This window comes from Psammomys obesus, unplaced genomic scaffold (assembly GCF_907164565.1).
Source record: "Psammomys obesus unplaced genomic scaffold, mPsaObe1.curated_primary_1811, whole genome shotgun sequence".
Classification (NCBI taxonomy): Eukaryota; Metazoa; Chordata; class Mammalia; order Rodentia; family Muridae; genus Psammomys; species Psammomys obesus.
Window position 1 is genome coordinate 9,065,240 of NW_026596256.1, and position 67,500 is coordinate 9,132,739.

Sequence of the window (67,500 nt, forward strand, 5' to 3'; positions counted from 1 at the left end):
CCTTCCTTCCTTCCTTCCTTCCTTCCTTCCTTCCTTCCTTCCTTCCTCCCTCCCTCCCTCCCTCCCTTCCTTTTGCCTAGCATATTTCAGCACTCTGAAAGCTACCCATTAGACACAGAGCTTCTAGATCAGTACCAGCTTGATTTTTCCATGTTCTATGGTTCACATGTATGGTTCCTTCAGCAGAAAAGTTTTACATTCAAGTTGTGGAAGGTTAAAAAAAAAGTTCAATGACAATAGCATGTAATGTTTGAGGAGGTCTATGAGACCTCACTTAAGAGCAGATTTGAAAAGAGGTAACTCATACCTTGGCAGTTTATTTGGTAACTTATAGTATCAAGGGTGGCGTCATCTGATTATAAGCTGACTCCATTTTAACTCATTTATATATGAATATGTATGTGCATTTTAGGAAGCTATTACAGTAATACGTTTCTACATGACATTTTCAATGGTCTTCAGCATTAATTATTCCTCCTAATTTATCCTTCTCTACCCTGCTTTTGTACCCCATTTAACCCTTCCTTTTCTATTATTACCATCTCCCTTCATACACCTGATTTTTATTCCCCTTCCCTTGAAGAGGATTATAAATAGTATGGCTCCATATTAGTTTTTCAGTCTCTGTGGGTATTTCAGTTTAAACACGCATGTCTGAAAATTCAAAGCTGGTATCCACATGTTAAAGAGAAAATGTAACATTTGTCTTTTTGGATCTGTGTTACCTCACTCACAATTATTGTTTTTAGACTCATCTACTTATCTGCAAGTCTCATAATCTCATTTCTTTTTACCATTAAATAATATTCCATTGTGTATATGTATCACATTTTCACTGTCCATTCATCAGTTGATGGACAGGCTATTTCCATATATTTGGTATTGTGAATAGAGTAGAAATAAATAGGAATGAACAAGTATCTCTTTGGTTGGATATAAAGTCCTTTGGATATCTGCCTGGTGTTGTAGCCAAATCTTGTGGTAAATGTATTCCTATTTATTTTTGAAATTCCACACTTGACACAACCGTCAGGAATAAGGGTCCCTAATAGTGAGGTTTGGAGTGGAAAAGCCAGGGATGAAAACTGAAAGACAAACAAAAAATAAAATATACTATTTGCAAAGGTAAAAAACCAACCAAACAAACAAACAAGGTAAGCAGAGAGCAAAGTCAGACAATGTTGATAAAGTGAACATAGCATATCCCAGACACAGCTGCCTACTACAGCCCAGGGGGAAGAGTCGGGTCCTTAGAAGGAACAAGCTAGACTCTTCTGAGGCACTGGCTCCAGCCCTAGACTGGTGTGCTTTTTGCACATCTGCTGCTAGACAAGGACGGAAAACCCAAGTTCCCTTCTTCCTTTCATCAAGGCTTCCGAGAAAGTCTTTGGTCAATCTGGCTCCCCCCATACACCGGTTTCCCTGATGGTTGTACCATTCTACTTTATGATCAAAAGTTAGTTAGTATTCTTTTCTCTCCTCATCTACAACAACATTTGTTTCTATATGTTTTTATGTGCCTAAATCTTAGCACATGTGTACATACAAATAAATACACAAATTCATCAGCTAGAATTGTCTTTTGAATAGTTCTTTGATATTTAGGAATGTTTTAAATTCTGATCATCACCTTTATTAAGTATATTTCCTTTAATATTATACCAACCTTCTGAGAAAAGAAATACCAACAAAATACATGTAAATGAGAACACAACCAAAAAGTACAATGGAAGATGTATGATTAACAATAAGGAGTTTTTGCTTTAATCCATCCGTAACCAGGATAAATATAGTTTAGGATTCTCCTTTTCCTAGTGGCTAGTTTCTACATTTATGCAAGGTAAGATGGTCAAATTTCTCATTTGTCATAAGTCTCCATGTATATATCTGCCTATATTCTGTCTGTAGCATTCACATTACATATTAATTACAAATTACATAAGATAAGTTATTTTAGGCAGAAGTACAATGTCAGACAGAAAACTTGCATTGACACGATGAAATAAAAATGTTAGAAATTATAAAAAGAATTAAATATGAAATGTACTTTTTATTTTGAAAGATAAATGACTAGACATATTTATGGCAATGCGCTTCGTGTATGTAAGACAAATGTTTATTGGACTGATTCTCTATTTGGATATCTGGAAAGTTTATTAAGGTTTGTTGTGACTAAAGGTCATTGTTTAGCATTTAGCTCACGAAGCCATCTACCTACATAACAATCCAACCAACAAAATCCTTCCAGAGATTTAAACATTAAAGAACCCTACATTTATAAAAATTTCTTATACCACTACTTAGGAATGGTCTTTATTGTGGCTTTATTCTAAAGTATGACTTATTGCTTTAGTTGACATCTCTTGTGTCTAAGGAAAAAAAGATCCATAGCAGAATTCTATTCTGCTTATAAGCATATACCATTTTTCCACTTCTGCCTTTGATACAGCACCCATTGTCTACTCTTCTCCATGTCAACTAGATGCCAGTAATTTTGTTTTGTTTAGTTTTATCAAATCGATTTTGTTTTAAAGGAGTGGAAAGAAAAGACCAGAAAGAGAGAGGACAGAGGCAAGCCAGAGGAGAGTGTCTGAGAGGAATCTTTATTATAACAGTAAAAGTTATACAGTTTTGTGGTTTTGAGGAAGAAATAGTTTGATAAATAGAAACTCAAGCTGTTCATATTTTCTCTAACAACATGTGCCTATTTTGTTTCTGTGTGAATAAATTTATGGTAAAGTTCTAGGTTAAACCAAACATTTTAGTCAGATGTTGCATGTTTTTGTGTTAGTCTGTGGGTTAAAGTAATCTACCACAAGATGCTTGTGGTGCTTCGTAAGGATAAACTTGATCCAACCTACGGTGATGTAATGTGTTGCTGCTGGAACAACAGTCACCTTTGACCCAGTTGTTTTAACAGAAACCAGCCATTCCCACATTTTCTCCCATCCCAGGGGCCTCTATTGATTTCATATGCATGAAAAAAGGATATTTGATCTCTTAATATTAGTTAAGTTTTGACAATAACTAGCCGCCTAATACTAAATAATTAACCCAGAAAATATATATACAAATAACACTATATAGACTGAGCAGGTTATATTTAAGAACAGTAGATATACATATGTCTATATGTATACATATACATATATGAAAGTAACAACAATTAATGAAAAAATAGACCATGAAATTGAAGTGGAGAAAGGAGGCTTGTGTGGGAGGATTTGGAGGGAGAAATGGGAAGGGGAGAATGATGTAATTATAATCTCAAAAATAAAAAGACTGGAAAAAGCAAAAATCTTGGTAATTTTTGTGTATTGCTGGTTTACTTTTGCAACTTTCAACACACCACTGGCAAAGTGAAAATTTTATAGCTTTTGACACACTTTCAGAATATTATTATTTTGGTTCATGTGTTCATTAGATTACCAATAGCTACACAAAAATTGAACTGTATTACTTTGTGGATTTACACATTCTTTTAAAATTTTCTCAAGTTTTTCATTACAAATTGTAAAATTGTATAATTAAGCCCATACTATCTTGGACATTTTATATCTTTCTTGTGTTTGAACCATTTCATTATCTCAAGAGTTTCCTTTTCTGAGTTAGGAATGCTAATTTTCTCACACTAGATCTTACCTGGCCATAGTGTTTCAAAACCAGCCTTTTTCCATTAAGTGTGTACAAGTAATGCTCTTGTGGTCTAATAGACTATGTTTGTCTCACTTGTTTATGTTGTCCTTTTTCTTCTTGCTTCCTTGAGCCAACTATTATATAAATGTTAAATATAAACCATTTAATAAGATGTGCTTCCTGTAGTAAGCTTTGAAATGAATTATAAGAGTAAGCCTCAATGTAAACTAGCCCATGTCAAATCCAGATGCCACTCATGGTCCTAGCTACTGAATTGGACAATCCAGTATTAAACACAAATAAGTCAAAGAAATTTCTAGAAAGCTTTGCCTTAATCACTGTACCTACACACACACATACATACACACACACACACACACAATGAAGCGTGATAGTGGGAAAATTAACTTTTAAAACATTACTACATTTGATAAGACAAGTAGGTTCCCCTGGCTATAAGCCCTTCAGCTGGCATACACACTTGCATTCCAGCCACCAAGGGTGCTAATAGATTTTTTTCAAGACTGCTCTTTTTTTTTATTTTATTTTTTATTTTTATTTTTTGACTTACTTATTTTTATTGAAAAAAAACAAAGGAAAAAATCCAATAAATTTAAAACCATTCCACATCCCCTTCCACAAACACCTTGAGTTTATTTAGCACATCACTGTCCCCATGCATGAAGGCCTTACAGTTACAGGCCTACCGTGAGCGCGAGCTCCCATAGAACTCCCTTTACTTAGCAGTGACACATCATACTTCTACAGTCTTCCAAACAGTTATTCTCATGGCAGTAGACTTTATTTCATTAGCACACTTTCTTTAACGTAGAGATTTTCTCTGTATTGTTGCTACTATTTATAATGCAGACATAAACATTCTCATGCATTTTTTCAGCATTCTTTAGCTTAAAAATAACGAGAACTCACCGGGCAGAGAATATAATCATTTAAAAATCTTTACATTTACTTCCATTGTGTGTGTACGCATACTTACACGTGGCACAACACACACGTGGAAGGCAGGGGACAGCTCTCAGGACTCCGTGTTCTCCTTCCACAGTGGGTGCTAAGGGTTTCGTGTAGGCCTCAGGCCTGCGAAGTGAGCCTTCTCGCCTACCGAGTCAGCTCACTAGCCCGCTATGGTCCCTCTTATGCCTCTTTATAAAAAGTACCATGTAGCAACTCCAAAGGGTTGAGTCTGTTTAAAATGCTACCTGAAGTGAATATTAAATAGTTTTCTTGAATTTTTTTAAAATCAGAAGTAGTTTTATTTAAAGTAAAAATAAGTACATCTCTTAAAAAAACAAAACAAAAACGATAAAACCAACCAACCGTGGGCAGATGGTCTCATAGACCACTCACATTTAGATGAGTTAGGCAGTGCCCCCACAAGCCAACTCTACCCCTTCTCAAGTTATGGCACATTTGGGAAGTGACCCTGTAGGCACACAGAAGATGAAAAAGGGTATATCTGGTTCATAGGCCACCCAGACCTCATCCGGCTTCAAAGGTTTGAGGGGCTCTTGATCTAGAAAAATCTATGTCTCAAAATGCCAGTGTACATGCGACAGGAAGCTCTAGTCACAGATGGGCTCAGAGATTGAAGTCCCAAGATCTTGTTAGCAGCAGAACTGGCAAATTAAAGCAAATTCTTCTTGTCAACATATTTTCCACTGCATCATAGCTGTTCTACATGCTTTCCGGCTCTTTATATGCAGACACCTAACTATAAAAGAGGATTTGCCAACATGCGGAAGCCAGATACCTAAACTAGCAACCTACACCCAAGCCAAAAATTAAACACAGCCCTTAGCATCAGAAAATATTTGACTATCTTCTCTGTCATTTTTAGACTTGCTAGTCTTTTAAATTGAGTTGTAAAGTCTTTGAACAGTAGCAATCGTTTGTATAGTGTTTAGTACGTGTAGCTTTGATAGGAAATAAAGAATGCTACCAATAAATTATGTACATCACAAAGGGAAAAGACTGTAAGTAAATCCACATCCTGACTAGTTCTAAAGGGAAACAATTTTAAGTGTTGTTTTGTAGAGGTAGAGAAGGTTCTCTCTTTACATTTCAAATTCCTACCGGCTAGAGACCCACAAAAAAACCACGGGCACATCGAAGGCTTTTAAAGACAGGGTCTCACTGTACCCCTGGCTGGCCTGGAACTTGCCATGTGGACCAGACTGGCCTTGATGTCCTTCAACTCAGATCTGCCTACCTCTGGGATTAAAAGTGTGCGCCACCGTGCCCAGGTATGTCAGAGGCTCTTACCAGACACTTCATAATTCAGAATGAATGGTTTTGACCTACACCCAGTGCTGGAGGAAGAAAAGTTCCCTACACAGGCCTTTCGCCTTTACCAAGTGTCAAATACTCCAATCCACCTTTAAAAGCAGAAATTCTAGGAGGGGTTAACTCTCCTATTTGAACTGTGTACAAACACAACGTTTTTCTTACATTATTCCCATAATCGCTGGGTCTGGAGACAGTGCAGAGTTGGAATTAAATTCTCCAATGCCCCATCACGGGCTACGTCACGATAACAAGGCGCCCCAAACTCTGCATTTTTTTTTTTTTTCACTATGCCCCGAGTCCCGTGGACTCCATCAGACATTATACACACAAACGCACCCGTGCGACCGCATGGCACTCGGGAGGTTGCCCACTATTTCCCACTTATTGAGTTCGGGGTCGTACTTCTCGATGCTCTGGAGGTACGTGGCCTTTTGAGTAAGAGTACCCTCCCGTTACATAGATGCATCCGTTCATGATGACAGCCCCGCACTCCATCCTCCTCTCCAGCATGGGCGCCGTCTCTCTCCACTCCCTCCGCTCCGGGTCATAGCACTCCGTGATCGTGGTTTGTCCGCCGACCAAGTAAAGCTTGTTTTCGAATGGAACTGAGCACAAGCCATATTCTGGGTGTGGGCTAGCAGTGATAAGGCTCCATTCGTTGATATCTGAATTGTAGCTCTGAATCTTGTCATACGTGCAGCTTCCTCTATAGCCACAGTGGCCGCCGATGACATAGATAACTTCATGTAGGACACAGGCAGTAGCATTCCCCACACCTTTAATCATGTTTGCGATGGGAAGCCACTTCTCTTTCAGTGGGTCATAGAACTCGGCCTCTTCTGCAGGGGCGCCTTTTCTGTAACCGCCCAGCGCGTACACACAGCCCCCCAGGGTGACCGCACAGTGGTAATACCTGGCGTTGAGCATCGGCAAGCCTTCTGTCCACTCATCACCTTCGCTGTTATAGATCCACACTGTGTCAAGAGCGTCTATGTTATCTGTCCTGTATCCTCCGGTCACATAGATGTTGGGCCCTAAGCACGTGACACCGTAACTCTCCCTGGTATAATCTGGTATTTCTGCTCCCTGGATCCACACATTTGTCAGAGGATCCCATATGTGGACCTCTGATAAGGGATGCCAGTAATAGCCTCCAATAATGTACATGGTGGCTGTGGACCTCTGGGAAATCTCTTTATGCATGGGATTCAAGGCATTGTATATCAGGGAACGGATCTTATTTTCTGTTAAGAGAGAGCTTCTTTGGAGGCCTAACGCTGTCTTTAAGTACACCGGGTCTATATCTAGGTTGATATAGCTCAATAGGTTGTATAGGCATTTGATCCTGTTCTCTACGTCATGAGCAGTCCACTTAATGACTGGTTCCAGGATAGCTTCTTCCTTCCAGACACTGAGGTTCTTTCTGGACAAGATAAAGAGAAACTTTTCAAGGCTGATTTCCAGAAATTCTTCTTGTTGCCACACTTCCTTAAACCTCGAGCACAGAATTCTTCGAGACTCCTTCTCTAGTTCTGAGCACACATGGAATTCCGCAAAGGAGTGCATCCCGATACAGTTATCAATATCCAGGTGCCTGACCAAAAACTGCTCGCCAGCCTTCTTTACTGAGAGGACCTGCAGCAGATCGGCTGCTTCCAGAAGGCTCTGCACATTTCTCTTAGTTATTTCAATTTGGGAAGTATACGCATAATTTACGCGGCCTTCCAAAATATCATGGTGGATGCCCGGCAGTTTGATTTTACTTTTAAATTTTTCTTTCATGTCAGCTGTGAACATGGCCTTAAAATAATTGCTGCAGGCAGCTAAGACGGCCCGGTGGCAATGGAAGATTATGCCTGAAGGACACTGAAGGGTAATATCGGTAAACAATCCGTCCACGTAAAACGTTCTGAACGCATCCAGAAAATCCACTGGATGCGACGAATCCTTGAAAAGATAAATGTAATCTTCTTGTCCTTTTAAGCCATGGCTCGCTGGCGGCGAGGGACGCGGCCCCGGACTAGCGACCGGCGCGGGTGGGGGCGCCTCCCGACCCTCTGATCATGTCTGGGGGCACGGGGCAGAGGCCAGCCGCTAGTGCAGCTCCAGCCGGCGAGCTGCCCCTGCCTCCGCCCGCAGCCCCTGCGCCGCGGCCCAGGCGCCCCTATTTTTTTCTTATCAGTTACATTTTATTAACTCTGTATCCCAGCCCAGCCGTGTCCAGATCCCTCATTCCCTCCCAGTCCCTCCCTCCCTCCCTCCCTCATCTCCACCGTGCCCCTTGCCAAGTCCACTGATGGGGGGGACCTCCTCCCCATTCATCTGATCCTGTTTTATCAGGTATCTTCAGGACTGGCTGCAAAGCTCTCCTCTGTGGCCTAACAGGACTGCTCCTCCCTTGGGGGGTGGGGAGCCCAAAGAGCCAGTCATTGAGTTCCTGTTAGAAATAGTCCTTGTTCCCCTCACTATGGGAAACCAATTGGTTACTGAGCTACCACAGGCTACATCTGAGCAGAGGTTCTAGGTTACATTCATACATGGTCCTTGGTTGCATGTCAGTCTTAGAAAAGACCCTGTGCCCAGATATATTTGGTCCTTGTGGAGCTCCTATCCTTTCCTCATCAGACTAACTCCCCTTCTTTCTTATGATTCCCTGTACTCTGCCGAAGGTTTGGTCATGAGTCTTTGCTTTGAAAACACTGCTAGTTAGAGTCTTTCAAATGCGCTCAGTAGACTCCTGTCATACGTTCAATGCACATCCCATCTGTCTTTCAAAACGAGGATTGATAATCTTACCCCATGTCCGCTCTCTTGATTATCTTTTTTAGGTGTATAGATTTCATTATGTTTATCATATCTTATAGGTCTATATAAGTGAGTATATACCGTGTTTGTCTTTCTCCTTCTGGGATATTTCACTCAGGATGATCTTTTCTAGATCCCACCATTTGCCTGCAAATTTCATGATTTCCTCCTTTTTGATTGCTGAGTAGTATTCCATTGTGTAAAAATACCACAATTTCTGTACCCATTCCTCCGTTGATGGACATCTGGGTTGTTTCCAGGTTCTGGCTATTACAAATAATGCTGCTATAAACATGGTTGAGCAAATATCCCTTTTGTGTACTTGAGCAAACTTTGGGTATATACCTAGCAGTGGTATAGCTGGGTCTTGAGGAAGCACTATTCCTAATTGTCTTAGAAAGTGCCAGATAGATTTCCAGAGTGGTTGTATCAGTTTACATTCCCACCAGCAGTGGAAGAGGGTTCCCCTTTCTCCACAGCCTCTCCAGCATGTGTTGTCCCTTGAGTTTTTTATCTTGGCCATTCTGATGGGTGTAAGGTGATATCTCAGGGTCGTTTGATTTGCATTTCCCTGATGGCTAATGAGGATGAGCATTTCTTTAAGTGTTTCTCTGTCAAGACTGCTCTTATGGAGAATTACCTTTAGCCAAAATCAATCAAACAGGACATCATACTCTTAATCTAAACAGTCAATACCAATGAGTGAGTAAGTGAGAGAACGGCAGAGTGAAATAATCAGGGCCAATTCTGGAGTACAGTGCATGCTAATTCTCATATCTTAGCTCAACTCTTTCCTCCATCATGGTCTCCTTCCTTTGATAAAACAAGTATCCACATAGTCCTATATCCCCCAAGGAAATAGAAGCAGTCAACAAAATTCTCCCTGCCAAAAAAAAAAAAAAAAAAGCAAGCCCAGTGCCAGATGGTTTCAGCATAGAATTCTACCAGACCTTAAAAGAAGTGCTAATTCCAATTCCAATTCTCTTCAAACTATTCCACAAAATAGAAACAGAAGGAACATTACCAAACTCATTCTATGGAGCCACAGTCACCTTGATACCTAAACCTCACAAATACCCGACAAAAACAGGGAATTTCAGACCTATCTCTCTTATGAACATTGATGCAAAAATACCCAATAAAATACTTGCAAACCGAATCCAAGAACACATAAAAGATATCATCTACCATGACCAAGTGGGATTCATCCCAGGCATGTAGGGATGGTTCAACATATGGAAATCCATCTATGTAATCCACCATATAGACAAACTGAAGGAGAAAAAACACATGATCATCTTTTTAGATGCTGAAAAAACACTTGACAAAATCCAGCACCCATTCATGTTTAAAGTCTTGGAGATATCAGGGATACAAGGCACATACCTAAACATAGTAAAGGCAATATACAGCAAATCATTAGCCAACATCAAACTAAATGGAGAGAAACTTAAATCAATCTCACTGAACTCAGGACAAGGTAAGGCTGCACACTCTCTCTGTATCTCTTCAACATAGTGCTTGAAGTCCTAGCTAGAGCATTAAGACAACTAAAGGAGATCAAGGGGATACAAATCAAAAAGTAAGAAGTTAAAGTATCACTATTTGCAGAGGATATGATGGTTTACATGAGTGACCCCAAAAAGTCAACCAGAGAACTCCTTCAGCTGATAAACACCTTCAGCAAAGTGGCTGGAAACAAAATTAACTTTAAAAAAATTAGGAGCTCTCCTGTATAAAAAGACAAAAGGGCTGAGAAAGAAATTAGGGAAACAACACCCTTCACAATAGCCACTAATAACATAAAGTACCTTGGTGTGACTCTAATTAGGCAAGTGAAAGACCTGTTGGAAAAAAATTTCAAGTCTCTGAAGAAAGAAATTGAAGAAGATATCAGATGATGGAAAGACCTCTCGTGCTCGTGAATCGGTAGGATTAACATAGTAAAAATGTCCATCCTGCCAAAAGCATTCTACAGTTTCAAATTTTTTACAGACCCTGAAAGAACAATTTTCTATCTCATATGGAAAAACAAAAGAAAAAACCAGAATTGCCAAAACAATCCTGAACAGCAGATCGTCTGGAGGTATCTCCATCCCTGATCTTAAGCTGTACTACAAAGCAATAGTAATAAAAACTTCATTTTCTCAACCATGCTTGTAGCAGCTTTAATTGTAATAGCCAGAAGCTGGAAACAACTCAGATGTCCCTCAGCTGAGGAATGGATACAGACATTGTGGTACATTTACACAATGGAATACTACTCATCAATTAAAAACAAGGAAATCATGAAATTTGCAGGCATCTGGTGGGAATTAAAAAAGATCATCCTGAGTGAGGTATCCCAGAAGCAGAAAGACACACATGGTATATATTCACTTATAAGTGGATATTAGACATATAATATAGAATAAACATACTAAAATCTGTACACCTAAAGAAGCTAAGCAAGAAGGAGGACCCTGGGTAAGATGCTCAATCCTCATTCAGAAAGGCAAATAGGATGGACATTGGAAAAAGGAGAAAACAGGGAAGAGGACAGGACCCTATCACCGAGGGCCTCTGAAAACCTCTACCCAGCAGGGTATTGAAGGAGATGCTGAGACTCATAACCAAATTTTGGGCAGAGTTCAGGGAATCTTAGGAAAGAAGGGGGAGATGGGAAGACATTGGAGGGGACAGGAGTTCCACAAGGAGAGCAATAGAACCAAAAAAAATCTATACAAAGGCATCTTTTCTGAGACTGATACTCTAAACAAGGACCATGCATGGAGATGACCTAGAACCCCTGCACAGATGTAGCCCATGGCAGCTCAGTGTCTAAGTGGGTACCTAGTAAGGGGAACAGGGTCTGTCTCTGACATGAACTCAGTGGTTGGCTCTTTGATCACCGCCCCCAGATGGGGGGTGCAGCCTTACCTGGCCACAGAGGAAGACAATACAGCCAGTCCTGATGAGACCTGATAGGCTCTGGTCAGATGGAAGAAGAGCAGGATCTCCCCTATCAGTGGACTTAAGAAATGGCATGGGAGGAGAAGAGGTAGGGAGGGTAGGATTGGGAGGGAATAAAGGAGGGGCTACATGGGTATAGAAAGTGAATAAACTGTCATTAAAAAAAAATAAAAAAATGCTGGTGCCATTGAAATATCTTTCCCAAGGTAACCAATTAGAATTACAAACATTTCAGAGATTAATGGTTGTTTTTAAAGAGTATAACCATTTCTGAAATCCAGCTACCTTATACAGTTAATTTGATAGAACTAACTTTTATATAAACAGCATGGGTATTATAGTACAAACTAAGAGCTGTTTTTCTATAGCTTCATTTGAATAAACTATTTATTTTCTCTCATTTCTTGCAGATTTTTTTTTCACAAATAGTAGAAAGGCCTGCATGAATGAAGGATAATGATATAATTTATTAACAAATTCTAAAGAAATGTTGTTTTTCCTTAGAAAATTAAAACAATGTAGAGCATGTAACCATTCCTGGAAAAAACCATGTAACCACGGCCAATGAAGCAATGAAATGAAGCCTGCTGTCATTAATCTGAAGAAAGTTCCATTGCAATTTTCTCTTGAAATTATGCTTGTGCTTAACATTAGTAACTGTTCCTGACATCTTGCCAACCGTCTTTGCAGAGGGGTACAAAATGTCTGGATCCTTGATAACACAACTGAACTTTTCAACTGGCTTATGTATACTAGGCAAATGAAAGATGGCTGTACTTGAAAGGTTACTTGAGATTTGTTACAAGTCCAACTGTGCAGTAGGATAGCATCATAAGGAAAAGGAAATAAAGAAACAGAAAACTATTGCCAAAGGGAAGATGCTAACACAAGTACAAGAGGCCCTGTAATGAGCCTCATATAGAGTCAGTGTACACTGGAGCATTTGATAGCCTAACTATACAGACAGTTAAAATGAAATCAGCTTATTGGGATTAATATATGTACACATCACCTCCTATAGTATTTGTTTCAGTAAGAAAAGTAGTTGAGGGTATTTGTTCTAACTGTTGGAATAGACAACCGTCACAACAGTAGGAATCTACTCCAACCCAGTGTCTTTGCAGCCTCGCCTCTCTGTGTCATCCTATACATGAGAGGCTCAGCTGCATCCTGCACTCACAAATCTCCAGACACACACCTGGGTCAGAATCAGAGGGGCAGATCAGAATTTTCTCCTGAAATAAAAATTGGGAAGTTATCTTTGAAAGTCATGTTTCTGGCTCCTGTGGTTCACCCGAGTTACCAGTTTTTATGTAAATTTGGGCAAGAATTTATTGGTTTGTTGAGAATGTATAATCTTTGGGCTAATGTAATGTGTTGTTTTGTTTTAAGAGCAGCCAACTTTCTTTCCTGCAGTCATTAATTGGGTTTTCTTCCCTCCTTATCCTGGACACTGATCTGATTTTTTTTTTCAGTTTTCATTGTTTGTACAGGTCAATAAGCTTGTATTAAAAATAACACATTTATGAGAAAACTTTCTTGTTTACATGTGTTAAAAACTCTTAGAATGATGTTTGGTCCTCAGATTTCAGCCTCTGAAGATATGAGCACTAATTTAGGAGATGCTGGGATGTTCAGTGTGGTCTAGAACAGAGGCATGCCGGAATCTGATGCTGAGGTTCTAAAACATTAGTATTTGGGGCTTCACATAATGATTCAACTGTGGACTGTTCCAGGTGTGGGTGCAAGAGAATGAGTGGAGAAGCTGAATCTGCACACTCAACTGTTTTTTTCAAAGTTTAAAATCCACTCTGATGATGGTTCTGGGTTCTTTCACGGCCTCAACGGCTCCTCATGTATCTCAGTTCCAGATGTTTGCCAGAAGAGCACATTTTTTTTCCTCCCTTTCACCACAGTAAAATTCCTCTGCTTTTGGAAACTCTCTACCATTCAGAGAATTTTAGAGAATTTAATGAGCATCATGAAATATACACAGACATGCAATAGAGCATCTAGTCACTTGCTCCTGGTAGAAGGTGATAGCTCACTTTTTACATGGTTCATATGACTTGTGTTAACCAAGACACAATAAAGTAAACAGCTCACACATGGTTAGTAATGTGGACACATCTGCTCTGCTCTAGCAGGGAGCAGTGTGCTGAGGAGTCTTTGTCCTTGGGAAGCTTCCATCCTTGTGAGGAGACAGAAAAAAAACACTATTTGAGGCTGAGAAAACAAGGGAATGCAACAGTAGTGAAGAATGAGGCAGAAGTTGCTCAGCCACATAAGAGGGCAGATAAGTGCCGTGGCTTGCTCTGAGCACAAGCAGGTGAAAAGAAAAGAAGCATAAAATCTAAGTTTCCTTAGGACTCTATGAAAGATCATTTCTATTTTTTAATCATAACTTTTTGTGTTAGTAATCAGGAGAATTTATGATACAGTAATTGTAGCAAAGTAATAATTCAGCTCTGTATGTAACTGCTTAAATTAATTAAAAGAAATATAAATTTGGCACTTTTTTTTTTCAGAAGCAAAGGAAGGTTTGCTAACTTTTGGTAAAGTTTTAGGGAAAACGCAGTAAAACTACAGGTTTTGTCAGCTTGTAGCTCTTTTGGCTTCTGCAGAGTTGGAGATTACTTAAAAGTTGGCAAGCGTTGGTGTCCACAAATTGAAACCGGCTGCAGTAGAAGCATATTATCATTCCACAGCCATCTGAGCAAAGCGGTTATTTATGCACTCACAAATGCACACACACACAGAGGCACGCACTCACGCATGTACACACTTCAAATTTAACCCTGCTGACTCGGGAAAAATGGCAGAGACCCTGATGAAGTCTATGATATGAAGTCTTCCCTAGCAAAACTCCCCACTGCTCTTTAGGTTACAGAAGAAGGTATTTGTAATGACTATTGGCTGCAAACCCAGGAAGTGGTGTGTGCTGTAAGTCTTTAAAATACAACATTTTCCACCTCTTCTTAGTAGGCTGGTCGGTAAAGCAAGAAGAAATTGTAAAATGAACGAGCTGATATTCCAGGCAGATGGGGCTTTGGCTACCAGAGAATAAACATTGGAACATTTTAAGAGATGAAAGCATGATTGGAATAGTCCTTAGTGTACATTTTAAGCCCCAACATTCAATAGAGTACAAAACATTATTTATATACTCAAATCACATTTCATGAAATGATAGCATGGAATAAGCTATGTCACCACGACTCTCCAGGATGACCATGTGAGCGTGGTGTCATTTTGCCTGTGCTTCACAATGGAGTTGGCCTAGATTTTACTTCTTCTTTTTTTTTTTTTTGTTTTAGACTTTACTTCTAAAGAATGGCACTAACTGGGGCTGTGGAGATGCCAAGGAGTATAAGAGCACTTGCTGTTCCTGCAGAGGACCAGGGTTTCATTCCCATCACTTCCATGGCTGCTTACATCCATCAAAACTCTAGTTCTGGGTGATCTTGGATCCTCTTCTGGCCTCTGATCATGTCAGGCATATAAACAGACATAAGTAGACAAAATGCTCATACATTTAGTACTCCTTAAAGGAGTTGAAAGTCTTTTAAAAATGCTCAGTCCCCATTCAGAAAGGCAAAGAGTATGGACATCAGAGGAGGGAGAAAACAGGGAACCAGACAGGAGCCTACCACAGAGGGCCTCTGAAAGGCTCTACCCTGCAGGGTATCAAGGCAGATGACTCATAGCCAAACTTTGGGCAGAGTGCAGGGAATCTTATGAAAGAAGTTGGAGATAGTAAGATCTGGAGAGGACAGGAGCTCCACAAGGACAGCAGCAGATCCTAAAAGTCTGGGAACAGGGGTCTTTTCTGAGACTGATACTCCACTCATGGAGATGGCCTGGAATCCCTGCACAGATGTAGCTATGGCAGTTCAGTGTCCAAGTGGGTTCAATAGTAATGGGAAGAGGGACTGTCTCTGACATGAACTGATTGACCTGTTCTTTGATCACTTCCCTATGAGTGGGGAGCAGCCTTACCAGGCCACAGAAGAAGACAATGCAGCCACTCCTGATGAGACCTGATAGACTAGGATCAGAGGGAAGGGGAGGAGAACCTCACTTATCAGTGGATTGGGAGAGGAACATGGGTGGGGAAGAGGGAGGGTGGGATTGGGAGGGAGGTATGGGGGGATAAAGAGTGAATAAACTGTAATTAATAAAAACTAAAAAAAGAAAAAATTAAAATACAAAGAAATCGAAAGTTTACATCTCTTAAGGCAGTAATAAAGCATAGTACTTAAGATCATGAACTATGGTTGAGTCCTGCCTGGGTTCAGTCTCACTCTTGTCTTTATTGTGTTTTGGTTGCTTTCTTTTTATTAAAAAAAAAATGTTCATTTTATTTTGTGAGTATGTGTGAGTGCCTGTATATATTTATGAGTGCCTGTATGTATGTATGTATGTATGTATGTATGTATATACATATATGTACACAAGTGTGTATGTATGTACATGTGTGTGTTTGTGTGTATATGTGTGTGCCATGTGTGTGCAGGTGCCTGTGGAGGCCAGAAGAGGATAGCACGTCACCTGAAACTGGAGTTAGAAGTGGTTGAGAGCTATCTCATGTGGATGCTGGTGTCTGAACCTGGCTCTTTGCAGAAGCGGCCAGTGCTCTTCCCCATTGGGCCAGCTCTTCAGCCCTTGTGTTAGTGTCTTTAGGCATTAGACAGATAGTTGGAATGATATTTACCTTAGAAATGGTTTTGACACTAAATATTAGTCCTTTTCTCTGTCTCTTTTTCTCTTTCTCTCTGTCTGAAACTAAATTTTTATCCTTACTATATGGTGATAAACATCATCATTACTGTGTCACAAATGTTAGCTGAATACAGGAGACTCCTAGAACAGTCAAAAGACTCTTTACTGGTGGCACAGAAAGTGGCATGTGTACTCAGCTTGAAACAGTTTGTAAGTCCTGTTTGGGGAGGGGGAGGGTGTAAACAGAGGATCCAGGTTGCTGGTGGACATTATACTCATAGGAAGTTTGAGATGAAATGAAAGGCCTTGGGCTTGAGCCACACTCTTTGGAGAAGGCAGTAAACAGATTTGGCCAGGGTCTTGGTGGGAGATTTTCCTTCTCAGCCTGCTTCAGATGAGAAAATTGGTTTGCACCGAGAAAGTTGCACTATTGGCATTTCTCGGAAGACATATTCCTATGTGCCCACAGGGAAGACTGTCATTTCTAACAACATCAAGTACTTACAAACAGCACCCTGTCACATTGATATTACTGTCTTTATTGGCCCTGTACCACAGATCCTAAAATGCAGAGCTTTGAAGGCATAATTATCATGAACTAAATCTTATGGTTAATATATTCCAAACTTAGTATATGTTTAAGTAAAAAGTTTTCAGAAATGTTTTCCATAGAAGTACTTATTTCTGAGATATTCTTTTGGACAGTTGAAACTTTGTTTTTGATCTGCAGCCCTTGACTGCTAAGGAGCTATTAGTCACTGTGACCGAAAAATTAAATATTATAATTTTACTAAACAATACAAAATATAAACAATTAGAATTTAGCAAATGACCTAATTAATTTTTTGATATCTTTCTGCAAGGAAGCTAGAAGTTGTTACCACCTTTACATGGAGCAAATTATTTCTTGGTTTTCTTCTTGGTGAATATTTTTAAGACGTCAGGTTTTTAGAATGCTTTGCACTCAACTCTACATAAAAAAATATATATGTATATATAATGCATATACACTTATAGGAGAATAGAGCCATATTATAAACAAATATTATAAAAGGAAAAGTAAGTTTGGAGCCATCAGGAAAATAACAAAAGCAAAAATAAAGAAATAATTGTGGAATGTTGAGTGTTACGGTCATTAAATTTCAAAACAAATAAACGACTATGGAATGAGTCTGTTTCTGAGAACATAATTGAGAGAAAAGGAGAAGAGACATGCAAGTTTTCATGAAAAAAATATAATATTAGTTAAAAAATATAAATTTCCAGCAGGAATTCATGTCATAGAGAGGAAGTATGGTGGACTGCAATAACACTGAGAGAGAGTAGTCACAGGCACGGAGACAATCTCCACCAACCTCTGGCAGGCTCTGAAGTTTCAGCTCTTTCCTGGAGCTGAGCTTAAGTGGTTTCTATGTGGTTGAAACCACACTGCCTTGCAAATGGAATCATTACTAAAAAAAAAAAAAAAAAAAAAAAAAATTATGTGTGTGTGTCTTGTATTGGAATTCAAACTTGCAAAAAATGTGCTCAGACTCAGTCTACTAATGGAACAGGCTGAGCCACTGGACATGCTGCTGGGGAAGCCAGTGAGAGTAAAAACTGAAAACTTGTTTTTCTTTCTTTCTTTCTTTCTTTCTTTCTTTCTTTCTTTCTTTCTTTCTTTTCTTAAGAGAAGAGCAAGTTGGGTTTCTGCTGTTGCATTATGGAACAGAATAAGGAGACCTTTTAGGCCAGTGGTTCTCAAGCTTCCTAATTCTGAGACTTTTTAATACAATTCCTTATGTTGTGGTGACCCCCAACCATAACAATACTCTCACTGCTACTTCATAACTGTAATGTTGCTACTGTTATGTATTATAATGTGAATCTCTGTGTTTTCCAATGGTCTTAGGCAATCCCTGTGAAAAGGTCATTTGACCTCCAAAGGGGTCACAACTCACATGTTGAGAACCACTGCTTTAGGGTTTTACTTCACACTTGGAAAGTATGACAAGGACCAAAATAGGGACCTAAACATATAAACACAACTTAATGGAAAATAAACAAATGGGACCGCACTAAAGTAAACAGTTTTCCACAATAAAGGATATAATGGATAAAATAAAAAGGTAGCCTACAGATGGGGAGGAAATATTTGCAGACTATACATTTGACAAGAGGGTGATAAAGAAGATAGACAAGGAGCTCCGTAACTATTAGAAAACAACCCATTTGCCTCAAATTTAAATTAACTTATAGCACAACTAACATAGATACATTTTATTTCCTTCCTTCTTAATAAAGCACTATAAAAGCCACTTTAAACCTTTGAAAAATTGGTGCATGAAAACACAGCTTTCCTTTTGGTCTTCCTGCGTGTCTATTTTATTGCCACAAAATTGAACCTATTTCCGTGTTTAAAGGCATTTCCTTCTCTGTGAGTCATTTATTCATATTTTTGGCTTCCTCTTTCACTGGGCTTATAGTCTGTTTTTAAAATAAAGCAATTCTTACAAAGAAATCAATTCCATTCCGTTGTTGGAAAAGGCACTTGTACTGTTTGAAGTTTTTAATGAGTTTTCCAGAAAACAAGAGTTTTTCCCTCTTGGTCTTCTTGTACTCCGTTCTGGGGAAAGACACAAAAGCCTATGTGACATGTAACTAATATTTTTGTGATATATGTTTCTCTACTGAATAACCAACTACTGGCTTAAAATAGAAACTAAAAGCTTCATAGGTTGGGGCTTAGAGATGACCCTTTCAAAGGACTGGAGTTGGGCAAGCACATTCATTGTGCTCACAGTTGCTTTGATTCCAGGGCCTCTGCCTCTGCAATGCAGGCATCTGCACTCATGCACACCCCCTCCCCCCAGACAGACAGGGTAGAAGGGAGAGTCAAGTAAAATCTATTTTTATGTAATAGCAAAATCCTAAAGGGACTAGAATACTAGAATAGTGATTAAAAACTGGTTAAAAACTACCTGAGTTTAATTCATGCAGAACAGCTGAAAAATGATCTAGAAATAAATATATTTAAAAATAAAAATTTAAATAAAATGTATACACGTATAATAGATGCAGAAATACACACTTTTGCATTTCAAAGTCAGTTCTCATATATTGCCTTGGAAAGACATATTTGCTATGTGGGAAGCTGTTACTTTTGTTCAAACACCCGTGTTTTAAGTGAGATGACGCTTGCTGGCTCTTTTTGCTGGAAACTGTGTTCTCTTCCTGTGTGGAAAATTCCATGATATATTAAACAGGCTAACACCCAAAGTAATGTGCTTTGGAGGTGTGACTGAGATACTTTCTGTCAATGTGCTATTGAGGAATGTACATACACCTTACCTGGCATTGAACTGGAGATGGAACACCAAGACCTTGATGGCACTGCACTAGGGAAGTTCACAGTCTTCTCATTTCAGGAAGGCCCTTAAAGAGAGCTCTGTCCTCGACAGTGCACATGCTTTCATGGCACAGGAGTGGCAGTCTTCATAGGCTGACCAGAGCCCTCCTTGGTATCCTTTTTTGTTTTTGGACATACCACCAACAGGTCCTCATTTAAGTAGTATAAATTCTAACAACTCAGGTTGAAGACTTAGTAAGAGAGCCTGGCTGTTCAACTAGCAGCCTTTAACAGGAAAATGAACTGGAGGCTACCTACAGGCATGTTTATGGTGGTTTTTCTCCCCCTCAAAAGGCTTTGTTGTGGGTTGTGAAACATGTGACATCACTAATAACATTTGGAGAATTTATGGAATTGAATAATTCTTTGTAGATTTGAGATTTTAAAAAATACATCTTTTCAAACTATTTCAGTAAATTGCGCTTTCATGCTTTTGCTAAACTGGGACTTAAACTATGGCTTGATTTTCTGTGCTCTACGCCTGTACTGAGCCCCAGAAGCTAAACATGTCCTTGGCTGTGTCCTAGTCCAAGTGGCCTAATGCTGCATGTGTGGCCTTTAGAACACATTCTGAACCAGTTTAGACAACAATGTAATCACAGTTTTCAAATCTCCAAATAACAGATTGAGTTATGCTGGCTAATTCCAGTCACAAGTGGTTTAATAACAGGGCAGTTGCACCATGAGATCTCCTCTTTCTAGAACTTCCCTGAAGAGTAACAGACGGTGACTTTTTAAACAATTCTATTTTTTTTTTTTTACACAGATGCAGGAACTTGAAGTAGGAAAATACTGATTTGATTTTTGTTTTGAAGACTCTTTTTTAGCTCCTTTTTTTTTTCCTGTATAATCAATCTCCCATTGGAAACTTAACTCTATTTTCTTAGTAAAGTTAAAATTAAATGGAATGGTTAAGATGTAAATTAAATGCTGTAAATTTTTTTTAACAATATTTTAGTGGCCCCAAAGCTTAGAATATGTCAGAATTAATTAAGCAGCTGTATGAAACGCAGATTTCTGAACCCCAGCCCAGAGTTTATGATGATTCAGTTCTTACTGAAGCCTGGTAACCAGTTTCTTTGTTTCCAGGTGATGGAGTTGCTGCAGGTACATGGTTACTTCAAGAATTCTGTTATATTTGAGCCGATTTCACTGAACACCAGCAGTGAGTTTGGAGGAGGAGACAGTCTGGCTTCCTGACTTGCTGCACCAACAGTAAGCCCTTTACCTCGCCCTTGCTTAAACATGGAACTGTATTTTCTGTGGCTGTATATTCTACACATTAAGCTCTGAGTTGTTTGTTTATTTGTTTACAATCTCCCATGAGTAATCAGAAAGTAAGTCGCTGTTTTTTGAATGGAGCATTTAACACGGGGCTAGCTAAAAAGTTCTAATTAATAAAAAACTAACAGTCTTAAAACATAATATGAGTCAAGGAGAAACCAACAGCTGAACTTTAGGGTACATAGATTTTGAGGGTTGAATTGTCCTACTAAATGAAGGTAAGCTTGCTGTTTAGGACTATGTAAGGAGACGTTGTATCCTGTTTCTGAGATGTCTCCTCCGGAATGCGCTTTGATTGGGATGGCCTCCCCTTTCCTTATTTCTTCAACCTGACTGCTTCCTGTTTGCTTTTAGAAAGTGAATGAAAAGATAATCTGCTTATAGGGGCCAATCAGACTTCTCTTGAAAGAGATATTCAATAGATCCAGTGAGTTCTACAAACACATTAATAGGCAGGAATGGAGTATTGGAAGCTGCCATTTGCTTTCAGATGCAGGATGAAGCACAGAAAGTAAGTAGCTGAGAGATAAAATACACCTTACTCTATCAAAGACTCTCCCTGTGGGTTTTGCTGGATAAGCCATGTTTTTCATCACTTGCCTCTAACAGACAGTTTTCTATCACATTGACACCATAGCACCAAGATTTCTGCTGGAACTATATTATAGCTGACAGAGAACAGATGAGTCACTGGTGCTCCCACTCACACTAAGGGTCATGAGCAACACTGGCACCCTCACAGCAAAAGACAAGAAAACAGTCAGCAAGAAGAAAACATGCACCACAGGGACTCAAAGTGTTATATCATGGATGCTTTCAGAAACTGAGACACTACGTTTCAGAGAAAACTAATTTTAGTCTTTAGGTTTAATGAAGAATTGGCAGCCACATAGAAGGTGTAGACAAGTTGTTTGAGACTGAGGAAGTGACCCATGAAGGCTTTTGTTCATAATCCTCTTTCTTCCTGTGTGGCAGGCTCTTCCCCTGGTCATGGGTAGGAACTCTGGACTGACGGTCTTTAAAGACAGAAACAGTGACGATTTTAGGTTTTATGGCTTGCTTTGGGGGACACAGGTTGTAGTGTCTATGAATAACCTTGAGAATAAGAAATTCTGATTTTTTTCTTTTTCTGTTCTTTTTTTTTTTCTTTTTGCAAAAGTAGCATGACACTTTATTCAAAGAGAAGCAACTATAGAGCAGAAAGGAATACACCATCAAGGTTGGCAGCAGATCACATGACCCAAAGGAGCAGTTTAGTTTAGGGGCATAGTTTGGGTGGTTCTCTATTTTTGATTGCTGGATTGCATTAAGTAACTATTTCTATACTGTGAATTTCCTTTTCCTTAATGCATCTGACTTTAGTCGTATGTGTTCCTAATCACACAGACATAAGATAGTAAATAGGGAATTCTTCCTAAATCTTCACCAACAGGGCATAATTTACTTATTGCTGTGTGCCCAAACCTAGTTTGGACTAGATTGACCATCCCTGTTTTCATAGCTGAACATAAGTAGAGTAGGCTGTCTCAAATTTGATGTCCGTTAAGAAAAGAGAAACTTACTGCACTGTTTGGAAAGAGGTGTGTTTGTGTAGTACCTGGAGGTAAGGCCCTTACTTAGGCTGCCCAATGCAGGATTAGAAGAGAGACATTTGCTTAGCCCAAACCAAGTGGAGTTGCCGAGGTACTCCCTATGTTTGCCAGACTCAAGCTTACATATTGAAGGTGAGGGGTTACCTACAGGAGTATGTGGGTGACATAAGAAAGCTGCATGACTGGAAAGCCCCACCCAGCATAGGTAGGAGTTACAGCTTCCTCTCTTGGCTGACCTTCCACTTCCTGTGATCTCTCCCTCCTCCTAAGACCACATGCAGCTGGGAAGAATTATGTACAGCTGGGAGTGGGGGGAAGGGGAAAGGGAGGAGGCGGCTGGAGCTTCAGGTGAGGTTCTACTGACCTTCCCCAAACCCTCCTTCTGGGAGGAAACATCAACAGGCCTGATCTTGTGAGAGTCTTGTGCAGGTAGTTACAGCCACTCTGATTAAGATGGCAATGCCCCTGATAGGCCTGAAAGGAGGAGTTCTGCAAGACATTCTGATTTCTGTGATGTACTTTTGTGGAAAAGTAATGAATGAGAGGAGATCAGAGAGAGTTTGTTTCTGGAGCCTTCCCAGTCTCCATCAGCTCTAAGTGCTCAGGATGCCTAGCAACCTTACTTTGGGGATGATGGTTTTTGAGCTCCAATCACTTCCCTGTTTCAACTCTTTTGATAGTAAATGAGCAGGACTTGACAAGACTATTTTTAAGGAGCCGCTTTAGCTCTAGTATTCCATACAAGAGTGCTACAGGAAGATTAGAAAATGGATGTTCCATTCTTGGGTTGGGCTGTTAAACTGGAACTTTATAATTTTAAAAGCCAAGTGTTGGCAAATATAGTAAGGATGAAGCAAAGGAAACTAACTGGAGACAGACTAAGTAGAAGAGTCAAGGCTGCCTGAATGATTATCTCTAAAAATAGGCAGATATTTTGAGTCATTTCAAGTTTCTTCTGTTAAACTTTCATATGTTCAACATGAGGTTTATATTAGAATCACTCAGTATCAAAAAGAGACAGTTAAAAAAAATCCAAGAAACAGACACATCTAATAACTTATCCACATCTCTGGCCAATTAAATCATAACTTATAAATTCTGAAGAGAAGCATGCACAAGAAGAACCATGAAAATCCTGTTTCCTGTGTTTTAAGATTTCTTAAGAATATCAAGATAACATAAGATAGTAAAAACACTGGAAGTCCACAACTCAAGGGTTTTAAAATAACAAGGGTTATTTAAAAAACTCTCTTTATAATATTCTTCACAAATTTTAACATTTTGTATTTATTAATCCAGTGTTTGTTTGTGTGTGTGTGTGTGTGTGTGTGTGTGTGTGTGTGAACAGCACACATGTGGAAGTCAGAGTGTAACTTTTAGGACTTGATTCTGTCTTAATCTGTGAGTTTCAGGAAGAAGGAACTAAATTGTCTGCTTTGGCAGCAAGCACTCTTACCCACTGTCGTCTTGTCGGTCCATCAGCATATTCTTTTAAGGAAGATAAGTCTCTCTCTCTCTCTCTCTCTATATATATATATATATATATATATATGTGTGTGTGTGTGTGTGTGTGTGTATACATACATATATATTTCCATTAATAATGCTTTGAATGAAAAGATAACGCTTCTGTTTTTTTTTTTTTTTTTCTTTTCCTTTTTGGTTGTGAGCCTAGCTTTTAATGGTTGAGACATCATACTAGGAAAGAACTTCCTCTTGACTGTTTCCACTTGTAAATAGTGGTCAGGACAGCATGAACAAAGCCTATGCCAGTCCAAGTAAAGGCAAATCCCAACATGGAGAGGGAAGTTGGGCACAAAATACCCAGCTCTAGCCGTGAAACATTGGAAATTGTTAGGTTCTTGGAGAGGAAGAGACCGTTTTCTCTAAGAAAACTTGGTAAGCAGAGCACTCTGCAGTGGAAGGGCACACGTCTAAGAATGCGTGGGCAGCACAAATTTGTCTTGGAAAATAAAAACAAAACCAGGGAAGATGGGTAGGTACAGAAGCACGAGTGGGTCCTACAAGAGTTGAGGGAAGACTCAATATGATGAAAAGAAGTTGCAGGAAACTCTCAAAGAACAAATAAAAAAAAATAAAGTAAAAAGAAAAGAGAAAACTTCCAGTCCACGCTTCACTGAGCTAATATATGACAAAGAAATACTCAATTTCAGTATGTCAGCAAAGTGGGTACCTCTGACAGAGTTGACACAGGCAGCTTAGGGCTCACAAAAAGGGCTCAACCTTAGCCTCTGAGCACTTAGATTTCTTTCATAGAAATTAGTGGCTTAAGAGCAATTTTTTTAATCTGTGTTTTATGCTTATGCCTTATTCATTCTTAAGAATAGTGCTTCCTCAAGATCCACCCATACCACTCCTAGGCATATACCCAAAAGAGGCTCAAGTACACAAAAAGGACATTTGCTCAACCATGTTTGTAGCAGCTTTATTTGTAATAGCCAGAAGCTGGAAACAGCCCAGATGCCCCTCAACTGAAGAATGGATGCAGAAACTGTGGTACATCTATACAATGGAATATTACTCAGCAATGAAAAATAAAGAAATCATGAAATTTGCAGGTAAATGGTGGGACCTAGAAAGGATCATCCTGAGTGAGTTGTCCCAGAAGCAAAAAGACACACACAGTATATACTCACTCATATAAACATACAACATAGAATAAACCCACTAAAATCTGTACATCTAAACATACTAAGCAAAAGAGAGGACCCTAACTAAAATGTTCAATTCCCATCCTGAAAGTCAAAGAGAATGGACAGCAGAAGAAAAAGAAAACAGGACACAACCTAGGAATCTGCTACAGAGAGCCTCTGAAAGCCAGAAGAAGAAAACAGGAAACAACCTCGGAACCTGACACAGAGGGCCTCTGAAAGCTTCTGCAGTATAGACTGTCAAAGCAGATGCTGAGCCTGATGGCCAACTGATGGGCAGAGTGAATGGAATTTTATGTAAGAAGTGGGAAATAGTAAGAGCTGGAGAGGACAGGAACTCCACAAGGAGAGTAACAGAACAAGAAAATTTGAACACAGGGAACTTCCCAGAGACTCATACTCCAACCAAGGACTATTCATGGAGATAACCTAGAACCCTGACAATGCAGCCACTTCTGATGAGAACTAATAGACTAAGATCAGAAAGAAGGAGAGGAGGACCTCCCCAATCAGTGGATATGGGGAGGGGCATGCATGCAGAAAGGAGGGGGGAGGGTGGGACCGGGAGGGGAGTTGGGAGGGGCTTATGGGGGGATACAAAATGAATAAAGTGTAATTAATAAAAGTTAAAAAAAGATTATTCTGGTTTATAAAAAATAACCTCTCCCACTTTCTCTCCCTTCCATATGTTCTCTACTTGATGGCTTCTCTATGCTGTTCTTCAGGTCATTTGTTCTGCTTGCTTGTATCTTGATTTGAAAGACCTTCATTCCTTTTACAGACTTACTAGTTGTTAGGAGTCTGGGGTCACTATTGTGGATGGTAGAAAATTCCACTTTTTTTTCATAGATTTATCATTTTAATGGAAGAAAAATACACTGAAAGTGATTGAAAAATGTAATGTATAAGTAAAAAGGGCATGAGACAGTGATGGAATTCATCATATTATCATCTTGCAGTATGTCTGCAATTAGAATTGCTTTCAGAAAGTTTTTGTTTTGCTGTGTTTAATTCAGATGCCAAGGGCCTACTTCTGATCATTTCTCAGGGTTGAAATAATGTCAGCTAGTGTTGTTATAAGATTCTCAGGTGAAAAGCATTTGACAAAATCCAACATCCATTCATGTTCAAAGTATTGGAGAGATCAGGGATACAAGGCACATATCTAAACATAGTAAAGGCGATATACAGCAAGCCTATAGCCAACATCAAACTGAATGGAGAGAAACTTCAAGCAATCCCACTGAAATCATGGACAAAACAAGGCTGCCCACTCTTTCCATATCTCTTCAACATAGTTCTGGAAGTCCTTGCTAGAGCAATAAGACAGTTGAAGAAACCAAGGGGATACAAATTGGAAAGGAAGAGGTCAAAGTGTCACTATTCGCAGATGATATGATAGTATACATGAGGGACCCCAAAAACTCTACCAGGGAACTCCTACAGCTGATAAACACCTTCAGCAAAGTGGCCGGATACAAAATTAACTCAAAAAAATCAGTAGCACTCCTGTATACAAAAGACAAAAGGGCTGAGAAAGAAATTAGAGAAATAACACCCTTCACAATAGTCACAAATGTTATAAAGTACCTTGGTGTAACATTAACCAAGCAAGTCAAAGACTTGTATGAAAAAAATTTCAAGTGTCTCAAGAAAGAATTAGAAGAAGATATGAGAAGATGGAAAGATCTCCCATGCTCATGGCTTGGCAGGATTAACATAGTAAAAATGGCCATCTTACCAAAAGCAATCTACAGATTCAATGCAATTCCCACCAAATTACCAACACAATTCTTTACAGACCTGGAAAGAAAAATTCTCAACTTCATATGGAATAACAAGAAAACTTAGAATTGCTAAAACAATCCTCTACAATAAAAGATCTTCTGGAGGTATCTCCCTCTCTTATCTCAAGCTGTACTATAGAGCAACAGTTACAAAAACTGAATGGTACTGGCATAGAAACAGAATGGTGGATCAATGGAACTGAACAGAAGACCCAGAAATAAACCCACACAATTACGGACACCTGATCTTTGACAAGATGCCAAAACCATACAATGGAAAAAAGATAGCATCTTCAACAAATGGTGCTGGTCCAACTGGATGTCTACATGTAGAAAAATGCAAATAGATCCATACTTAACACCCTCCACAAAACTAGAGTCCAAGTGGATCAAAGACTTCAACATAAAACCAGACACATTAAATAGGTTAGAAGAAAAAGTGGGGGAAACCCTAGAACTCATAGGTACAGGAGACTACTTCCTGAAAAGAACACCAACAGCACAGGCTCTAAGAGCAACAATCAATAAATGGGACCTCATAAAACTGAAAAGCTTCTGTAAAGCAAAGGACACCGTCATCAAAACAAAACGACTGCCTACAGATTGGGAAAGAATCTTCAACAACCCTTTATCTGATAGAGGGCTAATATCCAGTATATATAAAGAACTAAAAAAGCTGAAAAGTAGCAAACCAAGTAATCCACTTTAAAAATGGGGAACAGAGCTAAACAGAGAACTCTGTAGAGGAATATCGAATGGCAGAGAAACACTTAAAGAAATGCTCAACCTCATTAGCCATTAGGGAAATGCAAATCAAAATGACCCTGAGATTTCACCTTACACCCAACAGAATGGCCAAGATGAAAAACTCAAGGGACAACACATGCTGGAGAGGTTGAGGAGAAAGGGGAACCCTTCTCCACTGCTGGTGAGAATGTCAACTTGTACAACCACTCTGGAAAGCAATTTGGTGCTTTCTCAAACTAGGAATAGTGCTTCCTCAAGATCCAGCCATACCACTCCTAGGCATATATCCAAAAGAGGCTCAAGTACACAATAAGGACATTTGCTCAACCATGTTTGTAGCAGCTTTATTTGTTATAGCTAGAAGCTGGAAACAGCCCAGATGCCCCTCAACTGAAGAATGGATGCAGAAATTGTGGTACATCTACAAAATGGAGTATTGTACTTGGCAATGAAAAATAAGAAAATCATGAAATTTGCAGGTAAATGGTGGGACCTGGAAAGGATCATCCTGAGTGAGCTGTCCCAGAAGCAGAAAGACACACACGGTATATACTCACTCAAAAAGACATAGGATAAACCTACTAAAATCTGTATATCTAAAGAAACTAATCAAGAGAGAGGACCCTGACTAAAATCCTCAATCCCCATCCCAAAAGGCAAAGAGGATGAACATCAGAAGAAGAAGAATACAGGAAACAACCTCGAAACCTGCCACAGTGGGCCTCTGAAAGGTTCTGCCCTGCAGACTATCAAAGCAGACACTGAGACTTATGGCCAACTGTTGGGCAGAGTGCATGGAATCTTATGTAAGAAGTGGGAAATAGTAAGATCTGGAGAGGACAGGAATCCCACAAGGAGAGCAACAGAACCAGAAAATTTGAACACAGGGGTCTTCCCAGAGACTCATACCCCAACCAAGTACCATTCATGGAGATAACCTAGAACCCCTGCACAGATGTAGTCCATGGTAGTTTAGTGTCCAAGTGGGTTCCATAGTAATGGGAAGAGGGACTGCCTCTGACATAATCTGATTGGCCTGCTCTTTGATCACCTCCCCCTGAGGGAGGAGCAGCTTTACCAGGCCACAGAAGATGATAATGCAGCCACTCCTGATGTGATCTGATAGACTAAGATTAGAAGGAAGGAGAGGAGGACCTCCCTTATCAGTGGACTTGGGGAGAGGTTTGCGTGAAGAAGGGAGAGGGGAGGGTGAGACTGGGAGTGGAGGAGGGAGGGGCTTATGGGGAGTTACAAAGTGAATAAAGTGTAATTAATAAAATTAAATTAAATTTAAAAAATTATGAAAGGCAAAAAAAAAAAAAGATTCTCAGGTGACTCTGATACACCTAAGAAGATGACTGAGAAATACTGCTTCACCTGAAAACATTTTGAATATGAAACAAATGTGATAAAAAAAAAAAAACTGAAGAAAGACAAAGGAGAACACATCAGAACAACATAGAGGAGGGGAAGATTAGTGCTTAGCCATCTCTTTGTCTCTGACATTGGCTTGTTGTTCTTTGTGCTCCCTGGATTTCTTGAGAGTGTGGGAAGAGCCCTGGGCAGGAAGTTGGGCAGGAGGCTGGATATTCCTGGAGTAGCCCTCCTCAGAAAGATGGGTGTATTTGTGGACTGGAGGCTGGTTCTTAGGGAATAGATGGCAGTTCTCAGGTGATTGTGTCCCGATAAGACCCACAGACAATGGATTGGAGTGGCATGTCTAGCTGTATGATCCAGAGGAGCATGAGGTCTCTTTAGAAACCCAGGAGCCCTCCTCTCACCTGGGGAACTCCGGGAGTCAGCAGCCCCACCGCTCACTTGCTCATTCAGTGGTCTCTGAGCTCATGCTGCCGGGACAATGTGGCTGGTCACCATTTTGGTGTGAGATCCTGTATGCTTCTGAGATCTGGCCAGACTCCTCAGAGGAGGCAGGTTGAGCTGTGGATCGGAGGCTGGGACCGTTTCCCTGGATTCAGGGAGTTGGGTGGCCAGAAGCTGGAACAGTTTGCTCCTGGAACTGGGGAGCTTTCCTCGGGAAGATGGGAAAAGCTGGGTATGCCGAGCCTGGAACCAAGCATTCTGGAACTTGGGAGCTTTTCCTAGGAGGGTGGCAAGAAATCTGGGTGCCTAGAGACTGAAATTTCTCATTTCTAGCACCCAAGGCTTGCCTCTCGCCCGGGAAACAGAGGCTGGCATTTTGGTGCCTCTTGCTCGCTTTGCAATCACCCCAGTCCAGGCACTCAGAAACCATGCACATTCCTTACCGCCATCTTTGTACCACTTGGTTTATAATGTTAAAATAATAACCAAGCAACATTTTCTTTCTTCCCTTTTAATCAACCAACTATAAACATTACCTTTTTTGGTATCGAAGCTTGGCACAACAGCCTGTGACCCGAAAAATATATACCCACTAAAGAAATCTCCTCATACATGCATGTCTTATCGGATTTTAACTGACAAATATACTTCAGTGTGAATTCAGTTTCTCTACATGTTTTTGTATCTGACCAGTCTGCCATTCATGTCATTCGTCCTATAATGAAAATAATAATTCTACAGGAGATTAAGAAATTCTGAGTAGCTGTCACATCTATAATTCCTTACCCCACTCTCCATTCTGTATCATTTTGCTTTATTCCATCTGAGCCACATCTTGTGCCATGACTTTGGTAAGCTTCAAATCCTAAGGTAGCCATTTGTGTTAGATAAGAGGCAAACCATGACTCTATGAAATGGATGGAGCTCCACATTGGAGGTTGGGGAGATTCTTTCTATTAGTGTTTAAGTGATTAACTTATTTCTCTGATTATTTATTTATTTTTTCAACAATATAGCAAGTCTGGCTAGACTTAATCTAAAATATTTTCATTTTCCACATGCTTTTACTCCATTGGCAGCATGCTACATAAGCCATCATGTCCAAGATATAATCATTTTTCTTTTGGGCTAAGGCTACCATCTACTTACACAGTTCCTCTCTGGGTCTCTCCAAATCCATTTTCCATAGAGCTATCAAGATGTTTATTTACATGACATGTAAGGCTGTGTGCTTCATCAGATTAAAATTTCCTGAGATATTTTATTCCATATAAATTATTTCTCATGAGCTACAGCTTGCCTGAATCTTTGCATTTTCCTTTTTTCTCTCTCTCCCACTGTATTCCATTTATGCTGATCTCCATGATGTTTATCACACAGGGCAGAATCCCTCCTACACCAAGGCCTTTGTAGATTAAAGACCCAGAAATAAACCCATATACCTATGGACACTTGATTTATGATAAAGAATCCAAATCCATACAATGGGAAAAAGCATCTTTTTTTTTTCTTTATATTCTTTTTAAATTTTATTTTAAAAAAAGCATCAATAAATGGTGCTGGTCCAACTAACATGCAGAAAAATGCAAATATATCTATATTTATCACCTTTCACAAAATTCAAGTCCAAGTAGACCAAAGACCTCAATTTAAAACACTAAAGCTATTAGAAGGGAAAGTGGGAACCACTCTTGAACTCATACAGGTGAGAACTTCCTGAAAAGAACACCAACAGCTCAAATGCTAAGATCAGCAATCAATAAATGGAACCTTATAAAAGTGAAGAGCTTCTATAAAGGAAAGGACACTGTCAACAGAAGAAAATGGCAGCCTACAGGATGAGAAAAGAGCTTTACCAACCCCACATCCGACAAAGGACTATTATCCAAAATATAGAAAGACCTGAAGAAATTAAACACCAAAAAACCAAATAACCCAATTAAAAATGGGTTACAGAGCTAAACTGAGAATTCTCAACAGAAAAATCTTGAATAGCAGAGAAGCACTTAAAGAAATGCTCAACATAATTACTCATCAGGCAAATGCAAATCGAAAGTACTCTGAGATTCCATCTTACACCTGTCAGAATGGGTAAAGTCAAAAACTTAAGTGACAATAAATGCTGGTGAGGATGTGGAGAAGGGGGAACACTCTTCCAATGCTGGTGGGAGTGCAAACTTGTACAACCACTTTGGAAATTAATCTGGTGTTTTCTTGGAAAATTGGAGATAGTACTACCTCAAGACCCAGCTATACTTCTCCTGGGTATATATCCAAAAGATGCTCCACCGTATTGCAAGGACATTTGCTCAACTATGTTCATAGCAGCTTTATTTGTAGTAGCCAGAATCTGGAAACAACCTAGATGTCCCTCAACTGAAGAATGGATAAAGGAAATATAGTACACTTACACAGTGGAATACTACTCAGCTATTAAAAACAAAGAATTCATAAAATTTGCAGGCAAATGGATGGAACTAGAAAGGATCATCCTGAGGAGACAACCCAGACCAGAAATCACATATCATATACACTCACTTATAAGCGGATATTAGCCATATATTACAGGGTAACTATGCTACTAATCACTGACCTAAAGGTGCTAAAATAACAAGGATGGCCCAAGAGAGGCCCTCCTTGAATCTCACTCAGATGAGGAGGAAATAGAACAGACAGGAGAAGAGGAAGTAGAGCGGGAACTGGATAGGAGAGGGTGTGGGGAGGGAAAGGAGATGAAGGGATCAGATTCGAGGAGAGTGGGGAGGGAAGGTTTGAGAGTTTGGAGAGAAAAGAGAAACTGAAGGTGGGGCTATAACTGAGACAAGCTGGAAACCTACGACAGGGTAGGCTATAGGGAAGATATGGGATGTGTGTAGCTGAGCCTCCTAGCAAGGATGACATGAAAAGACTTGAGGAGGCCACCTCCTAATCAGGCCTGACCTGTGGTGGTGAGAGAGGAACACCAATCCACCTACAAAACAGCTGAACCAAAATTTACAGCCTACAAGATGTGCAGAGATAAAGATGGAGACTGAGGGGATGACCAACCAGTGCCTGGCCCAACCTGACACCAACCCCATGGGAGAGAGCCAGCCATCCCCTGACAGTGTTAATGATATTCTGCTATGTCTATAGACAGGAGCCTGAGAGGTCCCCTTAGCAACTGATGGAATCAGATGTTGAGACTCACAGCCAAGCATTAGGAAGTCCTGTGGAAGAGTGGGAGGGAAGAAGAGAAGGACCTGTAGGGGACAAGAACGCTGCAAGAAGACCAACAGAGTCTATTAACCTAGACCCGTGGAGACTTACAAAGACTGAAACACCAACTAAATTACATGTGTGGACTGGACCTAGACTCCCTACACAGAGTAACTGACGGGCAGTTTAATCTTCCTGCTGGTTCCCTGTTAAGTTGAGTGGGTGCTGTCTATGACATGGACTCTGTTGCCTACTTTTGATTACTTTGCCCTATCTGGAATGCTTTGCCTTCTTTAGTTGCTGAGGAGGAGCTCAGTCCTCATGTGACTTGATGTGCTGGGGTGGGTTGAAGGAGGGGGAGTGCTCCTTTTCTGAAGACAAGGGAAGGGAGGCTAGGGTTAAGAGGGTGGAAGAGAGGGATAGAAAGTAGAGGAGGGAGGGGGCTATGATCTGAATGTAAAGTAAATATATAAATTAAAAATGAAAAATAAACCAAGTGATACAAAACAACTGAGAAGACAGGCTTTCTAATGAATCTTGTCACATGCCAAAATTCACGTATGTTCAAAGAAACCTTGGAAATGAGAAAAGTTCCATAATATTTGTTATAAACAGTCTTTAAATTTCTTAGTAAACATAAGACTTGAGAAAATTCTGTATTTTCAATAAAAACTCACCAAGTATTTACCTTCAGTTTCTCAACTTAAATTGCAAAGTATGTGGTCATTCATAGCATCTGAATGTGCCATTTATTTCTCTGTCAGGCCACCATGGTAGTGTGTATATTTACGAATCTGTAGAGAGCCAGAACCTTGATTTATTAACCTATTAAATAAGAAAATTTTGATTTTTTTTATGTAAGTACAGGTGACAGGAAAAATAGAAAACTAAGCAAATAAAGAATCTTCATATATTTCTTTTTCGTTCTGTATTTCTCTATTCTCTGTAATGGATATCTTACATGAATGCTTTAAAAGGGTGCTTTATAAACTAGAGAAACATTCCATTAGCTTTTTTTTTTTAAACCAAAATAAAGACCTCACGATAGGATATGTGCTGGCCCAATAAAAACAAACTCTTCTGCAATTTTAGGTGCTTGTAGAAGAGCAGCTTAAATCACGTATTTATTTTACCACTTTCATGTTAACCAAATTTCTGCTTTCCTTAATTTTTCAAGAATTATTAAGATAATTATTAAGATTTATTACTGGGTTTTAGTATAGACATGAGAAGAAATATTCTAATATTCTAATAGTTCTAACAAGGAACTATGGAAATTCCTTGTAGGTTGAGCTGCCGACTCAATTACAAGACATTGTACTACAAAGCAGAACAGACCCCATGCAGAGAGTTATAGAAACTCAAGCGATTTCAACAACAGAGTGGGCCATGGCACTCTTTCCTTCTTGTTTCCTACCTCTTAGTGGTTTGCTGTCTCCAAAAGAATATTTCTAGTTTTTTTTTTTCTTTCTTTTTTTTTTTCTTTTTTGGCTGTTGGTCCCTTCTTTCAATCTCTTGTCTTTTGCTCTGCCTTTACATGACCCTTTGTCAACTTCTTGGAGCCCGAAGCACCTTTCCAAGCCTTCACATGCTTACTGAGGACTCACTGTACCAACATCTTTGGAAATGAATGGAGAGACATTTTCAACGTTTCCCTTTTCATTCGAGTCACTTGGGTTTGACCCCCACAGAGCGAATGAGATGATTTCATAGTTCATTCTCAGACTATTATAATCAAACAAGAATGTCTGATTATATGTCTATTATAAACAGACTAGTATGTCTGTTTGTGTGATACAGCCATACGCTAGATTTAGTGACTTCTGGTGGAGACCAGCCTCCAAATTATTCTCTTTAGTGAAAATCCATAATGATCTGTGTAATATTTTCCTTTAAAACAGGGCAGAGCAGCTGTTCTCAACCTGTAGGTCACAACCCCTTTGGGGACTGAATGACCCTTTTACATGGGTTGCATATCAGAGATCCTATATATCAAACATTTATATTACATTTCTTAGGAGTAACAAAATTACAGTTAGGACGTAGCAACAAAGGTAATGTTATGGTGGGAGATCACCCCAACATGAGGAACTGTATTAAAAGATCCACAGCTCTTAGTATGACTATACTATATTATCTGTCTAATGTCCACTTACAAGTGAGTATATACCATGTGTGTCTTTCTGTTTCTGTGTTACCTCACTCAGGATGATCTTTTCTAGTTCCATCCATTTGCCTGCAACTTTCATGATTTCCTTGTTTTTAATAGCTGAGTGGATCACATTGTGTAAATGTGCCACAATTTCTGTATCAGTTCCAAGGAACATCTAGGTTGTTTCCAGATTCTCAGTACTACATATTTGTTTTATTAAGTGGCTATGACCATAGCTGAGAAAATATCCTTGTTGAATGGTTGAGCATGTTTTGGACATATGCCCAAGAGTGGTATAGCTGGATCCTGAGGTTGTGCTATTCCCAATTTCCTGAGAAAGCACCAGATTGATTTCCAAAGTGGTTGTACAAATTTACACTCCCACCAGCAATGGAGGAGGGTCCCCTTTCTCCACATCCTCTCCAGTATGTGTTGTCACTTGAGTTTTTGATCTTAACCATTCTGATGGGTATAAGATGGAATCTCAGAGTCATTTTGATTTTCATTTTTCTGATGACTAAGGATGCTGGACATTTCTTTAAGTGTTTCTCTGCCATTTGATATCCCTCTGTTGAGAATTCTCTACTTAGCTCTATAACCCATTTTTTAACTGGATTATTTGATTTGTTGGTGTCTAATTTCTTGAGTTCTGTATATATTCTGGATATTAGCCTTCTATTAGATGTAGACTTGGTGGAGATACTAAAAGCTACAGACCTAAAGAAGCTAAACAACCAGGAGGTCCCTAGGGAGGATGCTTAAATCTCATTCAGAAGGACAAGCAGAATAGACAGTGGAATCAATAGCAGTGATTGGAATCAGACAGTAGAATCAGAAGCAGTGGAAGCGAAGGAACAGGGTGGGAGCCTACTATAGAGGGTTCTCTGAAAGGCTCTACCCAACAGGGGATAGAAGCAGATGCTGAGACTCACAGCCAAACTTTGGGCAAAGCACAGGGAGTCTTGCAGAAGAAGGGGGATAGAAGGACACAGGGACAGAAGCCTCACAAGGATACCAACAAAGCTAAAAAACCTGAGCCCAGGATGTACTGCAGAGACTGATGCACCAACCAATGACCTTTCATGGAGAGGACCTAGCCCCATGCTCAAATGTAGCCCATAGGCAGCTCAGTCTCCATGTGGGTTCTCCAGTAAGGGGAGCAGGGGCTGCCTCTGTCATGAACTAGATTTTCTTCTCTTTGATCACTTGCCCCTGGTGATGTGGCCTTGCCAGGCCACAGAGGAAGAGGATCCAGGCAGCCCTGATGAGACTTGATAAGCTTTGGGCAGATGGCAGAGGAGGAGAACTTCCTTTTTCAGTGAAATAGGGGATAAGGAGGAAGATGGAATGAGGGTGGGACTGGGAGGAGTTGAAAGAGGAGACTTCAATTGGGATATATAATGAATAAATTGTGAAAAAGGAAAAAAAAAACTTCCCTACCTACAAGAAATTCAGGGATAAAGACAGAGCAAAAATTGAGGAAATGGCCAACGACTGCCCCAAACTGAGACCACTGCACTGGAGAGAGCCAACTCCTTACACAATTATTGATACTCTGCTATGCTTGCAGACAGTGCCTAGAATAACTATCTCCACCCAACAGCAAGTATAAATATATGCTGAGACGCTCAGTCAAACATGAGGTGGACCCAGAGGAGTCTTGTGTAGGATTTTTGGGAGGGATAGAAGGACCCTGGAGGGACAAGGACTCCACAAGAAGACCAACACAGTTAACTAACCTAGGGCTTGGGACTTACAGAGACTAAAGCACCAACCAAAGAACATGCATAGAGTGGACCTAGGCCCCCAACACATATGTAACTGATGGGCAGCTTGGTCTTCTAGCAAGAGGAGAAGCGGTGTCTCTGGCATGGACTCAGTTACCTGCTTTTAGATCACCTATCCGTACCTGTGCTGCCTTGTTTGACCTCAGTGGAAGAGGATGTTCTTAGTCCTGATGTGAAGGATATGCTGGGGTGGGTTTTGAGGGTGAGGGGTGAGTGTGTGTTGTCTCTTTTCTAAGGAGAAAAGGAGGGGGAAAGGAGGAAAACAAGTGGAAGAATGGGACAAGATGGAGAGGAGGGACGTGTTTTGTTCAGGTTGTAAAGTGAACAAACAAACAAACAAACAGGCAAACCCACTGAGTCCACGTCCAGCTGCCTGTATGTACATGGGTGTGGCACCATCTACTGGAGCATGGCTATGTCTAGGGGGAGAATGAGGAGTCTCAAGTTCTGCATCCCTGAAAAAAATCTGGCTCCTCCTTTCCCAGGAGCCAGCAACCGCCAATAATTCCTCAGCAAGAGATGGGATTTAATGAATCCCTCTCAACCCATGCTGGAGCTGGGGCTGTCTTGATCAAGTGCATGCAATTTATAGCCACTGTGAGCTTATGTGTACAACAGTCCTGTCATGTCAGGCAAGTACTGTTTCATTCCAGGTATCTGTGGCCAGCAGCTCTCAGAATCTCTCAGCTCTGTCTTTCTCAACAATTCTGGGGTTTGAAGAACAGGTTGTGATGGATGCTTCATTTAGAGCCCAGTTCTCCTCTCAATAGTCTCTTATAATTTGCATCTGTAATAGTTGTAGGTCTCCATATCAATCACTATTACAAACAAACAAACAAACAAGAAGCTTTTCTGATAAGGAACAAGAGATTTACTAATCTATGGTATAAAGATGGTAATTTATGGGCAGATTATTACAGTATTCATTTAGAAGAATAACAGTATTAGGGTACATGACCTAGACAGCCATGGAAAAATTTCCCCAGACAATGGTACCATTTGTAAGTTCTATCTTGTGAATCATGCTTTATATTAAATGAGATAGGGACTGCTACTCTCATAGCAGTCATGCTATTATTATAGCAGTGGGCATATCCTGGTTGTTTTTGTTTTTTAATCTGACATTTTTTTTTAGCTGGATAAAACTGGTGATGACTTTTATCCCTTAGTAGCTTATGAGACCCCCACTGACCAACAACTCAAAAAGTGGTAAGTCATATCTAGCACTTGCCATTTAATTTGATAGCATATGGTGTCTATAAGAGGCATTGTTCATAAGATTCCCTGCACTCTGCCCAAAGTTTGTTTATGAGTCTCAGCATCTGCTTTGATACCCTGCTGGGTACAGTCTTTTAGAGGCCCTTTGTGGTAAGCTCCTGTCCTGTTTCCTGTTTTCTCCCTCTTCCAATGTCCATCCTGTTTCCTTTCTGAATGAGAATTGATCATCTTACCCAGAGTCCTCCTTCTTGCTTAGCTTTTTTGGTTGTACAGATTTACATATGTTTATCCGATATTATTCCACTTATTCCACTCATAAGTGAGTATATAGCATGTGTGCTTTTCTGCTTCTGGGATACCTCACTCAGAATAATTTTTTCTTAAATTTTTTTATTAATTAATTTATTTTTTATTGATTACAGTTTATTCAGTTTGTATTCCAGCTATAGCCCCCTTCCTCATCCCCTCCCAATCCCATCCTCCCTCATCTCCTGCCATGCCTCTTCCCAAGTCCACTGATAGGGGAGGTCCTCCTTCCCTTCCCTCTGACCCTAGCATATCAGGTTTCATCAGGCTGCATTGTCTTTCTCTGTGGACTGGTAAGGCTGCTCTCCCCCTCAGGGGAAAGTAATCAAAGAGCCAGCCACTGAGTTCATGTCAGACACAGTCCCTGTTCCTATTACTAGGGAACTTACTTGGACACTGAGCTGCCATGGGCTACATCTATGCAAGGGGTCTAGGTTATCTCCATGCATGGTCCTTGGTTGGAGTATCAGTCTCAGAAAAGACCCCTGGGCCCAGATTTCAGGATAATCTTTTCTAGTTCCTGCTTTTGCGTGCGAATTTCATGATTTCCTTGTTTTTGATTGCTGAGTAGTATTCCATTGTGTGGAATCTTATGAAAGAAGGGAGACATGAAAGACCTGGAGGGGACAAGAGCTCCACAAGGAGATCAACAGAACCAAAAGAATCTGGGCCCGGGAGTCTTTTCTGAGACTGATACTCAACCAAAGACCATGCATGGAGATAACCTAGAACCCCTGCACATATGTAGCCCATGGTAGATCAGTGTCCAAGTGGGTTTCCCTAGTAAGGGGAACAGGGGATGTTTCTGATATGAACTCAGTAGCTCGCTCTTTGATTACCTCCCCCTGAGCGGGAAAACAGCTTTACCAGGCCACAGAGGAAGATAATGAAGCCAGTTCTGATGAGACCTGATAGGCTAAGGTCAAATGGAAAGGGAGGAGGACTGCTCCTATCAGTGGACTGGGGGAAGGCAAGGAAAGAGAAGAGGGAGGTAGGGTGGGATTAGGAGGGGATGAGGGAGGGGACTGGGATACAAAGTGAATAACTTGTAATTAATAAAAAATACATTAATAATAAAAGAATAAAAAGAAGCATTGTTCTCTAATTATAGGATAAGACCATTTAAACTCAGTTTGTATGTATGTGTGTGCATGTATTTTAGGAAGCTTTTACTGTAGTATATTTCTATATGGCTTTTCCAAGGGTATTTAATTCATTATCACTTCCCATATTCCAGTCTCTTCCCTGTCTACCCATCCCCTACTTTGTTTAACTACTTTTACACCATCAATTTCATTTCCCCATATCCCCCTGCCATATCTCTTGCTTCCTGTGAAAGCATCTTTACCTTGTTGGTCTTTTACTAGTTTTATGACTTCCCTATGTATTAAGGCTGATTCATGTTCACAGCTGTTGCCTTTAAGATTACCAAACCATATGCCGTTAGTTTTCTTTTCTCTGAAATAATTGCCCAGCAAGGAAGAGCTTATATGTTCTTGGCATTCCTGGCTACCTGTCATGAATACATAATAATGATGGCTATTATGTCCATGTAGAGTCCTTCCATAAAGAAGAGTTGGCCACATCTTGACATTTAAGAAAGAGTAGTTAATAGTAAATGTTTCTTCATAGTTCTCAGTCCACTGTCTTCACTTGTTACAGATGAGAAGTTAATCTTGGGGATCAGTTGACTCTGAATTATAGCTGACATAACCAGAGCCTCACAGAAGATTGGCCTCTTTATAGTGCCTAAAAATTATAAGAAATTTGAGACTAATTATGTTACCTCAAAAGCATATGACCAACAAAGAATTAATCCAATTTGAGATCTGACTTTTTATCCAGAAAAAAAATCTGTTTTGTCTCAAGCTCATCATTGAGAACTTCATGATATATATATATATATATATATATATATATATATATATATATATATATATATGGCATATATATGGTGTATATATGGTATTTCATATAAATATGATATGGTATCTATATATGATATATCACATATATATATGGTGGTTTAAAGTTCTTTCGGAATGTATACAGTTTACCCTTGTTCATTCAAATGATGATTTCTCTCCCCCACTATCTGGTTTCAAACTGGGCATTGCATTGTGATGCTTATTCTAAGCATCACCTGTCTCAAGTTTGTGTAAACACATTTGTTCTCTAAACTGTCAGTTAAAACAACCAGCCACATTGCTGAGAAATGGAGTGGATAGGGTGGGACATCCTGGTCTGGAGCAGGAGGAAGAGGAAGGAAGCAGGGAGGAGAGGAGAAGAATCTGGAGGAGAGGTCTTGGAACCATGTGGAGAAATGAACCGACATAAGATACCACTAAAAACAAGTATAATGTGTGAATCTGAATGGTAGGAAACTATGCAGGCTTGGAGATTTAGGATGGAGTAACTATTGCCCAGCATTGTGCTCTAGGTCAATTAAATAAATCTTAGTCACTGTGTGTTAATTTAGTTATACAGCTGTTTAGGAAAAACTGACGTTTAACTAAAAGATATATCAATAGTAAATATTAAATCACCACAACACACACACACACACACACACACACACACATATATATGTTAGTTGAGTCTATCTCTCCCTTTAGGTAGGACAATCAAACAATGAGCTATTGCCAACTACAAGGTTCTCTGTATTTTTGTTTGAGCTTCCAGGACCAATACCAGACTCTTCAGAACATTCATAGGAAACAACTTAGAAAGGTTAAATCCAGAGTGAGAAGAGAGACCTGTCCTTTGGGAGCTATAGAAGGGAAGAGAACAACCTAATTCAATTCAATTAATGTTGTGAATTCCTGAGGTGCATACAGAAAAATTTCAACTATTTGTCAAGGAATGAAGACTTGAAAATATCCCTTTAAAAAGTGTCTGTTATGCCTGATTTTTCACACTTGACTTTATTGCCTTAAATGAAAGGCTGATGTGTTTTGAATGTGTAATGTTCCCCATGGTGGTGATCTTTGGGAAAGTTGTGCAATCTACAGTCAGTGGAGTCTTGCTAAAGGAATGGGTCACTGGGGGAAGGCCTTGAGATTTTATAGCCTGGACTATCTTCTGTTCACTTTTCTGTTTCCTTTCTACATATTCAGTGTGAAAAACTCTCTCTCTCATTGATATTCCTTCCCCACCATGATGGAATCCCTTTGGACTTCATACCAGAACACACCCTTCTATTTTTACATTTTTCCTCATCCCAGACTTGATGACAGCAATGAGAAAAGTAACAAATGCAAAGGCCAAAAATGTTTAAAGAATGAGGCATCAAAAAGAATGTAAGTCATCTTCTCACTTCACTGGCAAACAAGTAAGAGCTGCCTATTTTCTTCATAAAAATCATTCTGGGATTTTTTAAATGAATTTGAGATGTTATGCCAAAAGCTGTAAAAATAAAATAAAATGAGAGGAAGAAATGAGGGAGAGGGTATCTCAGTATGGTTACTGGGCTTTCTCAGCATTTCACAGGTCCCTGTCTCCAACAGAAATACATTTTACCAATTACTGTGTTCAGAAGCAGAGAAAGAAGAATAACTCAGGTTAATTTTTAGTAAATTGCTCACAATTCCATCACAGAAAACAGTTTATTTGACTTACAAACATTTCTTTGTTCCTAATATCTGAAGTAAAATAAGCAAATTGGAGCGTTGTAAATATACCTTGATGATCATCTAAAGTCTTCATATGGCTTCTCGTTTCCTAACCATCCATTAAGCTCAGCACCAGATTGCTTCTTTGTGTTTCTTCATCACCAAGAATATTTCCTTAATAATCCCTATTATCTGTGAAATATTTGCCAAAGGGGAAAAAACTAAATAGAGTTAAAACTGGGTTCCTCTGAAACAGTTCAAAATGCTGCATGCTGAATTTAATCAGGTTAATAAATACTTGAAATAACATTTTAAGTTGTTATAAGTGGAGGTGCTTAGATAAACGAATACAGTGGAATGGTAACAATAATTCAATTTAATGAACATAACATAGACAAAATCAGGACACAAAATTTTAACACAAAGCATTATTATTATTATTATTATTATTATTATTATTATTATTATTATTATTTAGCAAACAGTAGTAAAGATGACTGATGATGAAAGATGTTTAGATTGTAGTCATATTAAATTTGGGTATTAAATAGAAGACTGACACCAGATGATATTTTAAAAATCAAGTTTAGGCTTTATTTCTGCATTTTAATGCTAGGAAACTGCATCTTCACATTTAGTTCCTTCCTGGGAGAAGAAGGAGCAATGTTGCTTTTGCAACTCTCCAATACCATTCATTTAATGACTGACTTCATCATTACACCTGACACTGCATTGTCCACTCTGTGCTTTGTAAATATTGACTTCTACTAAAAACACACAGGTTGCTGTTCTGTTCAGGAAGTTGTCTCCTGTGCCAATGAGTTCTACGGTTTCCCCCAATTTTTCTTCTAACCTACTTAACTGTGTCTGGTTTTATGTTGCGGTCTTTGATCCACTTGGACTTTAGTTTTGTGCAGGGTGATAAGTATGGATCTATTTGCATTTTTCTACATGTAGACATCCAGTTAGACCAGCACCATTTGTTGAAGATGCTATCTTTTTTTCCATTGTATGGTTTTGGCATCTTTGTCAAAGATTAGGTGTCCATAAGTGTGTGGGTTTATTTCTGGGTCTTCTGTTCAGTTCCATTGATCCACCATTCTGTTTCTATGCCAGTACCATGCAGTTTTTATAACTGTTGTTCTATAGTACAGCTCAAGATCAGGGATGGGGATACCTCCAGAAGATCTTTTATTGTAGAGGATTGTTTTAGCAATTCTAGGTTTCTTGTTATTCCCTATGAGGTCGAGGATTTTTCTTTCCAGGTCTGTAAAGAATTGTGTTGGTAATTTGGTGGGAATTGCATTGAATCTGTAGATTGCTTTTGGTAAGATGGCCATTTTTACTGTTAATCCTGCCAAGCCATGAGCATGGGAGATCTTTCCATCTTCTCATATCTTCTTCTAATTCTTTTTTCAAAGACTTGAAATTTTTTTCATACAAGTCTTTGACTTGCTTGGTTAGGGTTACTCCAAGGTACTTTATGTCATTTGTGGCTATTGTGAATGGTGTTGTTTCCCTAAATTCTTTCTCAGCCCTTTTGTCTTTTGTATACAGGAGGGCTACTGATTTTTTTTTTTTTAGTTAATTTTGTATCTGGCCACTTTGCTGAAGGTGTTTATCAGCTGTAGGAGTTTCCTGGTAGAGTTTTTTGATCACTCAGGTATATTACCATATCATCTGCAAATAGTGATAATTTGACTTTTTCCTTTCCAATTTGTATCCCCTTGATCTCCTTCAACTGTCTTATTGCTCTAGCAAGGCTCTAAGAGCAACAATCAATAAATGGGACCTCATGAAACTGAAAAGCTTCTGTAAAGTAAAGGACACTGTCATCAAAACAAAACGACTGCCTACAGATTGGGAAAGAATCTTCACCAACCCTCTATCTGACAGAGGGCTAATATCCAGTATAAATAAAGAACTAAAGAAGCTGAAAAGCAGCAAACCAAGTAATCCACTTTAAAAATGGGGAACAGAGCTAAACAGAGAACTCTCTGTAGAGGAATATCGAATGTCAGAGAAACACTTAAAGAAATGCACAATGTCATTAGCCATTAGGGAAATGCAAATCAAAATGACCCTGAGATTTCACCTTACACCCAACAGAATGGCCAAGATGAAAAACTCAAGTGACAACAAATGCTGGAGAGGTTGTGGAGAAAGAGGAACCCTCCTCCACTGCTGGTGGGAATGCAAACTTGTACAACCACTCTGGAAAGCAATCTGGCACTTTCTCAGACAACTAGGAATAGTGCTTCCTCAAGATCCAGCCATACCACTCCTAGGCATATATCCAAAGGAGGCTCAAGTACACAATAAGGACATTTGCTCAACCATGTTTGTAGCAGCTTTATTTGTTATAGCTAGAAGCTGGAAACAGCCCAGATGCCCCTCAACTGAAGAATGGATGCAGAAATTGTGGTACATCTACACAATGGAGTATTACTTGGCAATGAAAAATAAGAAAATCATGAAATTTGCAGGTAAATGGTGGGACCTGGAAAGGATCATCCTGAGTGAGCTGTCCCAGAAGCAGAAAGACACACACGGTATATACTTACTCATATAGACATATAACATAGAAGAAACCTACTAAAATCTGTACATCTAAAGAAACTAATCAAGAGAGAGGACCCTGACTAAAATGCTCAATCCCCATCCTGAAAGGCAAAGAGGATGGACATCAGAAGAAGAAGAAAACAGAAACAACCTAAGAACCTGCCACAGAGGGCCTCTGAAAGGTTCTGCCCTGCAGACTATCAAAGCAGACACTGAGACTTATGGCCAACTGTTGGGCAGAGTGCATAGAATCTTATGTAAGAAGTGGGAAATAGTAAGATCTGGAGAGGACAGGAACCCCACAAGGAGAGCAACAGAACCAGAAAATTTGAACACAGGGGTCTTCCCAGAGACTCTTACACCAACCAAGTACCATTCATGGAGATAACCTACAACCCCTGCACAGATGTAGTCCATGGCAGCTTAGTGTCCAAGTGGGTTCCATAGTAATGGGAAGAGGGACTGCCTCTGACATAACCTGATTGGCCTGGTCTTTGATCACCTCCCCCTGGGTGGGGTGGGGGAGCAGCCTTACCAGGCCACAGAAGATGATAATGCAGCCATTCCTAATGATATCTGATAGACTAAGTTCAGAAGGAAGGAGAGGAGGACCTCCCCTATCAGTGGACTTGGGGAGGAGCACAGGTGAAGAAGGGGGAGGGAGGATGCGACCGGGAGGGGAGGAGGGAGGGTCTTATGGGGGGGATACAAAGTAAATAAACTGTAGTTAATAAAAATAAATTTACTTATAAAAACCACACAGGTCTTGACTGTGGATATGCAGACAAATGTGTGAACAAGAATGTACTTGTTGCTCATATTGAACTTCCTGATAGTGATCATTATTTCATAAACTAGCAGAATGTATCCATGTGTTTTCTCTTTAACTGGTCATTGTGACTGCATTCTGGGAATATGATTTTGTTTAAGATGGACCACACTTGTGTTTTCTACACTCTGCTACAATTAGGAAGAAACAGTTAGATGGTGGAGAGAGTAAAAAGAATAGTTCTATCATATAAAAATATGAATTTCAGGTAAAGTACATGTATCAGAGTAAAAAAAAAAACAATCAGTGACATAGCGTAGTGGAACAACCAACTTTTCAGTTCAAGAGACTACACGATGCTCAGTGCAGAGCATGAACAAGGTTAATATGATCTCTATGAGTTCCAAGGACCGGGGTACACTGGATGTAACACTACCGTTCTCTCCAATCTTTGGTACTGTAGGTAGTAGGTAATATATACTAGACTAAAGATACAGAACCATAAGCCTCCAGCTCGAAAGTCTAGAGCCAGAGCTTCTGTCTTCTAGGGCCTGGAGCCTTAAGCTTCTAGTTCTTAAAACATGGAGCGTCATGGCACAAGCCTTTGATCCCAGCACTTGGGAGGCAGAGACAGCAGATCTTCTTGATTTCAAGGCCAGCCTGCTCTACGAAGTGAGCAAAGGCTATCACACAGAGAAACCCTGTCTTGAAAAAGCAACAAAACAACAACAGCAAAAAACAATAAACCAATGATCCAACCAAACAACCACAGAAAAATCTGAAAAACATGGAGCAAGAAGCCAGTGGGCCTTTGGCTTAACCCAAAAGTTTTGGGTGAGAATCTAGGACTTGTAAACTTGAGAATCTATGGTTTGGTGCTTTGTATTTGATTATTAATTACTTTGTTCCCTGAGGTCTGCTTGCTGTCTTTTATGAGCAGACTACAAAGTTCACCAACTGCATTTGTGAACCTTGCCTCTAAAATTAACCCCAATTGGCTAAATTAAGCTGCCTACACACATGGGCAGGGCAGAAGTGAGGTAGATAGAGTGAAGATTCACAAGCATGGAGGACAGAAGGATCATGGGAAGGGGAGAGACAGGTATGAAGATAGAAAAAAAGGAAGGGAGACTTCCCTGGGTTAGTAAAGACAAACCATGTGACCAGGAGGAATTTACTCTGAGGCTGGAGAGAAGCAGCCTAGATAGAAAGCATGTGCAAGTATTCATATTATTTTGGATGGGAAGTAGAACAGATAGAAATGACTAGAGCAAAAGGCCTGGGATGTGAGACTGGGAGATAACAAGGTAGTTTGGGGAAATAAGGCTTATTAAAAACTATCAGGTGTTTGTGTCTTTTACTGCTATAGCATCAGGTCAGAAGTAATTGCTATAGTAATTATATGGTTTAGTAGTAGATGTTAATAGACAAACTTTCAACAAGGACTGCCCAAAGTAAAGAGGTTCTCTTAACCTACACCTCATTTCCCTGCAAACTTTATAATTACTGTTTTATTTCTAGCTGAATAAAATTTCCTTGTATTTATGTACCTTATTTTTGTTGTCCATTCACGTGGTAGTGGACAGCTAAACTGATTTCATTTCTGAGTTATTGTGAATAGAGTGGCAATAAACATGGATGTGTAAATATCTCTGTAGCAGGATACAGAATCCTTTCGGTATATGACCAGGAGCTGGGTCATATGGTGGTTCTAATTTTCATAAACTTTTTATTTTAAAATATAAATTTGCTAGATTATAATGTTGTCTAAATTTGTCAAAAGCCAACTTACCTTCCAGTGTAGTCTATAGTTCCTTATAGTCTTCAACTTACAGACAGCTTCAGAATCTATATTTGACCTTTTCACTAGCCAAACTATCTTCCTGAAATAGTTACAAAACCTGATTCATCTTCTCAAATTCATATGGTTTTTTTTTGTGTCCCCTTTGAATAACTTCATCTGGAAGATCAGCAAGCCTTGTTACAATAAAATCACTGACCTTAAGTTCTTTTAATAAATACATAGAATAAAACAGTCTGCTCCCTTAATGAAAATATAGAGGAAGGTAACAGTCTCTTAACTGAAACTTCACATTCATTTCTACTCTTCATGCTATATGTCCTACATGCACATAAACATTTCAGAGTAATCTTTTACTAATGAAGAGTATTTTGTAAAAACAGAATACACAAATCTCTATAGTTTCAGTGAGTTCTTTTATAACTACATTTGCCATTTAGATTCCATCAAATGTTGTAAAATTCTTTCTAATTTGTACCACAAACTTCTGATAACATCCTTTTGCATACATAAGTTTCCTGGCAGTTTTGCCTAACTCAACAACAACAGCAAAAATGTACTTTCCCTTGAGCTTATTGTGAAGTACCAAGTTCAGTAATTGCTCTGTTAAATGGTAATTACCTTCTCATTTCATCAGGGACAAACCGATCCATCTGTGCCATTGTGTCTAAAAGAACAGTCTGTTTTATGAGTGTAGATAGACTTTCCATATTCTATCCAGTGATAAACTCACAATAGACATTGCAATTTTCCTCTGCTTCTCCCTTATAGCTTATTAAAATGGCTTAAAACATTCACAGTTAAATGGATGAAACTAAAACTATTATCCTAAGAGAGATAACCCAGGCACAGAAAAATAAATATCACCTGTTTTCTCTCATTTGTGATGTTAGCTTTGAATCTTCACATGTGTGTTCCACTTAGAATATGAAGAGAGGTCAGGAATTTAGTAAGAGGCCATGGGAGGGGGGCCTTGAAGGGAGGGGATACAGAACACAGAGAGGTTAAACGGCATAACGAAATAGGAAGGGTTAAACTGGGGTTGGAGCATAAAAGGCAAGGGTAGAGGAGGAAATATGAGGAGAGTCTTAGAGTTACTATTGCTGTGATAAAATACCATAACTGAAGGAACCTTGGTGAAAAAAGAATTTCTTTTATTCACAGTTCCATATAATAGTCCATCATGAAAAGCAGTTAGAGCAGGAACTCAGGGCAGAAATCTGGAGACAGGAGATGATGTGGAGGGCATGGAGAGGTGCTGCTTACTGGTGTGCTCCACATGGCTTGCTCATACTACTTTCTCATGAAACCCAGGACCATCAGTGAAGGGATGGCCGTCATTCACATGGGATGGGCCCTCCCTCATCAGTCACTAATTAAGAAAATTCCAAAATGGTTTGCCAACATCCTGTTCTTCTGGAGGCATTTTTAAATTTTTGTTTTCTCAGATGACTTTAGCTTGTGTCAAGTTGACATAAAAAATATTCGGCAGGGAGGGTAAAGGCCTTTTCAAAAAGTCATAAGCAATTCTTCTACTATAAAACCTTCCTAAAATATGAATATACACACATATAAAAAAGGTTTAATGGAGTTACCATACAATGAGGGGGACAGCAATACTCTAACTAAACATCATGTTAGAAAATTTAAAAATTCCAGGATTAGGAAACTGTTGACTTTTTTTGAGTCATTGACCAATGGGATTACATAGACTCACAAACATTATAGGCCATTGGGAATACTCTTGGATACCCTCTAGACTTAGGCAAGACCCCATTACTGAAGATGCCACAGACTTGAGTCACAGAGAATAAAGAATAAAGCTGGTACTCCTCTGGAAGCTTTATCCATGGGTTGCTTTCACAGTGCTGGGGTGTTATGTATGCTGCCAGAGGAATAATCCCCAATATCACTCAGCTGTGAACCACGAAATATGAGGCTAATGACCTATGCATAGATAGACCATAGGCTGCTGTGGAAAACCCAATACTATAACTCTGCTAAACAGACATAGTATTAAAAAGATTCCTAGTGTCTTATTTCTATACCTGCACATCAGACCATGTCTCAACTCTCATCAGAGAAGCTTCTTTTTGCAGTTGATGGCAAGTAGCAAGACATCCTCAATGGTCAACATGAAGAGAATAAGAAACTGAAATATTCAGCCCTAAATGGGATATGTACCTCCTACCCCTTGACCTAAGACTCAGGGCTTTTCATGGAAAAAAGTTCATTACAGAACTATTGAAAGAGCTAGAGCTGGTGGATAACATCAAAGAAACAGCATTTTTCAGACACAATCAGGAAGCTGAACATATGAACTCACAGTGATTATGTCAGAATTCCAAGACTTGATCAAGCTCCAGCTAGGCAAAAATCCCAGCATACTGGAAGGGTAGATATGAAATGCCACTATCAGCTGAGGATCTATTGACATTTGATACCTACTGGGTGAAGGAGAGATAGTTTTCTCTAGTGATGACTCCTGCCAAGACAGAAACCACTCCCAAGACTAATTGGGCAATGTAAATGTGACTAGACGGGGAAAGAAAGCCAAGCAACCAAGCAGCCAAGCAAGCAGCAACCAACGAACAAGAGTTAGGTTAGGAAGTAGGGGCAACTTGGTGAGGGGGATAAATAGTAGATGTGTTAAAGATATATTGTATAAAATTCTCAAAGAATTAATAAGATATTGTTTTTAAATGGCCTAAATAATAAAATCATCTCCAAAATGTCTTTTTGATGCAGCAGTACCATGATCCTTTAAAATCTAAGAAGGAAATAGTGACTTCTCCTGGAAAAAATTACTAGTAAACACATAGAACCATGTCTTCTTTGAGGGTAATTTACATATTACTTTGAATCCTTTCATAGCAGAAAACAAAAAACAAATAACAACATCAAAAACCATGATATTTTCTCTTCCTCCTTAGATATAGTTTCTTTCTTCATACATTACAGCCTTGCTATCTGGGTAGTTCTGGATCTTTATGCAGGACTCAAAATTATAATTTATGTTTTAGTCAGCAGTCATTCAAGATTTGTTAGTTTGTTTGGGAGATCTGTGAATTCAGTGATTTTGTCCGGCACTGGCCTTGGGTCAGTTAGATAATCACTAATAGCAGAAGACTAGAGAGTTGAGATGCCAGCCAGTGTTGTAAGATTTACTTGCCAAAGGGAATATGGAGAGTATAAGTCCCATAGTTAATGACCTTAGCCTGATATAGTAAAGATAGTACACCATGTCAGGATCCAAGAGAAATAGTCTTCAAAATTAGACTTTGTAAAAGCTCCTGACCAATAAAGCATATTTTGTTTGAGGTAGAAAACACAACCACCCATTGTAGAGAAGACTCCTTCTCATTGCTTTTGTTTAGCTTTTCAGTAAAATATCCTTCAAGGAGTGCTTCCAAAAGTTTTGATTGTTTCTACAAATTAAGAACGTGGTACTATAGCTTCTGAAGGAGAAAAGGACAATTAAACATTCAGAACTGTCCATATTTTCTCAAACAAGACTTATGCTAGAGGGAAGTGTGCCACTAGAGTCTTAAATCTGGACCAGTGGATACCATCTGCTAATAGATTATGAAAAACAAGTGTTCCCTGGGGAACTGACAGAGCACATGTACCACAGTGTGACTGGAATCGTTGTCCCCCTTTGGCTTGATCCTGAGGGAATAATGCAGTCTTAGGGGGGCCCTTGAAGCACACAGTAGCTTGTTGCACCCTCTGTGATGAGCTTACGAATCTCTCTTCTTATTACTCTATCATACAAGTGCTTTGCATCATGCTCCCTCATGTCTACATCGCAGTCTGTTCCCCTCATTCCACTTTGTATCCTTTTTTTTTGCACTGAGGCATCTGAATATTGGCCAATTCAATTACAGGAAAACTAGACTGTGCTCAGTTACCTTTCATGAATATCAGGTCCAGTTCACATAGTCCAGTAACAGCATCCATGTGATACAATTTACAAAACCTCCCCACTATATAAACAAAATCACATTTTTAGACTTTGTCTGTCACCATTGTCTCATCTTGAGAGTTCAAGCACATAGAGTGTGGAGGCATCACAATTGGGATGGACAAACTACACCTTGTGCTCATTTCTTCTATTTTCCATTTTAAGCCATTCTATAGAGGTTCATGACAACCAAGTATTGGCTGTCTCTTTCATTAATGTGCACCTCAGATTCAGAATTTTTAGGAACAGAGAAAGTGAGGCTTGGGTGTTCTCTTTTCAAGATTGCTTCCCATTGGTCCAAAGGTACCAGACAAGCAATAGTCACCAGAACCTCCAATGCCAGAGGGCAATACCTGTTCCTGTCTTATAAGACCTAAAACTAAAACATTCTAATAGTAGGTGAGTGTACATGCAAATGAAGTGTATTGAGCACCAAAAAAGGAGACACCCCCACACCCATACCCACATACACACCCACATCCACCTGCCACCTCCCTCCCCCGTACATACACATAGACACAACAGACACAAACTCACATTGGTGGGGGCATCAGGGAGAGGGAGAGAATATGCTTGAGAGAAACAGAGAGACAGAAAGACAACTAGAGAATAGTACAAAAAGGACATGGCTTAATAGTAGCCAGCCACCGTAACTGCCCAGTAGGAGGAATTTCAAAGACAGATTGCCTTGGTCTACGCTGACACTCTGGACTTTTGGCTTCTCTGTTTCCACCCACCCTGCTCCTTCAGGCCCCCAAACACACATTCCCTCCTCTGCTCTTCCTCCACCATGCAGCTGCCCACTTGTGCTGCTGAGCCTGCTTGCTTTATTTACCTAAACTCAACTGTCCATCTTTTACTTTTTCCATTTCCTTTCTTTTGGCAGTTCCAGGAGCCACTGGAGTTATGCTTGTCTCAAACTTCAAAAGGTTTCTCTTTCCAAAATGACTCAGTATTAGTCTGAATCTGCTGTTGAATTCTTTTCATCTATGAGTTAAAGAACCTGCAAAATGGGTCCTGTGTCACCCATCTCCTCAGCTGTCTGTCTTTACATTGGAGGGTGACTTCAGGATATAAATCTGAGAAAAGGGAAATATAATTAACTATATTTTAATAAAGCCTTCTTATTATTAAATAATACCGGTTTTGTGAACACAAACACAACTTCTAATTGCTCTTTGAAAGTACACATTTTTATTCTTTTCCTTTAGTTTTCTCCTCTTTCCTATACTCTACAGATGGAAAATGAAGTCTACAAGATGGAAAATGAATAGACTTGAAAGAAAAGCTGTTTTGAAGCAAAGGATGTTGAGGTGTACTTTAAAGTGGTTTAGGAGGGAATTAAAATGCATCAGAAATGAAGTGTGTGCCTCATTCACTCCCTTTTCCATATCCTGCACTCCCAAAAGTCTTCCTAATATGGAAACAAACAAACAAATAAAACAGTAAACAAATAAAATGGCCATGAGGTCGAGCTTTGCTTGTCTTCTGCCTTTAATATTTTAAACTGTTCTTTGTGCTTGTGACAACAGATCAGCCATAACCCTGTTTACTGTACAAGGCAGCCTGCATCAGATATGTGAACTGCTCTTAAAGTAGGGCTGAGGCAGAGATGGAGATTTGAATATGAAAGACAGAACAAATCTCTTAACATGGTTTGTCTGATTTCACTAAAAGTCTCACTACAAATATCAAGAAATGTTTGCCTCAGATATGCAAGAGCTTCATCTAATAATGTCCTCACAAAACGGGAGCAGCAAGGGCTACCAGCGATGTAATGATCAAAAACCGTGGGAGAAATTTTCTCTCCATTCTGGGAATTCCTGTATTGACAGCTGACAAGTTCGGAAAAGCCATTATTCACTGCTCTTGGAACCTGGCTCTTAAGTTCTGGAAAACTGTTAGCAGTCATTTTAATTTGAATGTCAAATGTTTTTAAGTTTCCTTAGTTTAGTCTTTTTATTTTTCTCTCGGCCAAATCATCCCCCCCCCCCCCCAAGTCTACTATTTATAGATAAGCTGAAATTTCAGCATGGACTTTCAACTTTTTTTTTTTTTTATTCTCATCTATACAAACTGTTCAAAGGCAGAAAACAGAGTGGAAGGATGGACTACTCCCTTTATAGGCCTGTGCTCTTAAAGAATGACTAAGAAACAAGGGCTCAGGGTAGTACAGATAAGGAGCTGTGTTGGTATAATGTTCTTTTAAAATGTATATGCCTTACCCTTGTTAATTCAAATGCTGATTTCCCCACCCCCAACTCTCTGGTTTCAATCTGGATATTGCATTGTGATACTCATTCTTGTGTAAACAGGACACAAATAAAGCAACTAGATACAATGTTGTGCAATGGGAGGAGCCAGAGGACAGGAAAGAGGGGAGGAGCTAGGGAACAGGAAGGGGCCAGAAGGAGGAGGAGCTCCAGGAGAGAGCAGGAGGAGAGCAGAGCGGGAGGAGAGAGCTTGGAGGACTTAAAGCATGAACCAGACCTAAGATTTCGCAAAAAGCAAGTAAAATGTGGGAAATCTAAATGTTAGGAAACTAAGGGCTTGGAGGTTTAGGAGGGAGTAAATATTGCCCAGCATTGTGTTCTAGGTTAACTAAAAACCCAGTCTCTGTGTGGTGATTTGGTTATACAGCCGCTGAGGATTAACAGCAGTGTTACAAGAAGTTAAAACAATAGTAACTATTAATAACCACCTACAACAGAGCTGTTTGAGTTTTGGGACTTCAGAAAATTGTGAGGTAGAAGGTCATATGAGTTTGCTCTATCTTATGGTAGGGCGAGCTTGGTTGAAGCTGAGTGTAGCGCTGGAAGATGATCACAAAAGTCTGGTTTCTTCATTTGGAAAACCTCTCAATTTTCTTAGTACGAGCTGCTTTATTGATTTGTTCCAGCCTGTGGCATTCGTTCCTTCCAAATTTTTATTTTAACTTTAGATCTATTTTTTTTTTAAACTGAGACTTTGTGCACCTTCTCAGATCTCTTCTATTCTCTAACAGTTGAGGAATGAATTTGAGTTACCATTTTTTTTTGTTTTTTTTCCTGTTTTATTTTTTTTTCTTTATTATTATTATTATTATTATTTTTTCTTTTTAGTTACATTTTGCTAACTCTGTGTCCCAGCTGTATCCCGCTCCCTCATTCCCTCCCCAACCCCACACTCCCTCCCTGGTCTCCTCCCTGCCCCTTTCCAAGTCCACTGATAGGGGAGGACCTCCTCCCGTTTCATCTGACCCTGTTTTATCAGGTATCTTCAGGGCTGGCTGCAAAGTCCTCCTCTGTGGCCTAACAGGCTGCTCCTCCCCTGGGGGGGGGTGTCAAACAGCATGCCCTTGAGATCCTGTTAGAAATAGTCCGTGTTCCCCTTACTTTGGAAAACTACTTGGTTACTGAGCTACCACGGGCCAATCCGAGCAGAAGTTCTAGGTTATATCCATAGATGGTCCTTGGTTGAGTGTCAGTCTCAGAAAAGACCCTGTGCCCAGATATGTTTGGTCCTTGTAGGGCTCCTATCCTTTCCATATCATACTAACTTCCCTTCTTTCATATGATTCCCTGCACTCTGCCGAGGGTTTGGTTATGAGTCTTAGTGTCTGCTTTGAAACGCTGCTAGGTAGAGTCTTTCAGATGCCTTTTGTAGTAGACTCCTGTCGTAAGTTCAATGCACATCCCATTTGTCTTTCTAAATGAGGATTAATCACCTTTGCCTGTGTCCACTTTCTTGATTATCTTCTTTAGGTGTGTAGATTTCATTATGTTTATCATATCTTGTAGGTCTATATAAGCGAGTATATACCAAGTTTGTCTTTCTCCTTCTGGGATACTTCACTCAGAATGATCTTTTCTAGATCCGACTACTTGCCTACAAATTTCATGATTTCCTCCTTTTTGATTGCTGAGTAGTATTCCATTGTGTAAAAATACCACAGTTTCTGTATGCACTCCTCCGTTGATGGACATCTGGGTTGTTTCCAAGTTCTGGCTATTACAAATAAAGCTGCTACGAACATGGTTGAACAAATGTCCTTGTTGTGTACTTGAGCAAATTTTGGGTATATACCTAGGAGTGGTATAGCTGGGTCTTGAGGTAGCACTACTCCTAGTTGTCTGAGAAAGCGCCAGATTGACTTCCAAAGTGGTTGAACCAGTTTACATTCCCACCATTGAGTTACAATTTTAACCAATGTATTTGTGCCAGACAATATTATCTCCGATGTTCTCAATTGCACAAATATACTTGCTTATTTTTGTTGCAAGAATATTTGGTTTAGTAAGATTGAAAGAGCATCTCTTTCCTAAAATCAGAGCATGCACTTCGCAGAGGAAAGTATATAACCAAGATGAAAAGCTATTCTCATTATCTCCCAATTTGTGGTAGCCATAGTTACTTTCGGGCCATACACTTTTTTGGGCCAAAAGTAACTTTTCATTAAAAAAAAAAAAAAAAAAAACCCACACACACACAAAACTTCCCTTGGTATGTTTGAGTTTGAAATTAGAAAGTATTTTTGTGCTCATACCATAAATTGGTTGACTGACACATCGCCCAAGATGAACAAAGTAAAATATTAGTTAAATTAAAAAAAAAACAGTCATTGTAACCATGAGGTTTGAACTTATGAAGTAATTTAAGGTTAGACAAAATGAGAATTCTTTTTCATCAGAGAGATAGTTCTTTTACTTTTTTTGTATGTGAATATTTGATAAATTTTCCTCTAGTCTTCAAAGCAGCTTCTCCCTTGAGCTCAGACATGTAACAAACATTTTGTGTCCCTGTCACCAACCATAAACTGTTATATCCCACACATATTTCTTTATGACATGTATTAAACAATATATGTTGGACATCTTTTCTTAAACCTTAAATGAATTTTTAATGTTTTGAGAAATTATGGTTACCAATTTTAAATCATCTAATGGAACATATGGAACATTTATGTCTTCTTGCTTTCACTACCTAAAAGCACTATATTACTTCTATATTACTTGTACATTTTATTGTGCTTCCTACAATTAAGTTAATTATTTTTTATTTTTGCCATATTGTTGAAGTTAAAAATTAGACAGTATATGTGAGGTGTTTTGGTTTTTTTTTTTTTTTTTTTTTTTTTTTTTTTTTTTTTTTTTTTTTTTTGCTGCTGAATAAACATGCACATGAAATATAATAGATACATTTTAAACCTTAGCATGGAATTATGGTTGTCTGGGTTGAGCATACAGAGAGAGGACCTAGACCCCTGCTCAGATGTAGCCCATAGACTGCTCAGTCTCCATGTAGGTTTCCGAGTAAGAGGAGAAGAGACAGTCTCTGACATGAACACAGCTTCCTGCTCTTTAATCACTTCTCTCTAATGGGGTGACCTAGCCAGCCCACAGAGGAAGAGGATCCAGGCAGTCCTGATGGGACCTGATAGGCTAGGGTCAGACAGTAGGGAAGGAGGACTTCCCTTATCAGTGGACTAGGGAAGAGGGATAGGGAAAGAAGAGGAAGAGAGGGTGGAAAATGGAGGAGATGAGGGAGGGGGTTACAACTGGAATATATATATATATATATACACAATTTATTTGTTTTATGTATATATATATATACATATATATATACACACACATATGTACATAAACTTTGTTGCAAAGAAAGTAAAAATATGTTCTCCTTATTACCTGTCTAAAGTTAATGTTCTGTTTGTAACTGTATTGAATGCTGCACTGTACTCTTTCTATTTAGTTGCATAATGTTCCTGTTTCTAATTAGTTTCAGATAATGGTTTCATAAGGTTAATCAGGAAGTTCTTTTACTTTTTATTAATCGTCGTTTCTATTGCTGTTACTTTCCTTTTTATGATTTTATGATTTAAAAAAAATAGTTGGCAAAAAAAATCAGGTGATTGAGTGTTTACCATATTTTCGTCCTGACACCTGTTTGGGTTTGTTAACCAGAGAGTTCTTCCTGCCAGGTAGAGAAAGGACCATGTATACACTGAGCCTGTGCTTGGAAGGCCAGGTTACTCATCGCCATTGCTGATGGATCATAGATCATTGCCCTTATTGGGCAGTGATGCCTGTATAGAGTTTGCTATGGACATATGTTCTTATCTGTCAGCATTATCTAAGAAGTGATGGGCTTGTTCATTTTCAGGATTTCAAAATACCAGTGTTCAAGTTGCTCATGACCATGTTGAGATAGAATCCACAGGCAGTTGTCATATATGGAATCATCACTTAAGTCTGATATTAGACATATATCTAATGTTCATATGTGATGAATATATTGCATATATGTATATTAGTTGTCCAGATAACTTATAAATAATGTTTATTTATTCCCCAATGGAGTTTAATTTGTGATAACTTATAGTTGCACAACAATAGTGTAGTTTCTGAGCAAATGTCCTTATTGTGTACTTGAGCAAATTTTGGGTATATGTCTAGCAGTGGTATTGGTTATATTGGCTGGGTCTTGAGGAAGCACTATTCCTAATTGTCTGAGAAAGTGCCAGATTGACTTCCAAAGTGGTTGTACCAGTTTACATTCCCACCAGCAATGGAGGAGGGTTCCCCTTTCTCCACATCCTCTCCAGCATGTGTTGTCAGTTTGCTCAACCATGTTTGTAGCAGCTTTATTTGTAATAGCCAGAACCTGGAAACAACCCAGATGTCCATCAACGGAGGAATGGGTACAGAAATTGTGGTATTTTTACACAATGGAATACTACTCAGCAATCAAAAAGGAGGAAATCATGAAATTTGCAGGCAAATGGTGGGACCTAGAAAAGATCATCCTGAGTGAAATATCCCAGAAGGAGAAAGACAAACACAGTATATACTCACTTATATAGACCTAAAAGATATGATAAACATAATGAAATCTATACACCTAAAGAAGATAATCAAGAAAGCAGACACGGGGTATGATGATCAATCCTCATTTAGAAAGACAAATGGGATATGCATTGAACGTATGACAGGAGTCTACCGCAGAAGGCATCTGAAAGACTCTACCTAGCAGTGTTCCAAAGTAGATACCAAGACTCATAACCAAACCCTCGCAGAGTGCAGGGAATCATATGAAAGAAGGGGAGTTTGATGTGGAAAGGATAGGAGCTCCACATGTACCAAACATATCTGGGCATAGGGTCTTTTCTGAGATGGACACTCAACCAAAGACCATGAGAGGATAAAACCTAGAACCTCTGCTCGGATGTGATCCGTGATAGCTCAGTAATCAATTGGTTTCCAATAGTAAGGGGAACAAGGACTATTTCTAACAGGAACTCAATGACTGGCTCTTTGACCTCCCCACCTCTCAAGGGAGGAGCAGTACTGTTAGGCCACAGAGGGGGACTTTGCAGCTAGTCCTGAAAATACCTGACAAAACGGAGTCATATGAAAGGGGAGGAGGTCCTCCCCTATCAGTGGACTTGGAAAGGGGCAGGGAGGAGATAAGGGAGGGAGGGTGGGATTGGGGAGGGAATGAGGGATACAGCTGGGATACAGAATTAACAAAATGTAACTAATGAGAAAAATAAAATTAAAAAAAAGAGAATTCAGCAAATATTTGAGGTAAAAAAATAGTGTAGTTTCTGTTGTCTAAGTCTAGAGTTGAATCAGTTATAAGTTACTATGTGTTCTTGAACTAAATAGTAAGCTCTCTGTCTTTTAGACTCTATATATGTATTGTGTAAGTTTATTCCCCTTTTAATTTATTATTGTTCTGGTGGTTCCTAAAGGGGCTCATGGTGGATAAATTTAAAAAAGAGTAATTATTATCACTATTTTTATGTTCTCATATCAAGCAGTTGCAATTTACTTATTTATTTTGGCTTCTGAGACAAGGTCCAACTATATATCAAGTTTACTCATGATCATCCTGCCTCAGTCTCCCAAGTAATAAATGAATCCAGTCCAAGCATCTGTTTTCATAACGGTTTTTGTTCTCCCCAAGACTTTTATGGTCTGATGCTTTTTCACTGAGATATTAGACATTGGTGGTAGTTTGTCTTGTCCTTATTAAGAATTAATATTGGGTAAATGAAAGAATGATTGCTAGATATGAACTTTTCCTTTGTTCTAAAAACTGCTGCAAAATATCTGAAAGCAACTAAATTCTTTTGTGTATTCATGAAATCCAGTGTTGCAGGACAGCTTTTTGGATTCTTTCACTAGAATGCGTCATGTTGTCTTTCTGCTTGATATCTTCCTCTAGGTACATGGTTCATCTTTCAATATTTAGTTTGATATCTTTCAAAATGTTTGAATTTAACCTTGAATTGAGGAATGAGTAATTATTCTTTTCTCTCTCTTTGGCTTTTCTTCTTTGGGGACTTTCTCAATGTCTATGTTGGCTAGTTTTTCCCTAAAGTAATCAGTTGCTGTCCCTTAAATATTATTTACATTTTGTTTCTAGTTCCTTCATTGCATTCATTTTCTTACAAGTCTTATACTTTAATGTTTATTATACTTGATATGCACACATTTAGGTACATTTCACTACACTGGAACCATTGAATAGTTCCATCAACTCAGACACCCCTCCTCTTTTCCCTCATGAAACTCCCCCTTCACCCCTATCTATTAAAGCTGTGGCCTTTCCTCCCCATATGTTAATTTGAGATATCGAATGTAGATTCATGTAGTATGTACCCATCAGATGCCATTTATCTCAGACTTTCTTCATTCTAATGTTACATTTCCCAATGGCATTACTTCATTTACACAGTATATAATTTTTATTCTCCCAGGTATCTGTCCATTGTATTTCACTTTTAATTTATGAAATGACATAGTTTATTTGCTCATTTGTTTGGGGGTGTTTTCTTTTTTAATTTTGACAAAGGGTCCCTCTCTTTGTTGTCCAGGCTAGTATTAAATTCCTGAAGTCAAGGGATTTTCCTGCCTTAGCCTCTCATGACTAATGACATAGTGGAATAATATCTCATGTGTCTATATTTTGTAGTCTGATTTGCAGTCTGCTATTTAGTAATTCCTGAGTTTTATGAGTCTATGTTACAGTCTTCCACCTTGCAGGCTATGTTCTTCTCCTGTTGCACTGGCGTGAGTGATGGGTTTATTTTAAAACATCTGGTTTCTCTCTGCTTTATGTACTTTTCTTGTCTGTAGATATTTTATTGCTTGATTTTATATTTATTTTGAATTAGGAAATTCAACCACTGATATTTTCTTAATTGTTAGAAGGAGATAATGATTTTGGATCTTTCCTGACATGCAGCTCTAGAATGCCCTCTTCCATTCATGGTTCTAAAGGATTTACCTCTCTCTTCCCAATCATGCTTCACTCTCCATGCACTGGTCAGTCTATTTGACTTTCTTAACTTTCTCTTCAGAGCGGAACTCCTCCTAGGGCATGGCTTTACTTGATGAGTGCTGAGTATTAAGAGGGCTCAGCCTAGGCCCTTCAGATGCTTGTTTTTACCCACATTAGGATGCGGACTCCTGCTAGAGTCAAGTGCTGTCTCAAATTTGTCAGTACAATTTCAAGTGAATACACGCTCTTCAGTTCTTCTCTATCAGATATTGTCTTGCTCCTTGCATAGATTTTTACACGCGGGCTTTGCACTTGTTGGAATATCCTTCCTGAGCTAGTTTTAAATATTTATACAAGAAAATGAGGTCCCTGATCATTATGTAACCTAGCAGGAATGCGTCAACTAGGAAAAAAAAAAAACTTTTACAAAGAATTTTCCTACCATTAAGGTGATGGATACACAGTAAGTGAAGGCTTTGCCAATGGGAAAATATATAAAACATATAAAAATAAAATCTAATCATAGGTTTTAAATATTTTACTTAGGAAGAAGAGAAAACAAATCTTTATTTTTCTTTCCAAGCCAGTTACTTTTTTGTAAACCTTCCTAAGAGCAACTCAAGAGAAAAAAAAATATTGGAGCTTGGAGCTAGGGAGATAGCTCAGTAAGAGAGTATGCTGCTCTTGCAGAGGATCTGAGTTTGGTTTGCAGCACCCACATCACACAGCTTATAACCACCTGGGACTTCAGTTCCAGAGGCCTGACACTGTGGGCATCTGCACTTTCTCTCTCCCTCCCTCTCTCTCTCTCTCTGACACCCCCCCCACATTCATTAAAGAATGAAATCAGGTAGTTTTTAATCTCATAGCATTGAATCTTGACCTTAACATTTTAATAATCTTTGATTATAAACAAGTTATATCCATCTTCACTTTCTTGTTTAATTTCCACACCTTTATAGAACATATTTTAATCATCTAACTTTTGTTTTATATTCATTTTATATTTATTTACTTTGTTGAGTTCTCTTTCTATATTTGTTTTTCTGCATTTTGTTGTCTTAATATTTAATAGATGCACTGAGGTCTTTAAACTGCAATATATGTAAATATTTTTTGATGTGTGGTTGTATAAAGGTTTTCTTAATTCTCTCTCATACAATAATCCCAACATCCCAATCCTCCCTTTACTCCTCCCAGTCCTCCACTCTTCCTTCTATCCCAGATATACTCTTTTTCCATTTCCCTTCAGAAATGAGCAGGTCTCCCAGGGACATTAACTGAACATGACATTCCATGCTACAATAAGAATAGGCACGAACCTTCATATTGGCATATCAGGGATGGAAAAAGCAATCCAGTAGGAGTAAATGGGTCCCAAGAGTAGTCCAAAGAGTCAGGGACATCCCCATTTCCACTGTTAGGAGTGCCACAAAAAATCTAAGCTAACATCCATAACATATTTGCAGAGGACTTAGAGGAGAGCCATGCAGGCTACATGATTGCCTCTTCAGTTTCTGTGAGCCCCTATAATACTGGCTTAGTTGATAATGTGGGCTGTGTTCTCCTGATGTCATTGACCCCTCTAGCACCCACAATTCTTTATTCCCTTCTTCTATGGAGTTCCCAAAGCTCCAACGGGAGGAAAACAGTGGAGATTTCCAATTTGGGTTCTCTCCTTGCCTAATGCTTGTCTCTGGGTCTCTGCATCTGCTGTCATCAGCTAGCTGAAGAGTAAGCCTCTCTGATGATTATTGGACACTGATACATGGGTAGAGCAGAATAACATTAGGAATCGTTTTATTGAATTTTCTATACAAGGTCTCTGGCTTATCCAGCTTCTGGTTCCTGCTTATCCAGGCAATGTCACGCATGGGCTCCTGGCATGGGCTTCAAGTTAAACCAGTCATTGATTGGCCCCTCCTCTAATCTCTGAGCCAGCATTGCCTTTGTTCATCTTGTAGGCAGGATGGATTGTAGGTAGAAGGTTTTGCGGCAGGGTTAGTGTCCCAGTCCCACTACTGGGAGATGCCTGGTTATAAAAGATGGCCAGTTCAGGCTCCAAATCCTCCATTATTGGAAGTCCTTGCTAAGGCCATTCACATAGACTTCTGGGAGTTTCTACTGCATTAGGTTTCACATCACCACCGAGATATCCTCTTTTTCTAGTTGCCTCTCCTCATAATCTCTCTCTCCATCTCTCCTGGAACCTGATCCTACCTGTTCCCACTCCCACCCACCCTGAGACCACCCACAAAATCTCTTCTATTTTCCCTTTCCAGGAAGATCCATGTATCTACCTTAGAGCCTTCCTTGTTACATAGCCTTTTTGGGACTGTGAGTTGTAGCATGATTATCATTCATTTAATAGCTAATGTCTACTTATAAGTGAGTACATAACATTTTTGTTCTCTGGGCCTGGGTTATTTCACTCAGAATAAGATAATGCACATGTCTAATGTCTGTCCTTAAAAGTTCAGTAGGTTTCAATATATCCAGAATATTTTTTATTTTACACAGCTTTGCTTATGTAATTCTAGGCCTGTATGGCACGAGGACGTCATTTTAAAATAAGAAAACAAGAACTAAATGTACTGAGTCATGTTGGTTGTTAGAGATATCTATTAAGTAGAAAGTCATAATTTTTCTGAATAGTGTTTATAAATACTTGGATTAATAAATCCCTTCTCTTATTCATCATAATCTTCTTACAACATCCATTTTTTTTCTCTAAAGGGAAATACCCATAATGCAACCTGGGGTAAATATATGTATGAAGTGTATTCAATGTGCCCTCTCAAACTTCTTTTCCTTGGTTTGGATTTGTGAAAAACCACATGTAAGACTTACAGGGACAGCTTTTGCTGTCATGAGAAGACGCCCTCACAGCAAAGTCCTTGCAAGCATTTCTTTCCTTTCTTCCACAATGTTCCAAACATATGTTAAACAATGGTAACACCAGTGAACATGCCAGACTTAGCTGTGGAAAGCTCATGAAGCTTCAACACTACACAAAGAACTAGAGGCAACGAGCAAAGCTGGGAGTGAAAGAGGTGGTCTTCTCCAGGGAAGAGTACAGCAATCGGTTGCCCAGTGCCAAATGCTCAGCCCAGAAAACATACATACAATGCAAACATACATTATGTAGATTCAACAGGTTATATTTAGAATTATATGTCTAAATTTATATATGTATGCACACACATGCAATAACAATTAATGAAAAAGAGGCTGTGGATTTGAAGAGACATAAGAAAGAATTTGGAGGAAGGAAAGTACAGGGACAAATGTGTAATTAAATTATAATCTCAAAAAATCATATAAAGAAAAAAAATGCACGTGGTTTTCCCAAAAATTTTCATCTCCTTACATTAAAGATTGTTTTATGAAAAGTGAAGAGCAGAATAGACAGAGAAGAGTTGAGGTTACTCCTGCTGCTTTTAAAGGATACCATACGTTTACAAACCTGCTCAAAACCAAGCAAACCCCTAGGATCACTTCTAGACCATATGGAAGGTACTGTCTTTCTTTATGTTTCAGGTTCCAGTTCAAAAGCCTTCATCAATCACCAGTCTCATATCTGAGTTAAGATCAAGTGACAAAAATGCTGCAGGTTCCGAAATCTCTTTATTTTTGTTGTGAGAAGAAATTGGTGTGGTTTATATATCAATCAAGGCACACCAAATCCACTAATGTGGCATTTTTGTGTCTTGCTGATTACTTTAACACAGATGGAACTTTTCTCTAAAACTAACTCATTCTCAATTTTGTCATAATCTTCAAAGTATACTTTTAAGCTAGAAATAAAGTCCATTCTGTTTGTGTTTGTGGTTTATGGTGAACTGTTACTCTTAGAAAAGGAAAAAGAAGGAGAAAATAGGTGAAAGCAACTGTATAAAACAAATATCCTGGAGGAGTCCTCCTCAGCATTTTGGGCAGGGTCACCAAATGGTCAGTACTTCTCAGGGAATTGCCACAGCTCTCCTCAGGTACATGGCCCTGTGGGCTAACTGGGCAACTAGGGAGCCCAGGGGCTCTCCTCTTCGAGGTAACACAGAAACCAAAAGACATGCATGATATACACTCACTTATATGCAGATATTAGCCATATGACATAGTAGAGACCTAAATCTACAGGCCTAAAGAAGCTAAACAACCAGGAGGTCCCTAGGGAGGATACTTAAATCTCATTCAGAAGGACAAACAAGATAGACACCAGAACCAGTGGAAAAGAAAAAACAGGATGGGTGCCTACTATAAAGGGTCCTCTAAAAAGCTCGACCCAATAAGGGATGGAAGCAGATGCTGAGACTCACAGCCAGACTTTGAGCAGAGCACAGGGAGTCTTACAGAAGAAGGGAGGATAGAGGGCACAGGGGGACAGAAGCCCCACAAGGAGACCAACCAACAAAGCTAAAAACACCTGAGTCTAAAGGGTCCTGAAGAGAGTGATGTACCAACCAACGACCATGCATGGAGAGAATCTAGACCCCTTGCTCATATTAGCTCATAGGCAGCTCAGTCTCTATGTGGGTGCCTCAGTAAGAGGAGCAGGGCAGCCTCTGTCCTGTCATAAACTAGAATGCCTGCTCTTTGATCACTTGCCCCTGGTGATGCGGCCTTGCCAGGCCATAGAGGAAGAGGATCCAGGCAGCCCTGATGAGACTTGATAAGCTTTGGGCAGATGACAGAGGAGGAGAGCTCACCCTTTCAGTGGACTAGGGGAAGGAAATGGGGGTGGGGGAGGAAGGGATGATGGGAGAGGGAAGAGTTGAGGGAGTATATACCTTGTGTGTCTTTCTGCTTCTGGGATACCTCGCTTGGGATGATCTTTTCTAGTTCCATTGATTTTTCTGCAAATTTCATGATTTCCTTGTTTTTAATTGCTGAGTAATATTCCATTGTGTAAATGTACCACAATTTCTGTATCCATTTCTCAGTTGAGGGATATCTGGGTTGTTTCCATATTCTGGATATTACAAATAAACCTGCTAAGAACATGGCTGAGCAAATGTCCGTGTTGTATACTTGAGCATCTTTTGGATATATGCCTAGGAGTGGTATATTGAGGTAGCACTATTCCTAATTGTCTGAAAAAGCTTCAGATTGATTTCCAAAGTGGTGGTACAGCTTTACATTCCCACCAGCAATGTAGGAGGGTTCCGTTTCCTCCACATCCTCTCCAGCATGTGTTGTCACTTGAGTTTTTGATCTTAGCCATTCTGATGGGTGTAAGGTGAAATCTCAGCTTCGTTTTGATTTGCATTTCCCTGATAGCTAAGGATGTTGAGCATTTCTTTAAGTGTTTCTCTGCCATTCAATATTCCTCAATTGAGAATTCTCTATTTAGCTCTGTACCCCATTTTTTATTGGATTACTTGATAAGTGGATATTAGACATACAATATAGAATAAACATACTAAAATCTGTACACCTAAAGAAGGTAAGCAAGAAGGAGGACGCTGGGTAAGATGCTCAATCCTCACTCACAGAGGAGGGAGAAAACATGGAATAGGACAGAAGCCTACCACAGAGGGTCTCTGAAAGATTCTACCAAGCAAGGTATTGAAGCAGAGGATGAGACTCATAGCCAGACTATCGGCAGAGTGCAGGAAATCTTATGAAAGAAGGGAGGGATAGAAAGACCTGGAGGGGCAAGAGCTCCACAAGGAGACCAACAGAACCAAAAAAAAAAAAAATCTGGGCCCAGAGGTCTTTTCTGAGACTGATACTCTAGCCAAGGACCATGTATGGATATACCCTAAAACCCTTGCTCAGATGTAGCCCTTGGAAGCTTAGTGTCCAAGTGCCTTTCCCTAGTCAGGGGAACAAGGGCTGTCTCTGACAAGAACTCAGTGGCTGGCTCTTTGATTACCTCCTGCTGAAGGGGGAGCAGCCTTGCTAGGTCACAGAGGATGACAATGCAACCAGTCCTGAGCAGACTGGATAAGCTAGGGTGAGAGGGAAGAGGAGGAGTGGACTGGGGGAGGGGCATGGGAGGGGAAGAGGGAGGGCAGGATTAGGAGGAGATGAGGAAGGAGGCTACAGCTGGGATACAAAGTGAATAGATTGTAATAAATAAAAAAAATAATAAAAATCAAAAATGAAGTGCACATTCTCATTCAGTTTTTTCTTTCTTCTCTTTCTTTCCTCACAGTCTCCTTAGCACAGAGATGTCAGTGAACAAAATGAAATTCAATTCATACTTTGTTTTTCTCATTTTTCTATCTTTAATTTTTTAATTTTTATTTAATTTTATTTTTAATTACACTTTATTTACTTTGTATCCCCCCTCTATTTTCCTCCCTCCTCCCCTCCCAACCCCTCCCTTCCTCCCCTTCTCCAAGCATGCCCCTCCCTTTTGTGTGTTTGTGTGTGTGTGTGTGTGTGTGTGTGTGTGTGTGTGTGTGTATAGTGTAGGCACATAACAAGGGCAGGTGGATGACAGGAAGACCTGCAGGAGTCAGTGGACATCATCGTGTGAGTCCTGAGGATTTAGCACAGGTGGTCAGGGCTGCAGCCAGCACCTTTAATTGCTAAGCCACCTCTCCAGCTGGTGTATACACACAACTCCACTTAATCCCAGCAACAGTCCACCATTATTGCCATATTCAATATTCTGTTCTTACAAGAGATAATTTAATAAGGTGTGTCTGATATAAGGGAGCTATGAGGGTTTTTCTAAATGGAAAAATGAACACTCCAATAAGAATTACTTTCCAAGTTCTCTCTGTTGCCTAGAGAAATAGGAAATAAACATATATTTGTCCTATTTTATTTAGCTACATATAATAAGCATATTTACTTGACATAATTTGTCTGTTCTGTGCAATGTGCCAGACACTATTTTCTCCATTAGCCCTCCATTCCCCAAGTGTATTTATCTTTTATTGTAGAGCCCTTTGAGTTAATGATATTGAAAAAACAACATTTTTTTTCTTTTGCATAAAATCAAATGCTGACTCCTCGGGACAAAGCTCTATAATCATATCTAACCTTCATTACCCATTGATCTTATTCTTGATCTTATTCTTGCCAAACATTGCTTTCTGTTTTGAAGTTTATCTTAGCATGTCTCATATAAAATTAAAGTCTTTCTGTGTATATATCCAAAATGACATATTTACATTTATTATCCAGGATGTAGAAGTCAAA

General features: G+C 39.3%; 1 protein-coding gene across 1 annotated transcript; it reads right to left on the bottom strand.

Moving 5' to 3' along the window:
- Nucleotides 1-6,232: 6,232 nt before the first annotated feature.
- Nucleotides 6,233-14,932, bottom strand: LOC129668680 (kelch-like protein 23). Its single transcript, XM_055596764.1, is given in 3 exon segments — nucleotides 6,233-6,365; nucleotides 6,367-7,997; nucleotides 14,911-14,932. Coding segments are annotated over 3 exon segments (1,767 nt in total). The 3' UTR covers nucleotides 6,233-6,251.
- Nucleotides 14,933-67,500: the final 52,568 nt, after the last annotated feature.